At 34.7% G+C, this 72089-nt stretch overlaps 4 protein-coding genes and 1 non-coding gene across 8 annotated transcripts; 3 read left to right on the top strand and 2 right to left on the bottom strand.

The window, feature by feature from the left end:
* Nucleotides 1-21672: 21672 nt before the first annotated feature.
* Nucleotides 21673-22885, top strand: LOC144563005 (uncharacterized). The gene is made up of 4 exons (XM_078312380.1): nt 21673-21936; nt 22050-22187; nt 22296-22432; nt 22576-22885. Exons 1-4 carry the CDS (start codon nt 21673-21675, stop codon nt 22883-22885), a joined length of 849 nt encoding a protein of 282 aa, XP_078168506.1.
* A 585-nt stretch (nt 22886-23470) lies between these two features.
* LOC144563006 (uncharacterized) lies at nt 23471-24133 on the top strand. Its single transcript, XM_078312381.1, has one exon. It carries the CDS (start codon nt 23471-23473, stop codon nt 24131-24133), a length of 663 nt encoding a protein of 220 aa, XP_078168507.1.
* Nucleotides 24134-35593: 11460 nt separating this feature from the next.
* Nucleotides 35594-43851, top strand: LOC144562725 (uncharacterized). 4 transcript variants are annotated; one of them, XM_078311963.1, is made up of 18 exons: nt 35594-35996; nt 37614-37735; nt 38228-38316; nt 38406-38441; nt 38557-38656; nt 38740-38785; nt 39051-39130; nt 39240-39304; nt 39395-39891; nt 40069-40156; nt 40239-40367; nt 40667-40754; nt 41269-41534; nt 41949-42163; nt 42548-42683; nt 42799-42867; nt 43185-43274; nt 43357-43851. In XM_078311963.1, exons 1-18 carry the CDS (start codon nt 35794-35796, stop codon nt 43468-43470), a joined length of 2433 nt encoding a protein of 810 aa, XP_078168089.1. In that variant the 5' UTR covers nt 35594-35793; the 3' UTR covers nt 43471-43851. The 4 variants fall into 4 exon arrangements, with proteins under 4 accessions (XP_078168089.1, XP_078168090.1, XP_078168092.1 ...); XM_078311964.1 differs by having other exon boundaries at nt 38743-38785; XM_078311966.1 differs by having other exon boundaries at nt 38743-38785; nt 40239-40364.
* A 41-nt stretch (nt 43852-43892) lies between these two features.
* LOC144562726 (polygalacturonase-like) lies at nt 43893-46169 on the bottom strand. The gene is made up of 4 exons (XM_078311968.1): nt 45656-46169; nt 45211-45500; nt 44581-44809; nt 43893-44200 (listed from the first exon to the last, which is right to left on the bottom strand). The coding sequence occupies exons 1-4, from the start codon at nt 46085-46087 to the stop codon at nt 43979-43981; spliced, it is 1173 nt and encodes a 390-aa protein (XP_078168094.1). The 5' UTR covers nt 46088-46169; the 3' UTR covers nt 43893-43978.
* A 22990-nt stretch (nt 46170-69159) lies between these two features.
* Nucleotides 69160-69310, bottom strand: LOC144563751 (small nucleolar RNA snoR145). Its single transcript, XR_013514419.1, has one exon. It is a non-coding gene; the product is annotated as a small nucleolar RNA snoR145 (small nucleolar RNA).
* Between the last annotated feature and the right edge of the window lie 2779 nt (nt 69311-72089).

A 72089-nucleotide genomic window follows, 5' to 3' on the forward strand; every position in this document is an offset into this window, starting at 1 on the left:
GATTTATAGTTGAATTAAATATACTCGACAAAGGAGAGAAAAGAGTTAGGTTCATGTCGAGTAGAACTATTCACCGGTGTCAGTGTGACATGGATGTGCATGCACTTGCCGTCTCACCAGTTATCAAGTGCCAGTTGACATTTTAGAAAGATTCAAATGGGACACTGATTTTTTAAAGCAAATCATTTTTATTTTAAAATGTTTTTGAAATTTTTTTTTTATAAAAGTGGTTGCCCACATGTTTGATTATGAAACCAAAATAATTGTTCATACAAATAATGCCTTAATTAAAGTTTCAAAAGATAGTAAGAAAAGAAGTTCATATCACAAAACAAAGCAGCTATAACAACTAAACAAATGCCCACGGGCTTTTTCCTCAAAAAAAAAAAAAAATACAACAACTAAACAAAAGCTATAAGAAATAACATGCTTAGTCTAGCAACAAAACATAACACACATAGACTAGCTATATAGCAGAAGTAACAGATGTAGTAGAACCTGACTTAGAACCAGAAGGAGGAGAATGTGAAGGTAGTAAACTAGCAGTTTTATCAATTTGATTGTAAACCTCAAGATCTACTAAGAAATTCTCCAAATCAGACCCCTTCTAATTCAAGTTCGGGATCCGACCCCTGTTTTCGGATTTTTAAAAGATAATTATTTGATATATATATATATATATATAGATGGGCTACGGTGAGTTGCGAAGTAAAGCAACTATTTTACTTTACACTCATATTTTGTGATTTTAAAGTTCAAAACGTCGATCCGAACCGTTCATCTTGTTCTCCATATTGAAATGTACTTGGAGACCAAATTTTACATTTTTTGGAATTTTTTTACTATTTATTAAGCAATTTTGAAAGTCGCTGATCTGATGGTCCAGAAAATTTTACTGTTTTTTTACTGTTCACAACAAAACAACAATTTTAAAAAATGCTTAATAAATAGTAAAAATATTCCAAAAAAAGTAAAATTTGGTCTCCAAGCACATTTCAATATGGATTAAACATCTAATGGTTCGGATCGGTCGTTTGGACTTTCAAAATAAAAATACGGCGTGAAGTAGAAACGCGTTTTACTTCGCAACTCACCATAGCCCATCTATATATATATATATATATATATATATATATATATATATATATGAGGAGGGATCAAGTTACAACAAGCATTTTCTACATTTTCAAAGTCCAAATCATCGATCCAAACCATTAGATGTGATCTCTATAATAAAATGTACTTGGAGACCAAATTTTACATTTTTTGAAATTTTTTTACTATTTATTAAGATGGTTACAAAATTTTACATTTTGTGGAATTTTTAATATTTGATAACAAGTTATCTGGCTTTTAGCGATTTTTTTTCTTTGTTTTCTTGTTTCTCATCTTCAGATATCTACATGCATCTCTTGCATCTTTTATTTGTATGAGAATACATTGGCATATTTTTGTATTGTTGAATAATTATTTTTTATTAGTCTATTTTTCATGAAAATATGTTATTTTGTATGAGATTTTTTTCTCTTATAATATATTCCGTTGCAACGCCCAGGAATGATACTAGTGTGTGTGTGTGTGTGTGTGTGTGTGTGTGTGTGTATATGAGCTACGGTGAGTTACGAAGTAAAACACGTTTCTACTTCATGTCGTATTTTCATTTTGAAAGTCCAAACGACCAATCTGAACCGTTAGATGTGATCTCCATATTGAAATGTGCTTGGAGACCAAATTTTACATTTTTTTGAAATTTTTTTTACTATTTATTAAGCAATTTTGAAAACTGTTATTTTGTTGTGAACAATAAAAACAATAAAAAATTTGGACCATCGGATCAGCGATTTTCAAAATTACTTAATAAATAGTAAAAAAAATTAAAAAAAAGTAAAATTTGGTCTCCAAGCACATTTCAATATGGAGATCCTGTTGAGCGGTTCGAATCGGTCGTTTGGATTTTCAAATTACAAACTATGAGTGTGAAATAAAATAGTCATTTTGCTTCGCAATTCACCGTAGCCCATCTCTCTCTCTCTCTCTCTCTCTCATATATATATATATATAGTAAAAAAATAGTAAAAAAAATCAGAAAAATGTAAAATTTGATCTCCAAGCACATTTCTATATAGAGATCACATCTAACGGTTCAGATCGAATTTTTTGGATTTTGAAAACGAAAATGAGTTATAAGCATATATCCTCAGATGCTTATGTAAGTAGAGTAGTCAATCTCTCTCTCTCTCTCTCTCTCTCTTTATATATATATATATATATATGAGGAGGGATCAAGTTACAACATTTTTTGAGTTACAACAAGCATTATTTACATTTTCAAAGTCCAAATCATCGATCCAAACCGTTAGATGTGATCTCTACAATAAAATGTGCTTGGAGACCAAATTTTACATTTTTTGGAATTTTTTACTATTTATTAAGGTGGGTACAAAAACTAGTCAAATTCATACCATTGAATTTTGTACCCATCTTAATAAATAGTAAAAAAATTTCAAAAAATGTAAAATTTGGTCTCCAAGTAGATTTTATTGTAGAGATCACATCTAACGGTTTGGATCGACGATTTGGACTTTGAAAATGTAAATAGTGCTTGTTGTAACTCAAAAAATGTTGTAACTTGATCCCTCCTCTATATATATATATATAGAGAGAGAGAGAGAGAGTCTGGCTAAATTGCTGCTGGCAGCAGTTCTGCCCAAGTGCTGCCGGGGCTATATTTAGTCATGTGATGTCCAAACAACAAATCCAAACCATTAGATGTTTAATCTATATTATAATCTACTTGGAGACCAAATTTTACATTTTTTGGAATTTTTTTTACTATATATTAAGCTGGTTTGAAAACCGCTGATTTCAATGTTGCAGAAATTTACTAAAATTAGCGGTTTTCAAACCAGCTTAATATATAGTAAAAAAATTCCAAAAAACGTAAAATTTGGTCTCCAAGTAGATTATAATATAGATTAAACATCAAACGGATTGGATTTGTTGTTTCGACATCACACGGCTAAATATAGCCCCGGCAGCACCTCTGCTGAAATGCTGCCAGCAGCAATTTAGACGGACCCTATATATATATATATATATATATATATATATATATATATGGAACCTGCTAGCATGCTACGCGTAGTATAGAGGGCTTCCGTGTAACGGCTCAATATTTGACTTTTCAAAATCATAACGGTTGATCTGAACCGTTCATCTTGTTCTTCATATTAATGTGTTTGGAGACCAAATTTTACATTTTTTGAAATTTTTTTACTATTTTTTTAGATTTATTGAAAATCATTGTTTTTTTTATGGTCCAGATTTGCTGAAAACAGCGACTTTCAACAAATCTAAAAAAATAGTAAAAAATTTTTAAAAAATGTAAAATTTGGTTTCCAAATACATATTAATATGGAGAATAAGATGAACGGTTCGGATCGACCGTTAAAATTTTGAAAAGTCTAATATTGAGCCGTTGAACGGAGGCCATCTATGCTAGCGTAGCATGCTAGCATATTCCTATATATATATATATATATATATATATATATATATATATATATATAGAGTTAGGCTGGGGTGCTATGGATAGCATAGAGGCCTCTATGCTACGGCTCAATATTCGAGTTTTCAAAATCCAAGCGGTCGATCCGAACCGTTCATCTTATTCTCCATATTAATATCTGCTTGGAGACCAAATTTTATAATTTTCTGAATTTTTTTACTATTTATTAAGCCAATTTGAAAATCGCTAATCCAACGGTTTTACTGTTTTCTGCAGCCACCGTTGGATCAACAATTTTGTAAAATACTTAATAAATAGTAAAAAAATTCAGAAAAATGTAAAATTTGGTCTCCAAGCAGATATTAATATGGAGAATAAGATGAACGGTTCGGATCGACCGTTTGGATTTTGAAAACTCGAATATTGAGCCGTAGCATAGAGGCCTCTATGCTATCCATAGCACCCCAGCCTAACTCTATATATATATATAGAGAGAGAGAGAGAGAGAGAGAGGTTGGCTAAGATCAAAGTGGTAGTTCCTGAGCTTTGGTGCTACCAATTCGTTTTTCCATTTTCAAAGTTCAAAACGTCGATCCAAACCGTTCAAGTTGGTCTCTATATTAAAATGTGCTTAGAGACCAAATTTTACATTTTTCTGAATTTTTTTACTATTTATTAAGCCACTTTGAAACTCGTTGATCCAACAGTATGTGCAAGTAGATGGACGGGCTGATTCCCTTCAGGTCATTGATTGAATACTCGATTGCGCTTGGTGAAGTTTTAGCTTCTCAAGAAGTTTGATAGTTTGATCGGGATAGAGTACTCCAAACTCCTTGAATTGGAGTGTTGTTTTAGCATTGTAAATGCCCTATTATCTTGTTATATAGAGGCAATATTAGAGTGCCCCCAAACACCTTCAATTGGAGTGTTGTATTAGGGTTATAAATGCCATATTATCTTGCCATATAGAGACACTACTAGAATGCTCCAAACACCTTCAATTGGAGTATTGTATTAGGGTTGTAAATACTCTATTATCTTGCCATCTAGAGACATAACTGAAGTGCTCCAAACACCTTCAATTGGAGTATAGTATTTTCAGGTTGTAAATGCTTTATTGTCTCGCTGTATAGAGTCACTACTGGAGTGCTCCAAACACCTTCAATTGGAGTATTGTATTAGGGTTGCAAATAACCTATTATCTTGTTATATAGAGACACTACTAGAGTGCTCCAAACTCTTTCAATTAGAGTGTTGTTCTAGCGTTGTAAATACCCTATTATCTTGTTATATAGAGACACTATTAGAGTGCACCAAATACCTTCAATTGGAGTGTTGTATTAGGGTTATATAAATGCTATATTATCTTTCCATCTACTATACAACTGGAGTGCTCCAATCATCATCAATCGGAGTGTTGTATTAGGGTTATAAATGCCCTATTATCTTTCCATATAGAGACACTATTAGAGTGTACCAAATACCTTCAATTGGAGTGTTGTATTAGGGTTATATAAATGCTATATTATCTTTCCATCTACTATACAACTGGAGTGCTCCAATCATCATCAATCGGAGTGTTGTATTAGGGTTATAAATGTCCTATTATCTTTCCATATAGAAACACTACTGAAGTGCTCCAAATACCTTTAATTGGTGTGTTGCATTAAGGTTGTATATGATATATTATCTTGCCATATAGAGAAACTACTAGAGTGCTCAAAACACCTTTAATTGGAGTGTTATATTAGGGATGTAAATGCCCTATTATCTTGAGATATAGAGACACTACTAGAGTGCTCCAAACACCCTCAATTGGAGTATTGTATTAGGGTTATAAATGCTCTATTTTCTCGCTGTATAGAGTCACTACTGGAGTACTCCAAACACCTTCAATTGGAGTATTGTAGGGTTGTAAATGCCCTATTACCTTGTTATATAGAGACACTACTAGAGTACTCCAAACACCTTCTATTGGACTGTTGTATTAGGGTTGTAAATACCCCATTATCTTGATATATATAGTGACTACTAGAGTGCTCCAAACACCTTCAATTGGAGTGTTGTATTTGGGCTGTAAATGCCTTATTATCTTGCCATTTAGAGACACTACTAGAGTGCTCCTAACAACTTCAATTGGAGTGTTGTATTAGGTTGTAAATGGCCTATTATCTTGCTATATATAGTAAGTAATAGTGTGCTCCAAACACCTTCAATTGGAGTGTTGTATTAGGGTTGTAAATAACCCATTATCTTGATATATAGAGTGACAACTAGAGTGCTCCAAACACCTTCAATTGGAGTGTTGTATTAGGGCTCTAAATACCTTATTATCTTGCCATTTAGAGACAATACTAGAGTGCTCCTAACACCATCAACTGAAGTGTTGTATTAGGGTTATAAATGCACTATTATCTTGCTATATAGAGTCACTACTAGAGTGCTCGAAACACATTCAATTGGAGTGTTGTATTAGAGTTGTAAATAGCCTATTATCTTGCTATATAGAGTCAGTAATAGAGTGCTCCAAACACCATCAATTTGAGTGATGTATTGTAAATGCCCTATTATCAAGCCACATAGAGACACTACTACAGTGCTTCAAATACCTTCGATTAGAGTGTTGTATTAGAGTTGTAAATGCCCTATTATCTTGCGATATAGGGTCACTACTAGAGTGCTCCAAACACCATCAATTGGAGAGTTGTATTAGGGTTATAAATGCCATATTATCTTGCTATATAGAGTCACTACTAGAGTTCTCCAAACACCTTCAATTGAAGTGTTGTATTAGGGTTGTAAATACCTCGTTATCTTGATATATAGAGTGACTACTAGAGTGCTCCAAATACCTTCAATTTCAGTGTTGTATTAGGGTTGTCAATGCCCTATTATCATGCCATATAGAGACACTACTAGAGTGCTCCAAACACCTTCAATTGGAGTGTTGTATTAGGGTTGTAAATGCCCTATTATCTTGTGATATAGAGTCACTACTAGAGTGCTCCAAACACTATCAATTGGAGTTTTGTATTAGGGTTATAAATTTCAAATTATCTTGCTATATAGAGTCACTACTAAAGTGCTCCAAAAACATTCAATTGGAGTGTTGTATTAGGGTTGTAAATGGCCTATTATCTTGCTATATAGAGTAAGTAATAGAGTGCCAAACCCCTTCAATTGGAGTGTTGTATTAGTGCTCTAAATGCCTTATTATCTTGCCATTTAGAGACACAACTAGAGTGCTCCAAACAGCTTGAATTTGAGTGTTGTATTAGGGTTATAAATGCACTATTATCTTGTTATATAGAATCACTACTAGAGTGCTCCAAACACATTCAATTGGAGTGTTGTATTAGGGTTGTAAATGGCCTATAATCTTGCTATATAGAGTAAGTAATAGAGTGCCAAACCCCTTCAATTGGAGTGTTGTATTAGGGTTGTAAATACCCCGTCATCTTGATATATAGAGTGACTACTAGAGTGGTCGAAACACCTTCAATTGGAGTGTTGTATTAGGACTATAAATGCCTTATTATCTTGCCACTTAGAGAAACTACTAGAGTGCTCCTAACACCTTCAATTGGAGTGTTGTATTAGGGTTGTGAATGCCCTATTATCGTGTTATATAGAGACACTACTATAGTGCTCCAAACTCCTTCAATTGGAGTGTTGTTTTAGAGTTGTAAATGTCCTATTATCTTGTAATATAGAGGCACTGTTAGAGTGCCCCAAACACCTTCAATTGGAGTATTGTATTAGGGTTATAAATACCATATTATATTGCCATATAGAGACACTACTAGAGTGCTCGAAACAACTTAAATTGGACTGTTGTATTAGGGTTGTAAATGGTCTATTATCTTGCCATGTAGAGACACAACTAGAGTGCTCCAAACACCTTCAATTGGAGTATTGTATTCGAGTTGTAAATGCTCTATTGTCTCGCTATAGAGAGTTACTACTGGAGTGCTCCAGACACCTTCAATTGGAGTATTGTATTAAGGTTATAAATGCCCTATTATCTTGCTATATATAGTCACTACTCAAGTGCACCTAACACCTTCAATTGGAGTTTTGTATTAGGGTTATAAATGTTATATTATCTTGCTACATAGAGTCACTACTAGAGTGCTCCAAACACATTCAATTAGAGTGTTGTATTAGGGTTGTAAATGACCTATTATCTTGCTATATAGAGTAAGTAATAGATTGCTCCAAACACTTTCAATTGGAGTGTTGTATTAGGGTTGTAAATACCCGGTTATCTTGATATATAGAGTGACTACTAGAGTGCTCCAAAAACCTTCAATTGGAGTTTTTTATTAGGGTTGTAAATGGCCTATTATCTTGCTATATAGAGTCAGTAATAGAGTTTTCCAAACACCATCAATTTGAGTGATGTATTAGGGTTGTAAATGCCCTATTATCATGCCACATAGAGACACTACTAGAGTGCTCCAAACACCAATAATTTGAGTGTTGTATTAGGATTGTAAATACCCCGTTATCTTGATATATAGAGTGACTACTATAGTGCTCCAAACACCTTCCATTGGAGTTTTGTATTTGGGTTGTAAATGCCCTATTATCTTGCGATATAGAGTCACTACTAGGGGTGTTCAAACGGTTCGGTTTAATCAGTTTTGGACTGAACCGAATTAGTTCAGTTCAAACGGTTCAGTTTTTTCAGTTTATTGGATCGGTTCGGTTTGTTTTTCAGAACCGATATACTACTTTGGTTCGATTTGGTTTTAAATATTTCAAAACCGTTTATACTGAACCGACCGAACTATTCAGATTCAATTCATTAGCCCCCAACCCCGACCCCAACACGATTAAAACCCAGCTTCTCCTCCTCACACGCGTGACAAGGACCTAGGGTTTCACGTGCGGCGCCTTCACCCGTCCTGTCCTGTTGCACAGCTTCACGCCTGCCCTACCCAAACGTCAAATCCCCGAATCGTCTCGCACCGTAGAACAATGTCCGCTTCTATCCCCAGATACGATACTATAGCTTCCCCTTTTATCTCTTGAGGTCTCTCTTAATCTCTTGCGAATAACAAGCTTTTTGAAAGTTGTAATAATTTTCTAAGTATCCTCTTTCCTTCTCTAGTTCTCTTGCTGAGTTTTCTGATTTTCTTGAACAATATTGTTTTCCTTCTCTTTGCTACCCTTTCTCTCTTTGTTTTTGTTCAATTAGATTAATTACGTGAATGTGGTAGAATGGGCTGGAGAAGAGCAAGAGGCTGGAGAATACTTCATCATGCTCATTCACTTGCAAGTTGCAAAGTTTTAGAATATTTTTGTCTTTTACGTTGATATTAATAAAATAGGCTGATGATGCAAATTTTTATAATTTTTGGACTACAATGTAATTTTCCCTTTTGAACAATAGATCCGATAATTTTTCATAAAATTCATAATGGGTTATGATGATTCTTTGAACCCGTTAATTTTTATACTGGATTTTCTGGAAATGAACAAAGAGATCATTCGTGAGATGGTTTTTTGGATTTCTTGATTTCTATTTTTAATACTTGCTCTTTGTGTTAATTTTTATACATGGTTTTCTGGTTATTATGTGATGTGCAGTTAAATTTCGGTTCAAACCGAACAAACCAAAATAAACTTTGGTTCGGTTCGGTTCAGTTCTATTTTTAAAACCGGAATAAAACATTGGTTTGCTTACTTCGGTTCGGTTTCAACCGAACCGAACCGATGAACACCCCTAGTCACTACTAGAGTGCTCCAACCAACAATAATTTGAGTGTTGTATTAGGGTAATAAATGCCATATTATTTTGCTATATAGAGTCACTACAAGAGTGCTCCAAACACATTCAATTGGAGTGTTGTATCATGGTTGTAAATGGCCTATTATCTTGCTATATAGAGTAAGTAATAGAGTGCTCCAAACACCTTCAATTGGAGTGTTATATTAGGGTTGTAAATAACCTATTATATTGGGATATATAGTAAGTAATAGAGTGCTCCAAACACCAATAATTTGAGTGTTGTAAATACCCCGTTATCTTGACATATAGAGTGACTACTAGAGTGCTCCAAACACCTTCAATTGGAGTGTTGTATTAAGGCTGTAAATACCCCTGTTATCTTGATATATAGAGTCACTACTAGAGTGCTCCAAACACCTTCAATTGGAGTTTTGTATTAGGGTTGTAAATGCCCTATTATCTTGGGATATAAAGTCACTACTTGAGTGCTCCAAACACCAATAATTTGAGTGTTGTATTAGGGTTGTAAATACCCCGTTACCTTGATATATAGAGTGTACAAGAGTGCTCCAAACACCTTCAACTGGAGTTTTGTATTAGGGTTGTAAATGCCCTATTATCTTGCGATATAGAGTCACTACTAGAGTGCTCCAGACACCATCAATTGGAGTGTTGTATTAGGGTTATAAATGCCATTATCTTGCTAGAGTCATTACTAGAGTGCTCCAAACACATTTAATTGGAGTGTTGTATTAGGGTTGTAAATGGCCTATTATCTTGCTATATAGAGTAAGTAATAGAGTGCTCCAAACACCTTCAATTGGAGTGTTGTGTTAGTGTTCTAAATACCCCGTTGTCTTGATATATAGAGTGACTACTAGAGTGCTCCAAACACATTCAATTGGAGTTTTGTATTAGGGTTGTAAATGCCCTATTATCTTGCGATAAATAGTCACTACAAGAGTGCTCCAAACACCATCAAATGGAGTGTTGAATTAGGGCTATAATTGTCATATTATCTTGCTATTTAGAGTCACTACTAGAGTGCTCCGAACACATTCAAATGGACTGTTGTTTTAGGGTCGTGATTGGCCTATTATCTTGCTATATAGATTAAGTAATAGAGTGCACCAAATACCTTCAATTTGAGTGTTGTATTAGTGTTGTAAATACCCTGTTATCTTGATATATAGATTGACTACTAGAGTGCTCCAAACACATTCAATTGGAGTGTTCTATTAGGGTTGCAAATACCCCGTTATCTTGATATATAGAGTGACTACTAGAGTGCTTCAAACACCTTCAATTAAAGTTTTGTATTAGGGTTGTAAATGCCCTATTATCTTGCTTTATAGAGTCACTACTAGAGTGCTCCAAACACCAATAATTGGAGTGTTGTATTCGGGTTAAAAATGCCAAAATATCTTGCTATATGGAGTCACTACTAGTGTGCTCCAAACACATTCAATTGGAGTGTTGTATCATGGTTGTAAATGGCCTATTATCTTGCTATATAGAGTAAGTAATAGAGTGCTCCAAACACCTTCAATTGGAGTGTTGTATTAGAGTTGTAAATAACCTGTTATCTTGATATATAGAGAGACTACTAGAGTGCTCCAAACACTTTCAACTGGAGTTTTGTATTAGGGTTGTAAATGCCCTATTATATTAGGATATAGAGTAAGTAATAGAGTGCTCCAAACACCAATAATTTGAGTGTTGTAAATACCCCGTTATCTTGACATATAGAGTGACTACTAAAGTGCCCAAAACACCTTCAATTGGAATGTTGTATTAAGGCTGTAAATACCCCGTTATCTTGATATATAGATTAAGTAATAGAATGCTGCAAATACCTTCAATTTGAGTGTTATATTAGTGTTGTAAATACCACGTTATCTTGATATATAGAGTGACTACTAGAGTGCTTCAAACACCTTCAATTAAAGTTTTGTATTAGGGTTGTAAATGCCCTATTATCTTGCTTTATAGAGTCACTACTAGAGAGCTCCAAACACCAAAAATTGGAGTGTTCTATTAGGCTGCAAAATGCCAAAATATCTTGCTATATGTAGTAACTACTAATGTGCTCCAAACACATTCAATTGGAGTGTTGTATTAGGGTTGTAAATGTCCTATTATCTTGCTATATAGAGTAAATAATAGAGTGCTCCAAACACCTTCAATTGGAGTGTTGTGTTTGTGTTCTAAATACCCCGTTATCTTGATATATAGAGTGACTACTAGAGTGCTCCAAACACATTCAATTGGAGTTTTCTATTAGGGTTGTCAATGCCCTATTATCTTGCGATAAAGAGTCACTACTAGAGTGCTCCAAACACCATCAATTGGAGAGTTGAATTTGGGTTATAATTGCCATATTATCTTGCTATTTAGAGTCACAACTAGAGTGCTCCGAACACATTCAATTGGACTGTTGTTTTAGGGTTGTAATTGGCCTATTATCATGCTATATAGATTAAGTAATAGATTGCTCCAAACACCTTAAATTTGAGTGTTGTATTAGTGTTGTAAACACCCCGTTATCTTGATATATAGAGTGACTACTAGAGTGCTCCAAACACCTTCCATTGGAGTGTTCTATTAGGGTTGTAAATACCCCGTTATCTTGATATATAGAGTGACTACTACAGTGCTCAAAACACGTTCAATTGGAGTTTTGTATTAGGGTTGTCAATGCCCTATTATCTTGCTATATAGAGTCACTACTACAGTGCTCCAAACACCAATAATTGGACTGTTGTATTAGGGTTAAAAATGCCAAAATATCTTGCTATATGGAGTCACTACTAGTGTGCTCCAAACACATTCAATTGGAGTGTTGTATTAGGGTTGTAAATGTCCTATTATCTTGCTATATAGAGTAAGTAATAGAGTGCTCCAAACGCCTTCAATTGGAGTGTTGTGTTAGTGTTCTAAATACCCCGTTATCTTGATATATAGAGTAACTACTAGAGTGCTCCAAACACATTCAATTGGAGTTTTGTATTAGGGTTGTAAATGCCCTATTATCTTGCGATAAAGAGTCACTACTAGAGTGCTCCAAACACCATCAATTGGAGTGTTGAATTTGGGTTATAATTGCCATATTATCTTGCTATTTAGAGTCACTACTAGAGTGCTCCGAACACATTCAATTGGACTGTTGTTTTAGGGTTGTAATTGGCCTATTATCTTGCTATATAGATTAAGTAATGGAGTGCTCCAAATACCTTCAATTTGAGTGTTGTATTAGTGTTCTAAATACCCCGTTATCTTGATATATAGGTTGACTACTAGAGTGCTCCAAACACCTTCAATTGGAGTGTTCTATTAGGGTTGTAAATACCCCGTTATCTTGATATATAGAGTGACTACTAGAGTGCTTCAAACACCTTCAATTAAAGTTTTGTATTAGGGTTGTAAATGCCCTATTATCTTGCTTTATAGAGTCACAACTAGAGTGCTCCAAACACCAATAATTGGAGTGTTGTATTAGGGTTAAAAATGCCAAAATATCGTGCTATATGGTGTCACTACTAGTGTGCTTCAAACACATTCAATTGGAGTGTTGTATTAGGGTTGTAAATGTCCTATTATCTTGCTATATAGAGTAAGTAATAGAGTGCTCCAAACACCTTCAATTGGAGTGTTGTGTCAGTGTTCTAAATACCCCGTTGTCTTGATATATAGAGTGACTACTAGAGTGCTCCAAACACATTCAATTGGAGTTTTGTATTAGGGTTGTAAATGCCCTATTATCTTGCGATAAAGAGTCACTACAAGAGTGCTCCAAACACCATCAATTGGAGTGTTGAATTAGGGTTATAATTGCCATATTATCTAGCTATTTAGAGTCACTACTAGAGTGCTCCGAACACATTCAATTGGACTGTTGTTTTAGGGTTGTAATTGGCCTATTATCTTGCTATATAGCTTAAGTAATAGAGTGCTCCAAATACCTTCAATTTGACTGTTGTATTAGTGTTGTAAATACCCCGTTATCTTGATATCTAGATTGACTACTAGAGTGCCCCAAACACCTTCAATTGGAGTGTTCTATTAGGGTTGTAAATACACCGTTATCTTGATATATAGAGTGACTACTAGAGTGCTTCAAACACCTACAATTAAAGTTTTGTATTAGGGTTGTAAATGCCCTATTATCTTGGTTTATAGAGTCACTACTAGAGTGCTCCAAACACCAATAATTGGAGTGTTCTATTAGGCTGAAAAATGCCAAAATATCTTGCTATATGTAGTAACTACTAATGTGCTCCAAACACATTCAATTGGTGTGTTGTATTAGGGTTGTAAATGTCCTATTATCTTGCTATATAGAGTAACTAATAGAGTGCTCCAAACACCTTCAATTGGAGTGTTTTGTTTGTGTTCTAAATACCCCGTTATCTTGATATATAGAGTGACTACTAGAGTGCTCCAAACACATTCAATTGGAGTTTTGTATTAGGGTTGTAAATGCCCTATTATCTTGCGATAAAGAGTCACTACTAGAGTGCTCCAAACACCATCAATTGGAGTGTTGAATTTGGGTTATAATTGCCATATTATCTTGCTATTTAGAGTCACTACTAGAGTGCTCCGAACACATTCAATTGGACTGTTGTTTTAGGGTTGTAATTGGCCTATTATTATGCTATATAGATTAAGTAATAGATTGCTCCTAACACATTCCATTGGAGTTTTGTATTAGGGTTGTAAACACCCCGTTATCTTGCGATAAAGAGTCACTACTAGAGTGCTCCAAACGCCTTCAATTGGAGTGTTGTGTTAGTGTTCTAAATACCTCGTTATCTTGATATATAGAGTGACTACTAGAGTGCTCCAAACACATTCCACTGGAGTTTTGTATTAGGGTTGTAAATGCCCTATTATCTTGCGATAAAGAGTCACTACTAGAGTGCTCCAAACACCATCAATTGGAGTGTTGAATTTTGGTTATAATTGCCATATTATCTTGCTATTTAGAGTCACTACTAGAGTGCTCCGAACACATTCAATTGGACTGTTGTTTTAGGGTTGTAATTGGCCTATTATCTTGCTATATAGATTAAGTAATGGAGTGCTCCAAATACCTTCAATTTGAGTGTTGTATTAGTGTTGTAAAGACCCCGTTATCTTGATATATAGATTGACTACTAGAGTGCTCCAAACACCTTCAATTGGAGTGTTCTATTAGGGTTATAAATACCCCGTTATCTTGATATATAGAGTGACTACTAGAGTGCTTCAAACACCTTCAATTAAAGTTTTGTATTAGGGTTGTAAATGCCCTATTATCTTGCTTTATAGAGTCATTACTAGAGTGCTCCGAACACCAATAATTGGAGTGTTGTATTAGGGTTAAAAATGCCAAAATATCGTGCTATATGGAGTCACTACTAGTGTGCTCCAAACACATTCAATTGGAGTGTTGTATTAGGGTTGTAAATGTCCTATTATCTTGCTATATAGAGTAAGTAATAGAGTGCTCCGAATACCTTCAATTGGAGTGTTGTGTTAGTGTTCTAAATACCTCGTTATCTTGATATATAGAGTGACTACTAGAGTGCTCCAAACACCTTCAATTGGAGTGTTCTATTAGGGTTGTAAATACCCCGTTATCTTGATATATAGACTGACTACTAGAGTGCTTCAAACACCTTCAATTAAAGTTTTGTTTTAGGGTTGTAAATGCCCTATTATCTTGCTTTATAGAGTCACTACTAGAGTGCTCCAAACACCAATAATTGGAGTGTTGTATTAGGGTTAAAAATGCCAAAATATCTTCCTATATGGAGTCACTACTAGAGTGCTCCAAACACATTCCATTGGAGTTTTGTATTAGGGTTGTAAATGCCCTTTTATCTTGCGATAAAGAGTCACTACTAGAGTGCTCCAAACGCCTTCAATTGGAGTGTTGTGTTAGTGTTCTAAATACCCCGTTATCTTGATATATAGAGTGACTACTAGAGTGCTCCAAACACATTCCACTGGAGTTTTGTATTAGGGTTGTAAATGCCCTATTATCTTGCGATAAAGAGTCACTACAAGAGTGCTCCAAACACCATCAATTGGAGTGTTGAATTTTGGTTATAATTGCCATATTATCTTGCTATTTAGAGTCACTACTAGAGTGCTCCGAACACATTCAATTGGACTGTTGTTTTAGGGTTGTAATTGGCCTATTATCTTGCTATATAGATTAAGTAATGGAGTGCTCCAAACACCTTCAATTGGAGTGTTGTGTTTGTGTTCTAAATACCCCGTTATCTTGATATATAGAGTGACTACTAGAGTGCTCCAAACACATTCAATTGGAGTTTTCTATTAGGGTTGTAAATACACCGTTATCTTGATATATAGAGTGACTACTAGAGTGCTTCAAACACCTTCAATTAAAGTTTTGTATTAGGGTTGTAAATGCACTATTATCTTGCTTTATAGAGTCACTACTAGAGTGCTCCAAACACCAATAATTGGAGTGTTGTATTAGGGTTAAAAATGTCAAAATATCTTGCTATTTGGAGTCACTACTAGTGTGCTCCAAACACATTCAATTGGAGTGTTGTATTAGGGTTGTAAATGTCCTATTATCTTGCTATATAGAGTAAGTAATAGAGTGCTCCAAACGCCTTCAATTGGAGTGTTGTGTTAGTGTTCTAAATACCCCGTTATCTTGATATATAGAGTGACTACTAGAGTGCTCCAAACACATTCCATTGGAGTTTTGTATTAGGGTTGTAAATGCCCTATTTTCTTGCGATAAAGAGTCACAACTAGAGTGCTCCAAACACCATCAATTGGAGTGTTGAATTTTGGTTATAATTGCCATATTATCTTGCTATTTAGAGTCACTACTAGAGTGCTCCGAACACATTCAATTGGACTGTTGTTTTAGGGTTGTAATTGGCCTATTATCTTGCTATATAGATTAAGTAATGGAGTGCTCCGAATACCTTCAATTTGAGTGTTGTATTGGTGTTGTAAAGACCCCGTTATCTTGATATATAGATTGACTACTAGAGTGCTCCAAACACCTTCAATTGGAGTGTTCTATTAGGGTTGTAAATACCCCGTTATCTTGATATATAGAGTGACTACTAGAGTGCTTCAAACACCTTCAATTAAAGTTTTGTATTAGGGTTGTAAATGCCCTATTATCTTGCTTTATAGAGTCACTACTAGAGTGCTCCAAACACCAATAATTGGAGTGTTGTATTAGGGTTAAATATGCCAAAATATCTTCCTATATGGAGTCACTACTAGAGTGCTCCAAACACATTCCATTGGAGTTTTGTATTAGGGTTGTAAATGCCCTATTATCTTGCGATAAAGAGTCACTACTAGAGTGCTCCAAACGCCTTCAATTGGAGTGTTGTGTTAGTGTTCTAAATACCCCGTTATCTTGATATATAGAGTGACTACTAGAGTGCTCCAAACACATTCCACTGGAGTTTTGTATTAGGGTTGTAAATGCCCTATTATCTTGCGATAAAGAGTCACTACTAGAGTGCTCCAAACACCATCAATTGGAGTGTTGAATTTTGGTTATAATTGCCATATTATCTTGCTATTTAGAGTCACTACTAGAGTGCTCCGAACACATTCAATTGGACTGTTGTTTTAGGGTTGTAATTGGCCTATTATCTTGCTATATAGATTAAGTAATGGAGTGCTCCAAACACCTTCAATTGGAGTGTTGTGTTTGTGTTCTAAATACCCCGTTATCTTGATATATAGAGTGACTACTAGAGTGCTCCAAACACATTCAATTGGAGTTTTCTATTAGGGTTGTAAATACACCGTTATCTTGATATATAGAGTGACTACTAGAGTGCTTCAAACACCTTCAATTAAAGTTTTGTATTAGGGTTGTAAATGCACTATTATCTTGCTTTATAGAGTCACTACTAGAGTGCTCCGAACACCAATAATTGGAGTGTTGTATTAGGGTTAAAAATGTCAAAATATCTTGCTATTTGGAGTCACTACTAGTGTGCTCCAAACACATTCAATTGGAGTGTTGTATTAGGGTTGTAAATGTCCTATTATCTTGCTATATAGAGTAAGTAATAGAGTGCTCCAAACGCCTTCAATTGGAGTGTTGTGTTAGTGTTCTAAATACCCCGTTATCTTGATATATAGAGTGACTACTAGAGTGCTCCAAACACATTCCATTGGAGTTTTGTATTAGGGTTGTAAATGCCCTATTTTCTTGCGATAAAGAGTCACAACTAGAGTGCTCCAAACACCATCAATTGGAGTGTTGAATTTTGGTTATAATTGCCATATTATCTTGCTATTTAGAGTCACTACTAGAGTGCTCCGAACACATTCAATTGGACTGTTGTTTTAGGGTTGTAATTGGCCTATTATCTTGCTATATAGATTAAGTAATGGAGTGCTCCGAATACCTTCAATTTGAGTGTTGTATTGGTGTTGTAAAGACCCCGTTATCTTGATATATAGATTGACTACTAGAGTGCTCCAAACACCTTCAATTGGAGTGTTCTATTAGGGTTGTAAATACCCCGTTATCTTGATATATAGAGTGACTACTAGAGTGCTTCAAACACCTTCAATTAAAGTTTTGTATTAGGGTTGTAAATGCCCTATTATCTTGCTTTATAGAGTCACTACTAGAGTGCTCCAAACACCAATAATTGGAGTGTTGTATTAGGGTTAAATATGCCAAAATATCTTCCTATATGGAGTCACTACTAGAGTGCTCCAAACACATTCCATTGGAGTTTTGTATTAGGGTTGTAAATGCCCTATTATCTTGCGATAAAGAGTCACTACTAGAGTGCTCCAAACGCCTTCAATTGGAGTGTTGTGTTAGTGTTCTAAATACCCCGTTATCTTGATATATAGAGTGACTACTAGAGTGCTCCAAACACATTCCACTGGAGTTTTGTATTAGGGTTGTAAATGCCCTATTATCTTGCGATAAAGAGTCACTACTAGAGTGCTCCAAACACCATCAATTGGAGTGTTGAATTTTGGTTATAATTGCCATATTATCTTGCTATTTAGAGTCACTACTAGAGTGCTCCGAACACATTCAATTGGACTGTTGTTTTAGGGTTGTAATTGGCCTATTATCTTGCTATATAGATTAAGTAATGGAGTGCTCCAAATACCTTCAATTTGAGTGTTGTATTAGTGTTGTAAAGACCCCGTTATCTTGATATATAGATTGACTACTAGAGTGCTCCAAACACCTTCAATTGGAGTGTTCTATTAGGGTTATAAATACCCCGTTATCTTGATATATAGAGTGACTACTAGAGTGCTTCAAACACCTTCAATTAAAGTTTTGTATTAGGGTTGTAAATGCCCTATTATCTTGCTTTATAGAGTCATTACTAGAGTGCTCCGAACACCAATAATTGGAGTGTTGTATTAGGGTTAAAAATGCCAAAATATCGTGCTATATGGAGTCACTACTAGTGTGCTCCAAACACATTCAATTGGAGTGTTGTATTAGGGTTGTAAATGTCCTATTATCTTGCTATATAGAGTAAGTAATAGAGTGCTCCGAATACCTTCAATTGGAGTGTTGTGTTAGTGTTCTAAATACCTCGTTATCTTGATATATAGAGTGACTACTAGAGTGCTCCAAACACATTCAATTGGAGTTTTGTATTAGGGTTGTAAATGCCCTATTATCTTGCGATAAAGAGTCACTACTAGAGTGCTCCAAACACCATCAATTGGAGTGTTGAAATTGGGTTATAATTGCCATATTATCTTGCTATTTAGAGTCACTACTAGAGTGCTCCAGACACAATCAATTGGAGTGTTGTACTAGGGTTATTACTGTCATATTTTCTTGCTATATAGAGTCACTACTAGAGTGCTCCAAACACATTCAATTGGAGTGTTGTAGGGTTGATATCCTACACTGGAGGGAGTGGCAGGAAGGACCTTACCCCTTTCAACATGAACATCTGCAAATGGAGCAAAACCTACAGGTAAATCAACCACCTCACCAGCCGAATTCGCCACCTCAGGCACCTAGTATTACCATGCAGTATGGTTCAACTTCCTCAAGTGAGGATAGTATTGGGGGGTGAAATGCAGTAAATGGGTCAGTAGGTGCAGGCCCTTCAAGAGGAAGGCAGGCATGGCGTTCAAAATTGAAGGTCAAAGGAAAAAAGTATAAAGAAGAAGGGAATGAAGAAGAAAGCTGCACCAAAGGTTACAGTGATAGAGCAGCAGAAAAACGAAGAAACAGTACTGCCAAGGCATGCTGAGAAAGCTGTTGAGAATAGGTTTGTTATGGTCTATCCCAACAAGACACCTGTCAAGATAGTAGGGGTCAAACCTTTTCTCGTTTGCAAGAATCCAACAACAGTTCGAATATGATGGTGATACCAAGCAGGTAGTGTTGCTGGTTGAATTTTTGGGTTTGGAGTAAGCACTGATGGGAGAAGGGTTTGGAATTAAATGCACGGTACTATCCTGGGAAAGAGTACAGCACTGGAATGATCATTCTCATCTAGGGAAGATAAATTGGGACATGTTGGGGAACATTTGGGGCTGCGACAGGGTAGTGACAAGTAACCAAAGTCAGAGCAGTAAAAGCGGTGTGGCTGGGGTGATAGGAGAAAAAGAAGGGGCATAAGGGACACCTGTCCCAGAAATAATGCACGAAGGAAGTGAGTTTGGAATTGTACTAGGCCTGCAAAGTGAATTTAAATAAATTTTGGGCCAGCAGGCCGCTGTTGGAGAGAATTACCAAGGGGATTTGGGTTTCCCTCTTTCGAATCAGCAATCAGATATTGGGCTTAATGCTTCTGATATTTGGGCTGACAGGACCCGATTCTAAATGGGCTGTCGGATTGCAGAGATGCAATATACATGGGCTTTGAAGAAGAAGAAAATGGAGAAAATAATTATTTACAAAATGAGCTGATGCCAAACACAAACCCGTTGGCCCGTGTTTTGGAAGCAAATTCAGAAAATCAGAAGGGGAATAGAAGAAGCCCAAGGATAACTCAACGCAAATTCTTTGGTAAGCCACAGAAGGAGAAGGAGGAAAAGCTCAAGCTTCTCTTCCAAAGCAGAGAGACGGACATTGATGCAAATCTCGCTATCCACCTTGTGCGAGAATCGGGTACAGAGATGACTAACGAAATAAAGGAGATGTTTCTCGCTGCTGCAAAGGAAGGTCACCAGGTACTGATTCAAGGGGAGACAAGTGCGGCTGGGCACGAATTGGAGGTCCAAATGTTAAGCATCAATGGTTCCAATGAATGAACAGATCTTTAGGGATCGTTTTTCTTTTATTTTGTTTTTAGATGCTTTCCAATTCTCTTTTCAACTGTTGTGTTCTAAGTAGAGGTGGTATAACTATTAGGGGAAGATGTATGATTGAGCAAGGATGTCAGAAAGGAGGGGAATGCAGTAAAGAAATAGGTGTTGGGATCCGAAAGTTGTTTCTTTCCTTAGATTTTCTGAAAGAAAAGAAGACAATTGACGGTATGGATGTTGTTAACAGTTTAATTAATGAATCAAACTAGAAAATTCAAGTTTCTTTCTTGGAATGTTAAAGGGATTAATGGGAGAAATAAGAGAGTAATGACAAAACAGAAAATTGAGGAAGAAAAGCCAATGGTACTGTGTTTGCAGGAAACAAAGTGGGAGGAAGATGATATACAAAAGGTTAAGGAATCAGTGGGCGCAAAATACATGAATTATGTGGTTTTGCCGGCAATAGGCACGACAGGAGGGGTGCTGATTGCGTGGGATGCAAATTTGATGACATTAGTAGACAAGCAGGTGGGAGCCTACTCAATGTCAGTAGACCCCATCGTCAATATTGACACGTCGGTGCTTAGAATAACAGGGGTGTATGGCCCTTCGAATCAAAGAGACAAGGTATTTCTTTGAAGAATTAAAATAGGCTAAACCAGAAATTGACATGCCGTGGATGGTGGCAGGGGACTTCAATATCACTTTAATCTCTACAGACTAGATTCACAGCTTCCCAAACATGGTTCAGACAGCAGGAACAGATCCGCTATCGGACCACTGTCCACTCCTATGCACCAGCCAAACAAAGTTCCTAACGTCGAATGTCTTTAGACTAGAGAACTCTTGGCTCAAATTAAATCAGTTCAAGGAATTGGTTTAGACTACATGGGCGCAATCTCCGTTGGCAACAAATGCAATTGAGTTTGCAAAGAAGTTGGCAAAGGTAACAAAGGAAATCACAGTTTGGAGAAGGAATTTCACAAAAGTTTCGACATACCAAATCAGGGTGTGCCTTGAAACTTTGTCATGGCTTGAAAAAAAATCAGAGCAAAGGGTTCTAACGAGAGTGGAAAAGTTGCTAAGAACCTACATAGAGAATAGACATAACACAATTAGGTTGGCAAATGAGAACAAATGAAGACAAAGAGCGAAAGGAACATGGATGGAGTTGGGAGACCGAAATACAAAGTTCTTTCATCGAGTGGCTACCCTCAGAAAAACGAGAAATTGGATTGATGTTGTGCAATTGGAAGGCACCCAAATCTTAGAGCACAAGGAAAAGGCAAAGGTTTTCTTTAACCACTTTGTCAAACTAATGGGCACAAACCATAGCAGCACCATGGATTTTGACTATGAGTCGTGTGGTGAGCAACACCACCAACTACAGTACTTGAAGGATGCTATATTTGTGCAAGAAATTGATCAGGTAATAGGGCATATGGCACCAAATAAAGCCCCAGGACCTGACGGATACACGAGAGAGTTCTACAAAAAATTTAAACAAATGCTATTGCCAGATCTTCTTGAAGTTTGCAACAGCATTCTCAGGGAGACGGATCAGACAATGTACAGAATGATTCCTATATTGCCTTTATTCCAAAGAAAAATGGGTCCTTTCAACTAGGAGATTATAGGCCAATTAGCCTCATAAACTCGGTTCAAAAGCTCTTTTCAAAGGTGATGGCAAATAGGTTAAAGTTGAAAATTAATGATTTGGTGGAATCAAACCAAACGGGTTTTGTTCAAGACAGATTCATAAATTAAGGGTTTCTTTATGCTCAAGAGGTGGTTACAATGGCAACAAATCAAAAGGAACAGGTTGGGCTGTTCAAAGCAGACATTTTTAAGGCTTTTGATACCCTATCGTGGGAATTCATCGAGAGAGTCTTGCTGGCCAAAGGATTTCCCGAGGAGTGGGTCAGGTGGATAAAAAATGGGGTTTTTATAGGATTAGCAAAGGTGCTGGTTAACTCAATTGAGGGGAAAAAGATCATTTTAAAGAGAGGGTTACGCCAAGGGGACCTGTTATCTCCCTACATTTTTATTTTGGCTATGGATTTTCTAGCAAAATGGTCAAGAAACTTGTCCAACTGAGTCTGTACAGGCCACCATTCAAAGGATGTCAGCCATGCCTCTTATTTGCCGATGACACGATATTTTTTATAGAACCAACCAGCCGGCCGGTGAAGTTCTTAAAAATCATTCTTCATATCTTTGAAGATTTGTCGGGTCTTGGGATTAATTTGGAAAAATCTGAGTTCTTGATTACGGCAGCGGATGAAACCCAAGTGCACAACCTAGCAAGGATCATGGGATGCAAGCCGGGAGTTTTCCCAATCAATTACCTTGGAATGCCATTATCCAACAAAAACTAAAAAAAACCAGTATTTGCCATTGATACAGAAGATAGAAAACAAGTTGACAAATTGGAAAGCGAGCATGCTTTCAATAGGAGGTAGAGTGATACTATTGAATGCAACATTAATGGCCATGCCATTATACATGATGCAGACGTTTTTGTTGCTGAAATGGGTGATAAATAGGATTGATCAAATCAGAAGAAAATTTCTCTGGCACGGCCAACAAAAAGGAAGAGGGATTAGCTTAGTAGCCTGGGAAGTGGTAACAAAACATAAGAGACTAGGAGGAATGGGAGTCCTTAATTTACATACCATGAATAAGGCGCTCTTATCAAAAGATCATGTGGAGATAGATTCAAGTAAACAGATCAGATTGGATGCAGTTGCTGACATTTATGGGTCAAACCATCAGACCTTGGGATCTAACACAGGTGACTCCATTCTGGCAGGGGTTAAAACAGATTAGGGTTTTTTTTTTAATTCTCCATCACCTATAGATCGGGACAGGGTGGTCACACAAGGTTCTGGAATGATGATTGGCTTGGTGGGGCGATTTGCAATAGGTATTCAGAGCTGTACAACCATGCAAAACAAGCAAATATGACGGTTCAGCAGGCTAGGAATGGGAATCGATGGAATCTGAATTTAGTTCAGCATCTATCGGTCCAGGCCGAGCAAGAAAAGCAGCAATTGATGCAGGAACTCAACGTATACATTGTGGATCAAGAGGAAATTGATCAACTGAGTTGGAAGTGGGGGTTGAGAGGTAAATTCACAGTTAAAACCTCCTACGAGGCAATGGCAAGTGGGCCATACATTGAGAACTGTATTGCGAAAATTTGGAAACTCACAGCACCTATGAGAATTCTAATCTTTGGCTGGCTTGTCATTAAAAATAGGATACTAACAACGAACAACCTTACTCGAAAAGGATGGGAATTACCAAACATATGCTACTTGTGTCGAAAGGAAGCTGAGTCAGTGAGACACCTCTTTCATGCATGCAACTTTTCAACCTTGCTGAGAAGGGAAATCACAGTGAAGATACCGGAACTTAACAATTGCCAGTTTTTTCAAAGTGGATCTTTCAAAGCGGCAATCCTCTCCTCAAAACTGACTATGGTCAGACAAATGCAGTTGGCATTTTGTTTCATTCTATGGAAGGAGAGATGTAGGTGGCTCTTTCAAGACAAGATGAAGAACATTGAGGCAGTTGGGGAGGAGATCTGTCAAGAATACACTAGTTGGAACCTACTAATGTGAGGAGAGTGAGCATGAGGAAAACTGGGCTGTGTTCGTAGCTTAATTATTTTTTAGTTTTTTTGCATTTTATTTTCCTTTCTTTGCACTGTACTTTACTTTCATTTTCTTCTTAACAATGTATTTTTTTAACACCTCTGGTGTCTATTTTAATGGAATCTGGGGGCTAGACTCCCATGTTTCTCCTTCAAAAAAAATATTGTCCAGAATTTTTAGATCAAGTAATTTTCTAATTGCTCAAAAAAAGTAAAAAGAAAATTCAAAAAAATATAAAATTTGATCTCCAAGTATATTTTCTTTTTCTTTTTTTTTAAGGAATGACAGAGGCTGCCATATTTTATCTTCAAATACATTTTCATATGATAATAATGTTGAGTGGTTCGAATTGACTATTTGAACTTTAAAAATAAAAATATGAATCCAATGGACAGAACAATTCGCGCATTGCAAAGTACCATAGCCTCACTCCACTGATAAATAATATTGAGTCTTGTTTAGTCAGGACGTTACAATTTCAAATAACAAATTTCAACAAATTAATACATTTTTGCAAGAACTATTTTATAAAAAAATCTAGAAAATAACCTGACAGAGCCACGTTTATTTCTTTAATTTCATCAATTGATGGTTGGTAATCACAACAAGTTGATCAGATAAATTATCAAAGGCGGCGATAAATTTAAGGCTTAATTAGTGATTTAAAATGTGGTCAATAATAATTTAGTCTTCAGTGATTTGCTGCTCTAATGATTTATTCACCGACCCATGTTCTTTCACCGACATTTTTATATAAGGAGCTCAAAAGTGGGGATTTTTTTCCACCGACAAGAAGTAAGAAAACAACGGTTCTTTTTAAATTATAAATTAGATAATATTTGTTAATGCATTCGTAAACATCAAACAATAATTTATCTGTTTACATTTAATTATTTGTTATATACAAGGAAAAATGATTTTATTATACGCAGCATGTATGTATAAATTTTAATTTTCAAATATGTGTGTGTGTTGTATGTTTTCTATGCAAGTCTAATCCGACCAACAATTTCTGAGCCTGTCAATCAATATTTACTATTTAGCTTCTTCTTCTTTTTTAAAGAACTTTTAAAAAATAATTTGTTCAACGTTTTATAATTTGTTAATTTATAAAAACAAAAATATGCGAATATTTTACAATGCGTTATTATGTTTGAGATCCTACTAATTGTACATCAGAAAATACATACAGAGCGTTTTAAGAGGAGGGTTCAAATTCTTTGTACCTCAAATCTTTAATTTTCTAATAATAAAATTTAAAATTTATATGTCAAATAAAAACATTAAATGTAAACTACATTATTTTATCTACGTGCACGTTAAAAATTATTAATTATTGATTTTTAGTTTAGATAAATCAATAAATTGAAAAAACAACATATGGAACCACATCGATATATATATTTTCTTGATGAGGAGGGTTCCAATGCCTCATTTTTTTTCATACCTCATATTTTATATTTTCGTTTTCAAAGTCCAAATTGTCGATCCGAACCGTTCAACAAAATATTTATACTAAAATATGCATGGAGATGAAATTTTATATTTTTTGGAATTTTTTTGCTATTTTTTAAGATAGGTACAAAATCACTGTTTTTGAACCGTTCAAAAAACAGTGATTTTCTACCCATCTTAAAAAATAGTAAAAAAATTTCAAAAATTATAAAATTTCATCCCTAACCATATTTTAGTATGGATATTATGTTGAACGGTTCGGATCGACAATTTAGACTTTGAATATGAAGAAAATGAAGATATAAAATATGAGGTATGATGAGGTATAAAAAAAAATGAGGCATTGGAACCCTCCTCTTTTCTTGATACTAATCGTTAATCAAAACAAAATCAAAATGCTGTGATCTTTTATATACACGAGAATTATAACCACCACAATTAATTTAATTAAAATTTCCATCGTGCAATTCGTTTAATTTTGAAAAAGTTTTTCTAAAAATAATAATTTATGATTATTATGTTATCTGTGACATGCCAAAAGTAATGGAGGAAAGGCACGTCCGTCGCGTCTGTAGCACATCATGTTTAGTTTACTTTGTTCATTAAAGATTTTGTAAATATATTGGAAAAAATGGTAGTTATATATTTGTAAAATGTATGAAAAATTGACTTCGAGTGAGTAATTATAAATAAATTAGAGCAATTGTCAATTTTGGTCCATTAATTTGTTAGCTTAATTTTGATGTGCGCTGTTATATAATCAAAATGATAAATTTCTCAAGTGCATGTATAATATGACAAGAATAAAATATGCAATTGACTAGTTTTATAAGTGAATATTTAAAATTTAATTTGTTCGAATAAAAAAAATAAGTGGTACTAATTGCTATTTTTTTAGCAATATATATTTTTTCTTTTGTTTTTGAGTTTTATAACTTCTAAACTAGGGGTGCACAAAAGGCTCATAATTTGATTGAGTTCGATTAAAAAAAAAAGTAATTGGATTGAATTTGATTTGAAAAAAAAATCGGTTTCGAAACGAATCAAACCCAGTTTGGTTCGAAATTGATTTGAATCGAACTAGAACTGGGTCTGACTCGGTTCGAAACTCCTTTTTTCAGTTCTTAACTCTGCTTCAATTGTGAACCAATTCGGTTCGAAATTGGTTTGAATCTCACTCACCGAATCAAAGTCGAACTCTTCTTTTTAGTTTGAAACTCTATTTCAATTTCGAACTCGAACTAGGTTAAGTTTGATTCGTTTGCAACCCTATTCTAAACCATGATCAAGGCCGTTTTGGTTATTCATGACAGTTTCATTCTCTTTCTTAAGGGATATAAAAAATAATCATTAACGAAGAAAAAACGGATCAAGGTGTTAGACTAACAACTTCATGATTCAATTAATACCGTTTTTTTTTAATGATTGTCAATGTCATGAGACAATTATTATAAAAAATATATGAAAAATTACAATTTTAAAGCGGATAAAAAAAATTCTTATGAGTGAATATTGAAAGTGAAAAATCTTGAGCCCATTTTTATTAAAAAAAAAATTTAAAAAGGTTCATGTGACATGTATTACATACTACATCCAACTGAAGTTAAAAAAAAAAACCCAGCCCAGTGGCGCCAATTAGTAGCACCACAATATTTTATTCCGAAATTAAATTATCTTCATTAATGATTGCTATTATAGAATGTTAGAATGTTTGGTTTGATAACCAGGGAACATGGATCTGATAAGCTATCTAATAGCACTGCCACTGCCACTGAGAGAGACTGTCTTAGTGCGGTCCATCAGTGCAAAGTGGTCCTGCAAATAAAAGTGCAAATGGATCCATCCATAGGTAGATTCCAACAATGATTCTAGCTTCTAAACTTTTGACATAATTCTGCAATTATATATAGTTTGGTCTCCTCTATTGGAAGTAGGTTGCCATTATATGGACCGACCTGCATGTTATTAACGATGTATATTTATGAAAAAATAATTGATTTTGCCGCCGGCATTATATTGTTTAGGACTTGTGAGTGTAGTCTGTGTAGATTTTCATTTTTCAATTTTTAGAAATTAAAAAATTAAATTATTGAAAATAATAGTGATTGTTTTTTGTATAAATAGATGAAATTGTACGATTGATCCGGTCTCACCGAGGATAGAATTGAACTATTGATTCGGTCCCTTTAATTTTTACAAGTACTACACTAATAGTCACACAATGTGCAAAATTAATAGAATTGAAACCACACAAAGTGTGCAAAATTAATAGAATTGAAACCACACAAAGTGTGCAAAATTAATGGGACCGGACCATTGATGTTGTCCCATTGACCTCTCTCTGATGGGCCCCGGGTGGAAGAGAGAAAAGGAATGAAAGGAGAGCTTGCAGGTTTCACAAGCCCTACTGGAATTGAATAAATGGTTTTGTTCTGTATACTCCAATAAAAACAAAAAACCATCGTGTTTCTGATAATTTGATTTTTTTTTATTTTTGAAATTAAAAAAATTGGTAGAATTCGATGTGCAAAATAATTAAAATTATATATTTTATATAGAAATTTAAATTTATATATTATTTATATTTTACACAATAAATTATGTACGACGTTTTTATACATTTTCTAGTAAGTGTAATTTAATTTAAATTTGTGCGAGTAAAAAAATTGTCTGAACATATTTGAATATAATTGATATTTTTATAGAGTTCGCGCTTTTTGTCATTTTGCACATCAAAAATTCAAAACTTGAGTTGACGAGTCTAAAATTAAATTATCTCGGATCATTCTGTAATTGCTAGCTTCCTCTGACAGTTGGCAACCTGTGAGCTATTCATAGCATGCACAGCTTTAATACCAAATTACCACAATATGTACTAGCGCACTTTGTAAACTCCGCAAGTCTCCTCGGTAAAATCACCCAAGCGATATTGAAGGAGATTGAAGGGCTGCCGTTTTGAGAGTTGCAATATCAATTCGGCTTCTCCGCTCTGCCTCCATCACTTCTCGTCTGTTTGGTCTATCTTGTCTTGCTTCATTTGAGCAGATGACTCTGTTTAAGGATTTTGCTGTTCGGTGTCTCACCCGTCTATCTCTACTTTCCAGGTTCAACTGAGGGTGTTATATATTTGTTTTCATCCTCGTAATATCTATGATAACTATACATGTGAATAAGGTACATGTTTTTGTGATTGTTGATGATGACGAGATTGCAAAGAATTGCCTCCTTTCTCATTTCTTTCTTCTTCTTATTCTTTCTCTTCTTCTTCTTCCACCTCTCTGGGTGGTGACTGTCCTGAACCGGTTGATTCGGTGCCTTCTCGACTGAGTGGTGACTGTCCCGGTTCGATTTGATTCAGTGCCATGTTCTTTCTCCTCTCTAAGTGGTGACTGTCTTGGTCCAGTTTGATTTAGTGCTTCTCGGCTGCGAATTTCTCTGGATGGCGTCGATTTTGGAAAGAAGAAGACACTCTGTCCTTAAGGAAGGGATCGATATGGCGTACTCCGCCAGCTATGCAATTCGAAAAATTACTGATGTGTCTACATTCTCAGAGAAGAAAATCAGAAAGCCGACCAACTTACTAATCTGACGCAAATAGACCAATTCACATTCTCTGGCTTCACGCATTTGTTATTTTCTGACATAGCAAATCAGATAATTTTATAAGTAGTTCAATGTATAAGTTTTTCATATTTTTTATTTTAATCAAAAGAAATCTATGTAATAGTTATTTTGTATATCGTTAGATCAATGCAATCGCCTATGGGCTTTCAACCAAAAAAAAAAATTTACCACAATATACAATAAAGTGGTTAGCTTGAATGGCATGTGCTTTGGCATGCTAGTCACTATCGTATCAATTAATTAGTTTTTTTTTTTTGTTTTTTAACAAGGCAATACTTACAGCACAGCTAAAGGTTCTATTACATTAGGTAAGATACCTTTTTCCTCAAAAAATTAGGTAAGAAACCTAAAACGTCGCATTTATTTCTACCAAAATATAAAGCAAAAAAAAATGTGTTTTTTTTTTTCCTCGTGCAAAGCTAACTGTTTAAGTACAAAATAGATTAATTTTTTGTTACTGTAATCCGTAAAAACTATTATAAAATAAAAGCTGCCTCTATCTGAAATTAAATTGTTTTTTTACAAGGGAAAGACGATACCGCAAGCTGTTGTCGAGATTGTTCACAAACTGTGCAACATACGAACTAGGTCACCTAATCATGGATTCATAGGTGGAACGGAGATCAAACGTGAATAAGGATCAATCATATAGAATTTTTCTAATACAAATGAGGATCAAATTTACATATTTACAGTGTTTTACTCAAAACTATATAAAATATTGTGTATAATTATAAAAAAATTGAAATTAAATCGGGATCAATTGATCTCATAACTTCTATATATTCCTCCGCCTCTGAGTCATACAATACAATGATGGTGAAGATTTGGTGCCTTCAAATCGAATTCAGATTCAGTACAATACTTGTAACTTGACTGATTACAACGAGATCTGAGTCTCCAATTTTAATCTGGTACGATCAAAACAAATTCCCTGTATCTAAACAGACATCGAATTTAAATCACTTGGCTGAGAGTAAATTTTACTAAGTGCGGTACATGGGAGGATACAAATTTCCCTCAGGGTGCAAACGGATCGGATATTATCCGTCTGTATTCAAATTCTTAACTAAAAATTAGATACGAAATATCCGTGCAGATATGAATACAGATATAATTTTAAATTGCAATTATCTGTGTTTGAATAATAAATATATACCATATAATTTAATATATATTATGAAAAAAATTATGTTATTTACTATTATTAAAAAAATGGATATACGATTCGTATTTGTTTAATATCCAATATGTGCATGTATTCGTCTAATATCTAATTCATATTCGAAAAATAAAAACGGATACAGATATAATTTTACCGTACTTTTAAGTTACTAAATTAATTTATAATTATTTACAAATTTATATGTAAGAATTAATAATTTTTTTAAATAAACTTTGTAAGCGTACTTTTAAGTTTTGTCTCAGAGTGAATTTTCTAGTTGCAAGGACTCATTGTCATTCTAATGCTGAAATTACAAAGAGCACTAGAGCAGAGCCTACAGGAGTCCGGATTCTCCGAGGTAACTCATATTTTGAGTTTAAATTCAAATCATCCAATCAACATCCGAAACAATCCAATTCAAAATAGAATGTACGAGTCTTCTTTAATATTCGTGTCAAAACAAATTCGATAGTCAGTATCTAAATTCAAAATTTTAAGTTAACTCAGGTGATCAATGAATTCCACTACTGAGTGTTAATCTCACGTGGCACTAGGAATGCGACTACTGACTAAGTGACTATACACTTTTCCTGTAGGTAGAAATGAAGATGATTTGTGAAGAACTCAAGGGCTAACTAGTGGGGACTGATCTGAGGCACTTAGCGATTAAAATAATTTTTATGTATGTACTTGAAATCTTTTTTCTAGAAAAGAAGGAAACTTAAGGGCTAACCAATGAAGCTTTTTTGCTTTTCGGTGCAAAAGTAGGATCCTCAGTCCCCTCGAAATTTCCTTTCAGTCGCCTTTTGTAAAGTGTCAAATTTTGGAAGGTTGGCCTTTGTTTATTATACGTATGGTGCGTGAAGAAGATTTTAATTATATTCTGTCTTATATTATGTATTTACCTAATTAATGGGTTTTTTTTAATGAAAAGGGTCCACAACTCAAAATGCTTTAGTTTCATGATTCATAGGCTGTGATTAGAAGGCGTCTGGAATCGTTAGCTGCCTTCGTAAAATGTTAAATGTATGTTTGTTGTTTAGTGATTAAAATATTATTTTGTAGTCGTATAGATTTAAATTCAAGATTTGAGCTATTATACATTTGTATTTTAAGTTCCAACATTTTAATGTAAACTTTTCAGTTCTGTAACCGATAAAAAAACACAAGTGTAATTTCATGGTATATAGAGTAAAGCTAGGGTGTGATGTGCTCATCAAGAGAGTTTGGTGAGTACAACTTCAAAAGTTCATCGGATCGACTTCAAACGTCAAATCCAAACCGTTGAAATTCATGTGTTTCATGAGTGATGCATGTGGATGCCAAATTTTGAAAGTTTTGAGTTTATTTGCTACACGGTCAAGTGGTCAAAGAAATAATAAAAATTGACTATATAAAACAACTTTTAAATTAACTTAATAAAATGTCAATTTCTTTGACCGCTTGACCGTATAGCAAATGAACTCGAAACTTTCAAAATTTTGCATGCACATGCATCGCTCATGAAGCACATGGATTTCAACGGCTTGAATTCGGCGTTTGAAGTCGATCCAATGAACTTTTGGAGTTGTGCTCACCAAACTCACTTGGTGAGCACATCACACCCTAGCTTTACTCTGGTATATATATATATATATATATAGGAATATGCTAGCATGCTATGCCTAGCATAGAGCCCCTCCATGCAACGGCTCGGATTTTGAGTTTTCAAAATCCTAATGGTCGATCCAAACCGTTCATCTTGTTCTCCATATTAATATGTGTTTGGAGACCAAATTTTACATTTTTTGAAATTTTTTTACTATTTCTTTAGATTTATTGAAAATCCCTGTTTTCAGCAAATCTGGATCATAAAAAAACAGCGATTTTCAATAAATCTAAAAAAATAGTAAAAAAATTCCAAAAAATATAAAATTTGGTTTACAAACACATATTAATATGGAGAACAAGATGAACGGTTCGGATCGACCGTTAGGATTTTGAAAACTCGAAATCCGAGCCGTTGCATGGAGGGGCTCTATGTTATGCATAGCATGCTAGCATATTCCACACACACACACACACATATATATATATATTCATAGTTCAAATATCAGAGAAGTGTGTGTTGACAGTGTGGATGATTCTAGCATAGATTAGTTTGATATTTTTTTACACTTCAACTTGAAAGAGGGTGAGTGAGTGAGTGAGGTGTATTGCTTCTATAAATTTGTATAAAAATTAGAGGAAAACACAAAATTTCTGATATGAGATTTCATGTTTGAAATCCGGATAGAAAAAATTCTTTATTGTAATAAAAAAAGTATGGAATTTAGAGACTTCCATCTCTATTTATGGTAGTATTGCTGTAAATGGTGGGGTTTAAATTGACAAATTTCTAATTTCATGAGATTTTTCTTTTCTTTTTTAGGAGTTGGCCGGTGATGGATTTCCAGCTAAAGAAGCAACAAATGGCAGACCCACTTTCATTGTGAGTGAACATAAAAATAATTTGTTTGTCCTTTTGTCCTTTTGTATTTTTTTTTTTTTTTATGGAGTTGGCACTACGCATAGCATAGATCTAATTATAACAGTAAATAACATAAAATTTTCATAATATATGTTAAAATATATGGTATAAATCTACTATTCTGATACGGATAATTGAAACATAAAACCATATTAGTATCTTTATTCACACGTATATTCAAATATCGGATATCCACATTTAAGTTTTCGAATACGGATTGGATATTATCCATACCGTTTTAGCCCCAACTGAAGTGCTTATTTTAACCTCAAATAATATTTAGGCATCATTTTTCAATGAAATGGTCGTATATTTTTTTTTTAGGAGAGAAATGGTCATATTTTGTTTACTCCATGAGGCACACGAACCTTTTCATCACGAAGTACACAAACCTTTCCAGCTTTCCTCAAGAAGTACACACATACCTAACCAGGAATCAAAATGTGTTGCCAGGATCCCAAAAAAAAAAAAAAAAATGTGTTGCCAGTTAAAGCCTTAAAGGTCACAGTACAATAATTAAGCTTTTGTTATTTTAACAAGAGGTTTGATGATCTGTGGTTCATAACATCTCTATACTGTGGGGTCTAGTCTGACAGATGGGGCTCAATCCTCTGTCTTTGGAGGGCCAGTATTCAATTTTCATAAGAGTTAATAATCTGGTTAGACACAATTTAAATATATATTATGCTGCGGGAAATAGTGAAGTAAATATATTGACAGAGCAACTTTTCCTTCATGCAGAACACAGACGCTTGAACAGTTGAGCCAACACGTATTGCAATTGCGCTGCATGAAGTAAAAAATATCTGTTAATATAATTACCCAAATAGTGGCTCTAACATGGAGAAACGCTGATCAGCACAGAACACAACTGTACATAGTTACAAACAAAGGAAGAACTAAAAAAGTAAATAAAAAAAATACGCAACCGTACAAACAGAGAAGTGAATAAATAAATAAAAAAAGCAGGGAGCAACCAACGTCAAAGCCACGTCAAAATTCAACTGGGCCACGTCAAAGTTCAAATGGATCACGTCGGATTTCATGAAACTGACCACTTTCCCTGAACCTGGTTCACCACACTGAACTCTCGGAGATAATCACCTAATAACTGTTTCCGTATTATCACAAATTTGAGATTTAAAGAATGAGAACTTCATGAAGATTATTCTTACTTAACTAAATCATTATTAAATGGTTAAAAATACTTGAAAAATTATTTGGCACATGTAGAACTTTTAATAATAAGAAATAACATCAAATTTATTCATCCCGTAATAAAATCTTAAACAAAAAATATACATGTAATAAAAAAGAAATGCCAATTAATATCGTTCTCATAAAGATTAATCTTTATTTTACGAATATGTAAATTTATCTTTAGTTCATTCTTAGTAAATATGTTTGAATTTATAGGTTAACACTAGATCCCAAGTAAAATTTGATAATTTATTATGTATTGTGGGTGATTGGAGTATGTATCCTCCGAGATATCTCAAATTTTTAGTTTATTTAAAGCCGGACCAAATCTTCTTTTTTTATCTCTATTCAGAATACAGGAACAATATATTATTGTGCTATAAGATTTGTGCAAAAGAATTTGGATAATCCGAATTTTTCACACATCAACTCAAAGTTTGAGATATATCAGTGTCTGTAATAATTGAATTTTAATTTTGTTTCATTAGTCCTCTTTACTTTTTATATTTGCTTTTAGAAAGTAATTTTAAAAAAAATAGTTCATATTGTCTCCGTTGTTTTCTTGTTTTTACTCTAAACAAAATGTACTCAAGGAAATGTAACAATCACTTAGTACCGTGCGTGCATGACTTTACTCTTCAATCTTTCATGGTAAAAAAATATGTAAGTTTTTGGATATGCATGCATCACTTGTGATGCAAAATAAGATATAAATTATATGGACGATTCATTTCAAAATAATTTTGAATTATTAGACTGCAATCTAAAATAGTTTCAGAATAATTCTTAAATATTAGTTCTAGTTAAAACGATCTTAGGTTAAAATATATTTCCCGCTCATTTTTATTGTTTATATGAAAAAAAAAAAAAATTGAATGTGAATATTTCTTTGCTATCTTTAGATAGCATAGATGGTTGTTTTCTCAGTTATTGATTTAATTGTTTTGCTCGTGGTCTACTTACGATGCTACGTTATGCTTTTAGTAAGGCTGAAAATAAATATTGTGCATTGATGCAACAATAATTTATTAAAAGAAGGATTCACTAAATATGCTATTGTATTTTTCTATGAATAACTAATTTCACAATTTATTAACATCTTGAAGAACATCACTTGGCTTCTTTATAGCATTAAGCATCTCAACATATATTTGACTTTTAAATTTTAATATATCTTGTCCGACTCCTGTATAATTGTTCTCTAAGACTTTTTATTAGTGTCATATATTTTCAAAAAGATACACACTCTTATTGATATAACTTGTAATGCATTTTTGGGCCTACCTCAGACACTCTGGAATTGTCATTAAAAACAAAAACAAAAAAAACTAACAAAATCACAATTGATAGGAAACACATACGGTTACCCCGTACACCAAGCCCAGGCGAAAATATCTCCCGTTGTTTAGCGTCTCTTTCCGACCACCACCTCTCAAAAAGCACTTCATTTGCGTTCTGACCATCCTTCCCGCCTGGCTTTTCCTCACTCCCTCTCTTTCTCTCTCTTCCTTTTTTCCTTTTAATTTATCTTTGTTACACCTCTGTCTCTCTTTTGAACTTCTATATATAGCACATCTCGTTTCCTTTCATTCATTTGTTGCGTTAACTACTCGATTTGCATGTGAGGCTTTACAACCGTAAAGATCACGCACAAAACAACGAGAGAAAGGTGAAATGGAGCAAAAGGGATTATTCATGTCAGCGATCGGGGTAGGCCTCGGTGTGGGGATAGGTCTCGCGTCAGGCCAGGCTGTGGCGAAGTGGGCCACGCCGCCGCTTCACTCGCCGGCGGACGCCGTCGAGGCGGAGTTGAAGAGGCTGGTCGTTGATGGAAAGGAGAGCCTGGTCACCTTCAACGACTTCCCGTATTATCTAAGGTAATTGATCAGGGAATTTTGCGTAGTGCCTCTATGCAGTGGTGCTTTTGTATTTATTCCTTTGGCAACTTTTTTGCTTATTTGTAAACCTCTTTTTTCTCTTTGAGTCATTGAGGAAAATCCAAAGGTAGATTATTTCCGGACTTCTGAAGTGATATACTCTTATGTACTTTTCCCCTCTTCTTAATTGCTTGCTTGTATATTTCAAGCAACCAGAAGTTACATCTGGTAATCATATATGCCAGTTCGCTTGTATCCTCTTCAACTGCTGCATTTTCAAAGGATTTTTTTTTTTTTTTTTTGTCTTTTTACTCATCTGAATTGCCGAAATTTTTCGCATAGATCCTCCAAAATATGGTTATTTTTAAGGCTCAGCACTCTTGGAACCGTTTACTATTTTTTGTTCTTTGTGTTCACCGCACAATTTATTGATGGAAGTTGTATGTTTACATCCTCAGATCTTTTATATTTACTTGGCGATTATAATGTTAGAATACGTATCGTCTGCTGTCACATAAATTTTGGGTTTGCCCAAAGTCAGGCTGGCTGCAGAATTCAGACCTGGCTGGAAATTCATGGGGGAGATTAATACGGAATGGATAAATTTAAGATTCGTGCCAATATGTAACGGACAGTCCGGTATTCAAACTCAAATTTTGTGTTACCTCAGACGATGTGAATTCCAATTTAGAATGCCTTTTCCTTCAGTTGTACTTTAAGTACTCTGTTGACTACATGGTAGGCTGTTATTGTTGAATTCAGATTCTCCAAGATAAGTCAAATTTTCAGTTTGAATTTGGACTGCCCGTTCATAATTGGCAAGAACCTAAAAGCTGCCTGCTCTCTGTTATCTGCCCCGTATATTCCAAATTGGCCCCAATTCTTCAACTGGCCTGGTTTCCGGCAAACTCAAATTTTGAGTTATCTTAGAGGACTCGGACTCGTTATTGTTGGTGTTTAGACATCAGAGATTTGTAGCACTCTCATGATTAGAATCGGTTGTTCAAAAGACCATTGTTGCAAATCATGTATAAAAAGATAAATGATCTATGAACTTAAATTTTACTTTTAGTTTTCTTTAGGTATTTTACCTTTAGAAACATTTAGCTAATACTTTGTTGCTGGTGGAATTCTTTCTAGTTCTTATTTTATCATTGTTCCCTTGTAACTGATTGCCTGATTTACTTTCTTAGTATGCGGATCTCCAAGTTAGAAAATCCAAAGATATCCCTTTTAAATAAACTTACCCAGGCATCTTCTATGATTCTTTATTTCCAAGAGTGGATCATGTGCTTGTTGTGATGTGAAAGCAGCACATGCTGTTTATTTATTTTACAATGCCTTAACTCTGTTCATCTACACCTGAGCAAAATGAGAAATATCCTGTAAATCATGGAACTATCAGATATATCTGTAGTTATTGTTGACCATAAAAATTAGCATAGTACAGGATGACCGAGTATACTTCCTCACTGTTTTTTTACCAAATTGAGAGGACATAGAAGGGTTTTCCAATCAAAGTGGGTGTAGGGGTTATTCTCCAGTTTAAAAATATTAATTTCATTTTAGGCCCTGAATGTATCTGGAATTAAACTACTGTTATTGATTTAATTGCAGTGAACAGACCAGAATCGTGCTGACTAGTGCAGCATATGTTCACTTGACGCAAGCTGACCTCTCAAAGCACATTAGAAATCTTTCTCCTGCTAGTCGTGCTATTTTACTATCAGGCCCTGCAGGTAAATACATTAGATTTTTCTTGGTTCTATTTAGAAAATACAACATTTTGCACATATCATTGCAATATTGCAGAGATGTTGGAAGTACATCCCTGAAATTTGCTAAACTCCAGCATACCCCACGAATTGCAGAGAGTATTTTATATAATTCTGCAAATCACAAGGAATCTTTCAGAGGCAACAACTTTCACGTTTGCTTTAAAATGCCTCAATTGCCTTCTCTTCTACTCTTTCTGACTCTATATCCATAAATTAGTGTGAAGAGTAAATTATGGTATTTCTGTCAAGTACAGGAGGGGGTGGTGCATGAGATGTTTACATATTTTGGAGGGTATCCAAGGTATTTCACAGTTGAACGGTGCTCTTGTTGGAATGTGTTGTAATTTAAAAATCGTCTCTTGCAGCTATAACAGGGTGATGGCATTTAATAAGAGTACAAGCTTTTATTCTTTAAATAGTATTAATTTATTACATTGTTCTATATGTCTCCAGAGCTTTACCAGCAGATGCTCGCAAAGGCTTTGTCTCATTACTTTGGGGCCAAGTTACTTTTGCTTGATGTCACGGACTTTTCACTTAAGGTGGGTCTTGAAAATCAGTTTATTTTCATTTTTGAAAGCAACTGTTTTATAATTTTTCTCTTGTTAATATATTTATGTTTTTTTTACAGTTTCAGAGCAAATACGGTAATGTCAACAAACCTTCGGTAAGACTTGAGTAGAAATACTTATTCTGCAGTTTCTATATATTAATCAATACAAAAAAAATACATGATTTGATTTAAAGAACAACACTGAATTATTTTATTTTATGATATCTAGTTTCACCAAAGGTCTATATCTGAGACAACAATTGAGAAGATGTCTGGTTTATTTGGGTCTCTTTCCGTACTTCCCAAGAGGGAACAACCTCAACCTAAAGGTAACAATCCTTTACAAACTGATAATATTTTTTGTAGGATATCTGTTTTTTATCATGCTCTCATTTCTTTTGATATTCTTTAGCAGGGTTGTTGCGCCGGCAGAGCAGCAGTGTTGAACTAAGGGCTAGGTATGGCACCAATATTTTGTTCTGAATCTTCTGATATATATTTTTTTGTCCTTTTCAGATTGATTTGATATTAATCAAACATTAAGGCTAATAAGGGCACTTGTGAAATGAAATTTAAGTATAAATTGATGCTTTAATTTTCTCAAAATTTCATCTTGGTTATGTTCTGGTTCTGGTTGTGTACTTGACCAAAATTTAGAACCTTTTCTTAAGACCCGGTTTGACTCGCATTTCCTTTTATGTCTTTTGTGCATATTTTTCTCAGTGACAAACCTCTGCTAAGGAAGAATGCATCGGTTTCTTCAGATATGAGTGATCTTGTATCACAATGTAGCAGTAGCACAGGTTATTGAGCAGTTTATAATATTTTTTTATTTTCAATATCATATCTCATTGATATTTCCAAATTTAAATGTTGGGCCAAGCATTATAGAATTTCTTTTCAATTGTGCAGCTCCTCTTAAAAGAACCAGTAGTTGGTGCTTTGATGAAAGATCTCTCATACAGGCACTACATAAGGTCTGGAACTGTTTTCACCATTCTTTTGTTGTCATTGCAACATTGAATATTTTTAAACTGGTTCTAGTGTTTATTAATCTTAATTTACAGATTTTATCATCCATCTCCAAAAGTGACTCCATAGTACTCTACATAAGGGACATTGAGGCCTTCCTCTATAGGTCTGAGCGTGCATACAAGATGTTTGAGAAAATGCTCGACAAGGTATCAGGACCAGTTTTAGTTCTTGGTTCAAGAGTTCTTGAATGTGAAACTGATGCATCAGACATAGAAGGGAGGGTTAGTAATCTATTTCCTTATACCATAGAGATAAGACCACCTGAAGAAGGGGACCACCTCATCAATTGGAAAACTCAATTGGAGGATGACATGAAAACTATACAGATCCAGGATAATAAGAACCACATAATGGAGGTTTTGGCATCTAACGACTTAGAAATTGATGACCTGGGGTCAATTTGCCTAGCAGATACAATGATAATAAGTAACTACATTGAGGAAATTATCGTCTCGGCTATATCGTATCATTTGATGAATACAAAAGATCCAGAATATAGGAATGGCAAGCTCGTTATTTCCTTAAAGAGGTCAGTTAACATTGCTTTTAATTTTCTTGTTTCTTACATTCCTTTAGCATTTTTTTATATTTTTTTAACTGTCTTTGGGACCTACAAATATTTATATGCTAACATTATGTATACAGTTTACTTGCTGTTTAAATAATTTCTTTACTTCTCAGTTTAATAAATTTTATTTCTGTGCAGTTTGTCACATGGATTGAGTATTTTTCAAGAGAATAGTATTGATGGGAAAGACATCTTAAAGCTAGAAGCCAATGTTGAAGCTGCCAAGGTACTGTTTCTTTCCTCGATTGAAATTAGAAAAATGAAGAATATGGGTTTGGTCTATGCGAAGCTAATGTATTTACTTCCAGGATAATTCCAAAAATGACCCAACTGTTGGCAAGAAGCCAGAGAACAATGCTGCAAACTCAGCAGCACCGCCAGCAGAAAACAAAGGCGAAGCTGAGAAACCAGCTGCAGCATCTCCTCCTGTTAAAGTTGTAATATTTTCTCGCCTTATTGCACCTTTATCTTCTCTCCTGCTTTTGTTGGTTTTGTTTATCCACTTTTTCCAAAACCAAAGTTAGTATAAATGGTACACTCTTTTAGTTGACCTTAAGAAACAGACAGAGAAAAAAAAATAGAGCTGTAGAGAAAAATTCCAGTGTGAAAACCCCAAGGGAACGAAGCTTAGAACATCAGAGAAAGTCAGATAAATATGTATAGGCACTTTTCGGCACAGTCCTTGCATGTATACACCTACTTGACCTATCATTCTAACATTTACACCCTTCAACAGGAAACACCGCCAGATAACGAGTTTGAGAAGCGCATTCGACCCGAAGTAATCCCAGCTCATGAGATTGGTGTCACCTTTGATGATATTGGTAAATATAGTAACAAAAGAAAAATTTACATATACAAACAGGATTGTACAGGAACCTGAAGATAAAGTAAAATTTGGTTTATAAGATATGGGAAATTTGTCAATGATTCCTCAGTGTTTTTTTTTGAAAAACTGATAGTGGCTATCAGCTATTAATGATTCCTCAGTGTTCAAGGAAGAAATCTCAGTATTTCATTGTCAATCTCCTGCCATACTTTAACCTTTACGGACACTAGTTCGAACTTTGTGTGTGGCAATGGGTAGCCGATTGTGAGACAGTTTCAATTTACTGTAGAAATAAATTTTGTTTCACGACTTTAATAATTAGTGACATAATTCCGTCAAAAGTGCATTATAGTATGAATCCTTTTATTGGATTTTCTCCTTTAGATTATATTAGCTAAGTGAAAGGGACTTTTGGCAATGGAAAGTGACGCACAAGTAATCATATTTTTCCCATTTGCGCATGTAGAATATAGAATACAGATAGATGTAAATAATAATTTCTCTTACAGGTGCATTAGACGACATAAAGGACTCCTTGCAGGAGCTGGTGATGCTCCCCTTGCGCCGCCCTGACCTCTTCAAAGGCGGCCTCTTGAAACCTTGCCGAGGCATTCTTCTATTCGGCCCTCCTGGTACTGGAAAGACCATGCTCGCTAAAGCTATTGCAAATGAAGCCGGTGCAAGTTTCATCAACGTTTCGATGTCAACTATTACCTCAAAGTGGTTTGGTGAGGATGAAAAGAATGTCAGAGCATTGTTCAGTCTGGCTGCTAAGGTTGGTTTTTCTTTATAGATGTAGTTGGTTTATTTAGTTTGACTGGCATGACAAAGCAGGCGAATGGAATCACTTTTTGTCATTGGAAAAAAAATGACTGGTATTCACTGGCTTGGAACTCGTTCATGTGCTTTTCTTCTATCAGCTATGCTTTCTTTCAATTGGCTAATGGTCCATTGTCATCTTTATTGACCCAATCTGCTCATTCTTACCCAAACATACGTGTAATTGGAACTTAGTGAAGCCTCACCTCATAGCAATTACGGGTGACAGAATGAAAATTGATATTGCTACAATTTATCCAAACTCATAATATCATTGTGCAAGTAGTCCAGAAGAGGTGACAGAATGTTCAATAGATAATCCATTGTACAAAACTAAACAAAACAGAATTCTAATAATTGTGAATTACAGGTGTCACCTACAATAATATTTGTTGATGAGGTAGATAGCATGCTAGGTCAGCGGGCCCGGGCTGGGGAGCATGAGGCCATGAGGAAGATCAAGAATGAGTTCATGACACATTGGGACGGCTTGTTGAGCAAATCAGGGGAGCGTATCCTTGTTCTTGCAGCCACAAATCGTCCCTTTGATCTTGATGAGGCCATTATTAGGCGGTTTGAGCGTCGGTGCGTAGTAGGAATATTTTGTTTTTTGTTTAATAATGACAGTATTGAATGTTATGGAAACAATTAAACTAGCACCCAGGTGAGCCGCATCATCATGTATCCCTTTTTGCCAGATATAATTTTCTAACCCAATAACACTTTGAACTAGAAGACCATTTTGTTCTGTTTTGGAGTTGAGCGATGATTTGATGAGTTTTGGATGCTATTTAGCAACATCCCAGATGTTTAGTTTGAATACCTAGTTAAAGAACCAGAGTGACTGTAGTTTATTTAGTAATATATAATTATACAAGGATTCTTCTGGTCATTTATGCCAATGATTTAGCTTAGATTTAATTGTTGCTGTCATGTTTAACCCCAATAATTTTTCCTTTTTCTTAACAGAATTATGGTTGGCTTGCCCACGTCTGAGAGCAGGGAATTGATATTGAGGACCCTTTTATCTAAAGATAAAGTTGGGGAGCTTGATTACAAGGAACTTGCCACTATGACTGAAGGATATAGTGGAAGCGACCTAAAGGTCACTTCTAATCTCTGTTTTCTGACCCTTTCTTGTTTTAATGAAAACTTTCCTTGATCAATGGTGAATGGTGATAATAAATTGCTAACTGAAAACATTTGTTCTTGTAATATAGAACCTTTGTGTGACAGCTGCATACCGACCTGTTAGAGAGCTGATTGAGAAAGAAAGGCAAAGGGATCTGGTACGTGCTGTCTTTACATCATCTATTTTAGTTTAATTAAAATCATTGTTGCACTTGTTACCATAAACAGAAGGGAAATTGTATGTTTATGCAAAAGAATCAAATGGTATACAACCCATAGGAAATATACTGTTTGTTAGTGCATGGAACTGTTGGGACAATAAGATAAAAATTGAAAATGAACTATGAGAGAAAACTTGTATATTGAAGAAAATTAAAAAGAATCCAAAAAAGATGCAAAGAAGAAGGAATTTTTTGGTCGGATAGTTTTTCATTTCTATCATTTTAACAGTGTCTAAGCCCTCTTTCTGTCGCAGGGTAACTCAGAAAATAGTAATGACAGTGATGAGCCGGCAATTACACTAAGACCATTGACCATGAAAGACTTGAAAATTGCAAGGAGTCAAGTAAGTTTGTCATATACCCTTGTATAAATTTGATCTTACAACCAAGGTTTTATTCCATACTAATAATTCTGATTAAAATCAGGTATCTGCTAGTTTTGCGACTGAAGGAGCTGTGATGAATGAACTGAAACAATGGAATGATTCATACGGTGAAGGTGGCTCTAGGAAGAAGGAACAGTTGACCTATTTTCTGTAGTGACAGTTTCGTACATAAGCAATTACTTTGAAGTTTGCTTTTGGGGTTCTGAATGGAGATAATTCAGATGACCGAAGTTGCAAAGGGATACTGTCTTCATTTATACACTAGCTTCTAAGTTGAGCTTATACCAGCTCAGCTTGAATAGACCAGATTCCATTCAGGAGCTTCGTATATTGTAAAATTCTTTTGTTTAGATTATATTATGTATGTGCTTCTATTTGTTTCTAGTTTCCTGGCTAGATCCGCATTTAAAGTGTAATTATATAACTTTTGCTTAATCTTTTTTTTTTTTTAAATCAATGTAATGGTTTATGAAGACCATGTGTGTAGACAATGTAAACATAGCAACTTAATTCTAGAGACAATTTATTATAAGCATCTGTCTTACGAAATACTATAGAGGAAAATAGTGGTGACCACTTGAGTGTCTGCTGTTGTAATTAAAAAAAATATATAAGCAAGGGCTATTGTATAGCAATATCTAACACAAAAATCTTGGTCCTTCTCACAAGCAGCTATGTGGAATAACAAAGCCAGAGGCACTGCCAACCACATGGGTACAAGAGGCCTCTGCCGGTTGGGCCCCAGAATAGGTGAGTTTTATATCTTGTAACTTTATTCCACTGCATGGGTTTGTCGGGCTGCAATCGAACTTGACGGCGACTTTGGATGCAGATGAGCCATGGATGTCTGTGTATGTCACTTGGCTTATTGTCACACCAGAGTTCTATATAATAAGAAAACAGGGATGAGTTGTGGTAACTTGTCAATGTAATGAATAGGTGGGAAGTACAGACATGCGCAAACAGTCGTTCAACTTGCACCATGGATATAGAGAGAGCCATCATCATATCTATGCTTAATAAAATCCTAATTTACCCATGAACCTCAATAAACACAGATTAACTAACTAAATTTTAATAGTATGTAAAAAAAAAAAAGACCACCGAAAATTAAAAGAGCTGGCTCAGTACTCAGTACACAGTACACAGCAATCAGCATCAAATCTGGTATCATAATTAAATCATGGATTGCAGTTATTAAATTAAGAATCCGGAAAAAAAAGGAAAAAACAAGAATGTCATCTGTCTGTACAGTTTTGGATACCTGAGCAGGACAGCCTTTATTATCAGGGCAGTAATTCTGGTCAATAATAATCGGATTTTGCACATTTTCCATGACAGAATGCTCAAATATGACTCCTCGCACAAAAGCATCAGTCGGTCTCCCCCATGTTTTTATCCTTAGCCCATTCTGGGTCCCAGTGAACATGGTCGTCTTAACCGTTACATTCTGTACGCCTCTCTCGTTGTACCCCTTTCCTAGACTGCCTATGCTGCTCCAATTTTTAGATGTTATGAAATCAATTCACAAGAAAAGGAATATTTTTGTTAAAATGTTGATTGAGTCTAGGATTTAACAGGCCATTTTTCTTTAGTTTTTCACCAGAAATCGGGTTCAAATGTTGCTCCATTTTTTTTCTTAAACTATCTGTATTTGGTTGTTTAATTTCTATATTTGTTGTTCAGGGCTTCAAGCACAACTAATTAACCCTTAAAATTAAGTATGTTCTGTCCCAAAGAACATACAAAAGGAGCATATTAATGAAATTAACCACAACAAGATGCAATCATGCAAGATGCAAGGGTACAGATCATGTGACAGGGAGGACGCACTGGTGTTTTAGTCCTTTGACCTTGGATAGAAAATTGAAAAGGCATGAGTAACGGCAAGAACCTTATGCCATGACCAGGCCCACAGCTGACAAATTCAATCCACAAGTTGGTTGTGCCAGGCCCAATCGAGACACAATCATCTCCGGTTCGAATGCTGGCTCCTGTTATAGTAACACCAGTTGACCCCTGTACATGGATCCCGTCTGTGTTCGGACTATTTCCTGGGGCGTTTATCTTAACACCTTGCACCATCACCCGATCACAATTATCAATAACAATGTGGTACAACTCGCTGTTCATCGATGACAGGCCACTAATCGAGACATCGTTGGAGTTACGAAATGTCAGTGACTGTTTCAGCGAAAAAGAAAAAGAAAAATTGATATGAAATAGAAAAAACAATTATGTCCTATTTAATTTGCTTGAAGGTTTTTCTCTTTTGCATGCCAAAAAAGGAAGAGAGAAAATGTGCTCCAAAATGATCATTTCAGCATGCCAGCACTTACCGTGGCTCCATTTGGGCAGTTACGACCAGAGGCTTTGCAAGCCCATAGACCTGACCCAGAACCGTCAAAGGTTCCTCCATAAACCGAAAGACCCGCAACTTTATCAAATACAATCCACTCCCCAACTCTTCCTAAAGTGGCATAATTTGAAGTTGCGACAAATGTGCCATGTATTTGCATGTTGATCATGCTGCTGGCACATGGTCCGGAAAAGGTGACATGGCCAACTAAATACTTGCCATTTGGCACATAGATAGTTGCTGGATTATTCGAGTGGCATGCGGCGTTCCATGCTGAAAGTAAGGCACTTGCAGCATCGGTCTGGTAATCCGATTTAGCTCCAAAGTCTACTATGTTGTACACTGCTCCTACAGATGCAATTAGATGGATTGAGAGTGTTATGAGTAGCACAGAGATAGAAAAATGTGCCATGATATTAGTATCCGTGTATATAATTTTGTCTGTGTATGGTTTGAGCTTGTTGCAGCAATTAGTAGGAAAATTTGGGCTATATATAGGATGCATGATTGCATTATATCTCTTTGGTTGCTTTCAAGGCAAGTGATTAATTCCGAGATTTTGGTTTCCTCTTTGAAGAATGAGATTTTGGTTTTGAAGTCATGTATGGTGAGTATTCTATTGTTTTGTACATACTGCCTAATTGCAATATTTCTTGTCATTTGTGTAATTTTGAAGATTGCTGCGTTGACAAATCTCTTAATTTTAAGGTTGGTGTTAATAGTTACTAAATTATGGCGTATACATGCTATGTCTTTAGCTCATGTTTAATTGTGGGTTATTATGATGGAATAGGTTGTTTATTTCAAGTTAAGATAGCATAAAATATTTTTATTTGATTGTGGGTTATTATGATGGCATAAATTGTTTATTTCAAGTTAAAATGGTATGAGATATTCTTATTCGGTTGTGGGTTTAAATTATGATAGAATAAGTTGAATATCTTAATTTTCATATTTTGTCTTACCCATTTGATAACAATTAACAAGTTTCTTTAATTACAAAATAATTTAAAATTATAAATGTTAGCTTAGTCTTACGCATTCTTAAAACTGGCAGAATGCACGAAAATTAAGTTCATTCTTAAATCTTACAAGACAAAAATTTAAACGTAGGTGCCTTAGGAAAAACAAGAAACCACCTCTTGTATAATATACCAAGGTATTTTGGGGCTAATACAGAAAAATAGATTTTACAAGGTATTTTGGGTATAATACAGAAAAATATATTTCACACATAAAACCTGGTTTTAGATTTGATGTATAGAGCCGACATTTTTATTAATATTCAATTTTAATTAAAAATTATCAAATCTGCTGCCAAAATTTTTTTTTGAATGCCCAAACCAGTCACTAGGTAGCTGTTTTGGAATTTTTATTCCAAACCAGCTACTAGGTGGCCGGTTTTCAAAAAAAAATAATAATAATTTTTCAAACCGGCCATCTAGAGAATTAATATTTTTTTTAAAGAAACTATGAAATTCAATTTTTTTTTAATATTTGTTAGATTACTTCTTTTGATATATAATTATTAATTAGCATAATTTAATCAAAGGTTTAAACTTTAAATAGCATTTATCGCGTTATAGCATAATGACCAAGAAAACGACGCTATGTCCATATAGTGCCGCTATAGTGTGAAATAGTGTCGATAGCGTAATTTAGCGTCATTTAAGACACTATGATGTCTTCGTAATTTAGTGTCATTTAGAGTATTTACCGTATTTCTTTGCGTAATTTAGTGTATTTCTTCTCAGTGAAGATATCATCTCTCTTTGCGTAATTTAGCGTAATTTAACATAATTTCAAGTAATTTAGCGTCATTTAGCAGCACTATAGTATGCTATTTAGAACCTTAATTATAATGTATAATTAGCATTATTATACTAAAATATGCTAAATTATTTAAAATTATGTTAAATTACGTTAAAATATGCTAAATTACGCAAAGAGATAAGTGATCTTCACTGAGAAAAAATACACTAAATTACGCAAAGAAATACGGTAAATACGCTAAATGCCGCTAAATGATGAAGATATCATAGTGTCTTAAATTACACTAAATGATGCTAAATTACGCTATCGGCACTATTTCGCACTATAGCGGCTCTATATGGGCATAGCGTCATATTCTTATCCATTCCTCTATAACGCGATAAACGCTATTTAAACCTTTGATTATAATTATAATTATGCTAATTATACATCAAAAGAAATAATCTAACAAATATTTAAAAAAAATTGAATTTCATAGCTTTTTCAAAAATAAAAAATTCTCAAACCGGCCAATAGGTGGCTGGTTTGGGAAATCTTTTTGTGAAAACCAGCTGCTAGGTGGCCGGTTTGAGTATTTTTTAAAAGAAACTAGGTTTTGAGGACAGATTTGATAATTTTTAGTTAAAGCTGGATGATGATAAAAATGTCGGCATAAGAAGCGTGTCGTTTTATAATCCAATTTCTTGGCTCAAATATCGTTTAATAGCAAGTGGTAACATAATCGGCTCCATAAATTAATACCGGAAACCCGTTATTTAGTTGAACTAGACAAGATCTATCCTTAGATTTAAGTCAAATAATTTTAATTTCGAATCAGAATTTAATTGGGACCGAATCTTGCAAGAAAAGTTCTTCATGTCCCACCATCAGCCAGCGCTGTGACGCTGCTTTGAACAATATTCTCACCCATTTATGGAGTATGGATACCGTAGGGAGTTTTTTTTTATATATAAATTTGCTTCGATACACCAAAATTTGAGAAAAAAAATTTAAAATTAAATTTTGGCCATTAAACAAACAAGAACAATGCTCTAAAGTTAAATACAATCAGTATATTCACCATTCTAAATTATGACAATCCAAATTATATAGGACTTCAGAGATTATTGGAATGTTCGTTTTGACATTAAGGAAACATTTCATATTTAGTCATGTTGGATTCTAGTCAAATATCTCTATTCTTATATTATGTACGTAGTTGTTCTGATTCGTCAACGGTTGAGATTGAACAATGAATTTTTGAATTGAATATTAACCCTCCAATCACATAATATGTATTCTTTTGATTAAATATATCTATCTTATGTGTAGAAGTCTAAATTTAGTTGAAAACATACTCGCCACACAAACCGCTACATGGTTTGTCACAGTTAAAATTGAATGAATCTCTAGCAATCTATTTTCTTATTTCTTCTTAGAGCTATCTTCGATTCTTGCAATTAAGTTATTTCCTTTTTTTTTTTGTTTCCTCCATTTCAATTCTCCTCTTCCTCTATAGTTTCAATAATGAAAATGAAAACCATCATATCTTTTCGAATTTTATTTAGGGCTACTGTATCTTTGTAAATAGATAACTAGTAGATATTGTGCTGATGTTTACATAAAATAAAAAAAAAAAAGATCTTGTGCTGATGGAAACAATCATTTCTTTCCAATTTGAAGAGAAAATGAAGAATATCTAAAACTTTTGTGTAGATAAATTTCCATTGTTAAAATAATTTCTATCAAGAATATATATAGAGAAAATTCTTATTTGAACCATTTAATCATATATTTTCCAATTTTGTTTCTTTACAGATTATTTCTCCTCTAATCGTTTAATGACATGTCTTATTTGTGGAGAAAATTAGATATTAAATTGTAATGATACTTCAATAAATTTTTTTCATGTTATATTTGATCCATTTTTTTATTTGTTGTGGTTTATTTAATTGTTATTTATTATTTGAATTTTTTTTTTCATTTGTTTCTTTTATTTTTATTTAAATTTTTTTTTCTTAATTTTATGTGAATGTCAAATAAAAATGTATCTTCATATTCTATTCAATCTTATAATATATGCCCATTGCAACGCACGGGCAAGATGCTAATATATATATATGCTAGTAGGTACAAAATTATAAGAAAAAACTTGTCCATTTTTTTTCCCATCAAATAACAATTATCCGATCGAATTAATAACAACCGTGCATATTTTCTTAGTGCACTGGAAATTCGACTTTTTCTTTTTAACCACTGACATATTTAGGAATATTTAGTGGTAAGATGTCATTTGACGTTTAGCAATTGGCGCTTCAGTATATAGCAATTTATAGGCTTATAGCAAGTAAAAGCAAAAAATAGGAACCGAAATGGTCCAAAATCTGCCAAAATATTACATTTACATTGTCAGTATTACATGAACAAATATATATATAGAGGAGGGTTCAAATGCCTCCATTTTTTGTACCTTCACCATGCCTCTATTTTTAAAAACTTTAATAACTCAAAATTTATAACTTAGAAGTTAAAATAAAACCGTTAGATATGATCTACATCATTTTATCTATACACGTGTAAAAAATTACGGCATTTCAATTTTATTTTGGTTGTTATCAAGAGCTTGTAAAAAACGTACTAATGTGAATAATTTTTAGACGTTAATTTTCAACTTATTGATTCACATAAAAAACAAAATTGAAATGTGATAATTTTTTATGAGCACATAGGGAAAATAATATAGATCACATCTAACGGTTTTATTTTTATTTTTAAGTTATAAATTTTGAGTTATTAAAGTTTTTAAAAATGGAGGCATGGTGGAGGCAAACAAAATGGAGGCATTTGAACCCTCATATATATATACTAGTATCATACCCGTGCGTTGCAACGAGGACATACTATAAGAAAAAAATATCAATGAAAATAATAATAATTATCCAAAAATTAAGACACATATTAATAGCTCGATTCGAATCTAATATCAAATATCGTACAACAATTCAATATCGACGTATAATATGATATCAAAAAACATAAATAAAAAGTGTTATCGTGTGTATGTATAGGATACACACACATATTATAAGAGAAATATATATTCGCACACAAGTTCCAATTTATATTTTTCTTTGTTTCCAATTTATATTCCTCTTCTTCTTTGTTTCCAATTTAGAACACACACACACATTGATATGTTATATATTGGAAATATATTCTAAACTGCCCACAACAATATGTATAGAAACAAAGAAAAAGAAATAAGGAAATAAAAAAATAATAATTTCCATTGTGATCCGTATAGAAACGAAGAAGAAGTAAGAAAACAAAGAAATAAGAAAATGGAAGGTGGTGTCTTCTCAATTAAAGATGAGAAATATGGAAACAAAGAAATAAGGAAACAGATAAATATATAGCTAAATTTCAGAATTTGTTCAATTTTAATTGTAATGTATCGTGTAATAGCACATGTAATGAGTATGTTTTTAATTAAATTTAGATTTCTATACATAAAACCGATGCATTTAATCAAAAGAAGACCAATTATGTAATTTGAGAGTTAAGATCAAATCCGAAGTTTCATCTTTCAATCGTAGCCGTTGGCGGATCGGACACCCAACGTGCTTAATAATAGAATGGAGATATATATGAGTTGGCTACAGTGCTACGCGTAGCATAGAGGGCCTCCGTGCAACGGCTTAATATTTGAGTTTTCAAAATTATAACGATTGATCTGAAACGTTCAACATGTTCTTCATATGAATATTTGCAAACCATATTTTACATTTTTTAGAATTCTTTTACTATTTTTGTAGATATTTAGAAAATCATTTGATCTGAATGGTGCAGAATTTTCAGATCAAGTGATTTTCTACCTATCTAAAAAAATAGTAAAAAAATTCTAAAAAATGTAAAATTTGATAAGTAAGTACATATTCATATGGAGATCATGTTGAACGGTTCGGATCGACCGTTAGGATTTTAAAAACTCAAATATTGAGCCGTTGCACGGAGGCCCTCTATGCTACGCATAGCATATTAGCATTTTCCTATATATATATATATATATATATATATATAGAGTAAGGCTTGGGTGCTATGGATAGCATAGAGGCCTCTATGCTACGGCTCAATATTCAAGTTTTCAAAATCCAAACGGTCGATCCGAACCGTTCATCTTATTCTCTATATTAATATCTGCTTGGAGACCAAATTTTATAATTTTCTGAATTTTTTTACTATTTATTAATGTTACATTTCGTAAAATAAAAATATGATATTAATAATTAAGATTGAAATACGAACGTCGAGTGAAAATTTTCAGAAATATGTAACATTTAAAACAAGTATTATTCTCGGAACATATCGATAAGATAATTAATTTATTCTAAAGTAAATTATAATTCATTGGATCATCTCAAAAAAAAATATATATATTTAACTACATATAATGTTAATCATAAATTTTAAAATATTCAGAAACTCTCAAATTTTGAAAATTAAGAATTAATAAATCCTAATAAATTCTAAATTAGTTTAAGGAGTTTAATTATACTATAGTTATTAATTTAATTAACAAAGGAATAACTTCTAGAAATATATATATGTGTGTGGGCCGATTTATACAAATGTGAGATTTAAGAATATCTTATTTACAAAACTGACAGGTGGGACCCGCTCCTTTAACATCCTTATCCGATAATGATATATTATAAACATATTTATCTTCACCGCTCATAATACATCTCTCTCTTCTATTTCTTACTTTTTTTACCGCTGACCTCTCTCTCTTTCTTCCTATTGTATTTGTATATGATTTATGCATTCATCTCTACTCCTCTCAATTTCGGTTCACATCTCACCTAGACTAGTTTGGGGAATTAAATTCTAGAGCTTGATAGAGTTTATATGCCGAGCTTGAACTGAGCAAGAAAGATAGTGATTAGTTGCACCAAGTGAATCCATTGGTATTCAACTTTCTATCTTATTTCTTTTAGACCTGATTTAAATATTTGAATAACTAAAGATTACTTCATGGTTTAGAAGCACATATGACTTTCTTTCTTGTGATTTGATACTAGTTTATTAATTTCTACAAAATTAGGTAACCAAATATTTTGACCATTAAAATTAGATGGCGTTGTTTCATTTATTTTCTTACAACTCTGGTAAATTATTTTGAGAGAAGAGTAATGGAACTTTGATTTATATAGTAATTATTACAATATATGCATCTATATGTAAACTTATTATGTTACATATGCATGAATAAGGGGCGTTTCTATTGGATGAAGATTGATGGTGGGGCTTTGGGGGGTGACTTGAGAAAGAGCTTACTATTAAAAATTAGCTTGGGATTAGCTTTAATTTCATGGTAAAAATGATGTAAGGATATATGAGTAATTTCTAGAGGCAACTTAAAAGATTCTATTTCAACAGGTATGATATAAATTGGACTTTAAGAAATTATAAATTGACACGAGGTAATACTAGTTACAGCATAATTATTTATTACTAATTGCATCATAGATATATCTTATATTTACATATAATTCTTGTCTTTTGAAACAGATAGTTCCATTAGAGTGATTCAATTATATGTAGCTTCAGTTATTATCAATGGATAAATAACTTTATATTAAGCATAATTTCTAAATTATCATGTATCCTACCCATTTTTCTCACATGTACTAGACGATATGAGTGCTACTTTCTTGCTTTTATGAAAGCTTGCGATGTTAAGTTTTTAACTCCAATTCTTAATTCTTTTTATACGTAGCTATCAAACTTGGCATATAAATTTAGTAAGTTGTATGACACGCTTGCGGAAATGGTGAATTTGATTCAAGTTTCATCACGCCCTACGTTATCAGGTGCGGGGTTACTGGACTTGTTTGATATTACATTTTTAGAATTAAATTATTATTCGTTTTTCATGTTGAACAACTAATTGTTGCATTATTTGAGATGTGTGAATCATGTGCATAGCCCAATTAAATTATAACTGGATTTCTGTGATACTGTTGACCTATCATTTTGAATGGTTTACCGTTTGTATGAATCTCCTATTTTGAATTATGGTTGAGTCACCACAAGTTTATGTTTATGGAAATCTGTTGAGCTCTGCAAAGTCTAGAGTCATGACTAGACTTTGGTTACGGAATCCTTATGCGCATATGGTGAACGGCCCTCGCTAATCCCAGTACCGGTTGGGAGAGGGAATCTGATTCTGATTCTGATTATGACGGTGATTATGGGTGACTATAAAGAGATATCTGATTAATGTCATATCCAGTCTGGGACCGGAATGACAGGTTTGTTTAATGTATTGAGAATTACCGATTCTGATTTTATTGCATACGAAATATTATCTGACTATGAACCAGACTTTAATTAATGGTATGAGCCTAAGCACATCAGATGAGGGTCAGTGGAGGGTACTGAGTACCGGCAGGTGTGGGTTTAGCGTGGCCACCTGCATGACAAGTTGGCGGGTCATCTGTTTGTGTTACCAGACCTAATAATCTGAGTTTAAGCCAAATATATCTCTGTTGAGCTTTATTTGAGATTCTGTGAGTTGGTATTCGATTAAATATTGTGATTGAGCATATGCATTCATTTATATATATATAAACTGAACTAATAATGTCAAGTTGTGAGGATTTAATTCTGGATATGGATTGATTGCAAGTCCAGTGGCCTGATTGTGGCAAATTCGCACTGGGAGATAATATTTATATTATTTCTCACCCCCACCCTTTGGGTTATTTTCAGGTTTATTATACGGATACAGAGAGACGATTTTGGATCGCACCTGACTGACAGCATAACCACATGAAATTGGGGATTTGGGATGTTAAAACTGACAGGATGCGGGAGATATTTCTAAAATATAGTTTGCCGTATTCTGTCAGATAAATTTTGTAAGAAACTTTGGGATGTGGTTAATATGTAATGGTATTATTGGTAATGCATATAAAAGATCCACTGCCTTACGTATATGTTTTTAATAAATATACGTGGCAAGCTGTTATACCCGATTTGGGGTGTGACAATTAAGCCACTTTGAAAATCGCTAATCCAATGGTTTTACTGTTTTGTGCAGCCACCGTTGAATCAACAATTTTGTAAAATACTTAATAAATAGTAAAAAAAAATCAGAAAAATGTAAAATTTGGTCTCCAAGCAGATATTAATATGGAGAATAAGATGAACGGTTCGGATCGACCGTTTGGATTTTGAAAACTTGAATATTGAGCTGTAGCATAGAGGCATCTATGCTATCCATAGCACCCAAGCCTTACTCTATATATATATATATATAGAGTTAGGCTGGGGTGCTATGGATAGCATAGTGGCCTCCAGTGCTACGACTCAATATTCAAGTTTTCAAAATCCAAACGGTCGATCCGAACCGTTCATCTTGTTCTCCATATTAATATGTGTTCGGAGACCAAATTTTACATTTTTTGAAAATTTTTTACTATTTTTTTAGATAGGTAGAAAATCAAATATCTTAATGGTGCAGAATTTTTTAGATCAAGTGATTTTCTACCTATCTAAAAAAATAGTAAAAAATTTTCAAAAAATGTAAAATTTGGTCTCCAAACACATATTAATATGGAGAACAAGATGAACGGTTCGGATCGACCGTTTGGATTTTGAAAACTTGAATATTGAGCCGTAGCACGGGAGGCCACTATGCTATCTATAGCACCCCAGCCTAACTCTATATATATATATATATGAATAAGGCTTGGGTGTTATGGATAGCATAGAGGCCTACGGTGCTACGGCTCAATATTCGAGTTTTCAAAATCCTAACGGTCGATCCGAACCGTTCATCTTGTTCTCCATATTAATAAGTGTTTGGAGACCAAATTTTACATTTTTTTGAAAAATTTTACTATTTTTTTAGATAGGTAGAAAATCAAATATCTTAATGGTGTATAATTTTTTAGATCAAGTGATTTTCTACCTAGCTAAAAAAATAGTAAAAAATTTTCAAAAAATGTAAAATTTGGTCTCCAAAGACTTATTAATATGGAGAACAAGATGAACGGTTCGGATCGACCGTTAGGATTTTGAAAACTCAAATATTGAGCCATAGCACCGTAGTCCTCTATGCTATCCATAGCACCCAAGCCTTACTCTATATATATATATACACACACGGATAAATTGTATCAATTTAGTTGCTAATAATTTTTTATCAGATAGATAAATTGAATATTAAAAATTGCACAGAAAAAATAAAAAACAAATTGTTATGAGCCGAGGAAAGGTCTATAAGGAGCAAACCAGTGCTAAATTTTGTGCTGAGAACTTTACTAAAAACATAAGTATTCAACTTGATTAAGATTGATATTCATATGAGATAATGAATCAGACAAGCAACCGGAGCATAAGTAGCCGAGTTCGCGCTCTAATTTGTGGAAATCTTACCTTGCCTCATAGCATGTGACCCAAATGGCCGTATTCTGTATATAAGCCTGATAAGGTGCACCAAAAGGGACAAATCGATCAGAAATCAGGGATCCTGCTTTCTCGGACCCAAGCCAATTTCTCTCGGAACAAGCAACCATTCTAGAAATTGTTTTGACAAAGTGAATGAAATTTTTTTTGTCTCGGTATTTGCCTGGGCTCTATAACTGTCAGCCTAACGGTGATAGCTTCAATAAAATCCCATACTAGCATACTCATATGTTATACTTGGATATTATATTGTTGACATGCATTTGAAGTGTTTATACTTAAATCTGACAGTTATCTATATATATATATAAAAAAAAAGTAAGCGTCTAATTGTTCAAAAAAAAACTGTCATTTAACTTGTGCGAATACTGTAAAATTTCAATTATATACTGTAATCTCATATAACAAATCATATACAAAACACAATTTGAATTCTAACATTCAGCATGATCACTTTGTGTACTTGTCAAACTAACTGTACTTGTTACGGAACCACTTGGTATATTTCTCTAATTTACATTTAATAACAGTTTCAAAACTTTCTAGAACATTTTAAAACTGGACCACTTCTCAAACTTGCAGTTTTTTCAAAATAACTCCAAACTTTCTAGAACATTTTAAAATCGGACCACTTCTCAAACTTGCAATTTTTTCAAAATAACCCCAGAAATTAAGAAGAAAAAAATTTTGAATCAAAATTATTTTTTCTTTCACGAAATTAAAATTAATTTTAATATTTTTTTTGAAAAAAAATTTCATAATTTTTTCTTCAATTATTAATATTTATATATGCATCTATATCTAGGGGTGTACAAAAATACTGTCAACCCACCCGACCCATCTGACCCGACCCGTATTTTACCGGGTTGGGATGTTACTGGATCGGGTACGGGTTGAATTTTGACAAACCCGTTACTCTGGGTCAGGTCATGGGTTTGCTCTTAATAACCCGTTTATACCCGGACCCGGCCTCAAATCTACGTTTCTACATTTTTACATAACTTCTCTTTCTATTTACTCTTTTTATTGTGATGGATTTAAATTGTGTTTTAATCCATTTGACGGTCTAAGCGTTTGAAACCAGGAGTCCTAAAACCAGCAACTGCCATGTGGAAGAATGTGTCGCCATTTTTATTTAACAATGAAATCAGAGGAGGAGAGAATGTGATCAAGGTTTCTAGCACGAGCAGGTGGCCCCGAAATGCAGCAATGTGCAGTGCTGTATTGCCATTGTTGTCTTGAGAGTTTATTAATAGGAAAGAGTTTATAAGGAAATCCACCACCTGACAAAAAGATTAAATTTTGTGTGAATTCAGGCCTGACCTCAGTCGAACTGGTAACAATGTGTGATATCTCCATATTATATCTAAATTACAGCCCTGATTTACACTGAAACCTGTGCTTTAAAGCCTATAAATGTGGACTTTTTACTTATATTTCGATGAAATGTGGTACTGCTATGCTTTGTTTGGTATTTTGCAGGAAAAAGGGCGAAAAACTGGATATGACTACTTTTCATACGGCCCGTATGACATTTTGTACGGCCCGTACAGGATCTACCCAACTACACATAAGGTTCCACAACAGAGGCACAAAGTCTCCAAGACAAAGCACAGGCATACGGGGTCCCCTACGGCCCGTACGGGGTCCCATACGGCCCGTACGGGGTCCCATACGGCCCGTACGGGGTCCCATACGGCCCGTACGGGGTCCCATACGGCCCGTACGGGGTCCCCTACGGCCCGTAGGGCGCTAATTCGAAAAATCCAGCTGGAATCTGAAATGAGCATAATTTAAGGAGGCCGAAAAGGAAGCCTTTTGGGGCGCGATCTGGAGCATTAATTGAGATATTTCCTCACCAAAAAAGGGAGATTCACCACTGGAACTTGGACAAGCTTTCTTGGAGCAAAAGACAAGAGGAGGAGGAGAGGAAGAGAAGTGAAAAACGCGAGTTTGCAACGGATCTTCGGATTTCTCCACTGTTTTGTCATGAACTCTTTTATTTTCTGTTATTTGTGTTATCTTATGAACATGAGTAGCTAATTTACTTTGTTTCTAGGGCTAAGATGTAGTTTCTAGTTTGGTTTTGTTTGCATGCTACTTGGATTTTGTGTTGAATGCTTTGTTTTTACCTTGTTGAGTAGTATTTTGATTGCTTTATTTGTGCTTGCTTGAATTGATTAGTCATCCCGTTAGATGAATGCGCACATCTAAGTGTTAGGAGCCAAGTCTATGACATTTAATCCAACCGAATAAAGTATATGAAGTAAGGTTAAACCAAGGAGTACCCGAAAGGTGAAACTTTCCTTGAGGCGAAAGTCCTTGGATACTTTTAGTAAACCAACAAGTAACTTAGATAAATTAGGCCAAAATGCGAAAGTTGAGGTTTAACGCATCTAAGAGGGAAGTATTTGAGTCCGGTAATCGGGTACTAGGCCAAAATGCGAAAGTTGAGGTTAGGTATCTAGATCTGGTCGATAGAAACCCTAAACATTAGTATCAACACAGAAAACAGTAGCTGCAGCATTAACTCGGGGTCCCCTACGGGCCGTATGGATTCCCATACGGGCCGTATGCCTCGGGGCTGAACAGAAATGAAATCTGAACCCTGGAAACGCCTTTTTATCATTTGAAAACAACTTTAATTCTTTTTATTGTCTTTTAAACTTGTCATAAATCAGTAGAATTGTTAGGATTAAATCAAACCAATTTTTCTCACTTCTAGAATCTCAAGTAATTTTAAGACGAGTCCGGTCATTTTCTTCCGTCCCTGTGGATCGATACCTGAGCATACTCATCGATAGGATAGTGCACTTGCTATCTGATTTGACAGAGTATAACAAAGGTTTAAAAGGTATAGCTTGCTATACTGAAACTTTGTAGCATATATTCTGTGCGAACAAGTTTTTGGCGCCGTTGCCGGGGACGGCAACGAAAATTCTAGACTTTTTCTTATTTTCGCTTGATTCTAGATTTTAATTTTAATTTTTCTTTTTTCATCTTTGCAGGAACATACTGGAAGAGCCACGGCCCAAGAACCACTACCATCTCAGAAGCAAGGGGCAAACTTCCAACACATTCGTTCCAGCACCATCACATCTGTCACCTCTCCGTACGGCCCGTACAAGATTCATACGGACCGTACAAGTCGACAACAGAGGCCAGACAGACCCAGAATAAGACGCCATGGATCTGATGTATAACATGGCGACAAACCAACAGTGGTTTGACTGCGACAGTTCTCGAGCTGGAGGAGGCGGTCGATCCAAAGTTGATCAGATCACAACTCTATTTGCTAAAGCTGCCAAGCTGGAGGAGGCCATGCAAGAGGCTTTAGCTAAAATGAGCGTGAAGGCAGTCAGAAACCCTCAACCACAGCCATGTGTCATGTGTGGGGATTGGAGGCACTCTTACGAGTATTGCCCACTGGCGGAATGGGATGAGGAACCCGAACAGGTCAACTATCTCGGCAACTACAATCGCAATTTCTACAACAATGCACCATTCGACACTTCAAACGACCGCCCATTCCAATCCGATCCACCCGAGCCGTACATTGATCCCGCGGTGAGTAATTTCATGCATGAGCAAGGAAAAATGAACCAAATGATCTTCGAGCAATTGCAGGCTCTCAATGCCCAACTGGCTGATTCAGTTGCTCAGAACAGAAGGAATGAACAAATGGGTCATCAAGCTGCCTCTGCACAACCACCTCCTGGAAGACTGCCCAGTCAACCAGAAATGAACCCCAGAGGAGAGGTAAAATCCATAACCTTGCTGAGTGGGACAAACTATGAAGGACCCTCCATGCCTGGTACGGGCCGTACCAAATCTGTACGGGTCGTACCAAACCCTGACCATGCAGAACCAGCTCCACCAGTAACCTCATTTGACTCCACACCACCTTGCACAGACCGTACTGACCCAATACAGGTCGTGCCAAAGCCATCTGAAGAGATCCATGACCGCGCAGATCCAACGCGGCTAGTAGTGAATGTTGAAGATTCTTCCGACGCGGGCCGTACCAACCCAGCACGGGCCGTACAGAGAGAGCCTGAGAACCAGAGAAGGAAGGGAGACACTTTGCTTATGCTAGACCTTTTAAAAGAGGCTGAGAATCAGAGAAGGATGGGGGCCAAGAAACCACCTGGCATGCCCAGTGGGACACAGTACCAAGGACCAGCCATACCTGTCGAGCCAGAAACAGACCATACGGTCCGTACGAATCCCATACGGCCCGTATCGACCTCCCCTGAGATTCCCGAGCAGTCAGAACCTGATCCAATTGAAGTTGTGAATGAGAAGACAGACCATACGGTCCGTACCAATCCCGTACGGCCCGTACAAAATGAAGCTGACAGACAGAAAAAGAAGGTGGTCGAGAAACTACCACCCTACCAGCCACCTGTTCCTTTCCCTCAGAGGCTAGTTGAACCAGAAACATGCTGTGCAGTCAACGTGGAGGATCGATTGGCTAAGGGACAACTCCGTGAGGGATACAGGAGCTCAGTTAAAAATTACTCTGATTATTTATCTGAGTTGCAGGATGAAACAAGCGAGTTTGAGACGATCTGCACGGCAGACATGACGCCTATTTGTCTGGAAGAATTGCCATACGGACCGTACACCAGAGGAATCTCAAACAGAGAAGCTGGAGATTGAGAAGGAACCAAAAGCTCAGGCTGGAGCTGAGGCATACGGTCCGCACAATATTCATACGGACCGTACAACGAGCCAGACAGAGCAGATCACTCCCGAATTAAAACCTCTCCCAGCTAACTTCAGGTATGAGTTTCTAGACCCAAATAAATCCTGTCCTGTGATCTTGAATGCAGATCTCAGCCCTGATCGGACTGCCACGCTCTTGGGGAAATTGAAAGCTCACATAAGCGCGATCGGGTGCTCAATCAAGGACTTGAAAGATATGGGGTGGATTTTTCTTTTGCAAGTGTTTGACAACACGACACTTTGCTCAGATCCGCCCCCGAATCGCACTGCTGGACTCTTGGAGGATTTGAAAACTCAGCAAACTGTGATTGGGAACTTAATCGAGGAGCTGATGGGCATAAACCCAGCCACATGTATGCACAGGACCTTACCAGCGGATGATCACAGGCACACAGACCGTGCAGACCAGCATACGAGCCGTGCACAACCAACCTGGTCTATGCTTTCTCTCCCTTGGCGCATTAAAAAGGAAAGAATGGTGTATCCCTTCAACACATTCGACATGGCGCTCCACCAAAAACCACCCGACCCACCTCCCACCAATCGGTGAGGCGCCCCTGCCTCTTCCCTCACTCCATGTCTGGTTAGTTTTCATATTTTCTTCTATTTTATTTTTCTTGTGTGAATTCAAGCATTGAGGACAATGCTTCATTCAAGCTTGGGGGGGTGGAATAGAAGAAAACTGTATCTGCATTTAGGTCATGTTTATTTTTCAAACTTTTTAGGATTTATAACCTTGATTTTTACTTGACCTTGATTAGAATTTGTGATTTTGAACTTAATTGTTTGAACTTGCAAATTTGTCAAGATGTTTTACGAGGTTATGAAAAATAGAGTCTTGCATAATTAGACTTCATTGTCTGAAAATGCATAAAGTATAAAACTCATGTTTATTTTTCAAAAATTTGTGTGATTGTTAGAATTAAGTACTTGTTTGAAAAATTTTGGTAGTGATTTGGATGACTTTGAAAGATTAGAAATAACTCCATGTTTGATCAAAGAATTGCATAGGATGAGATGTTTTGAGACTTTGAGAAAAAAATGAAAACTTGAATTGTATTGAAAAAACATTTTGAAACTGAACCGTGCCTTATAAAATAGGGAATTGGGGATTTTAAATAATAGAAAGATTGGGATATCCATGGGTATGAAAGAATACCTTGGATGTGTGTATTCATGATATATGCAAATGAAATAAATGAAAAGATGGAGAAAATAAGAGTACTGGCAATAAGTCCTACTGGGCGCCTTTGAGCTCGTCTCCCAAAGAAAAAAAAGAGTACTGGCACAATCCGACGGGATGCCTTTGAGCTCGAAAAGTTTCAAAAATATTTGCAGTTATCAACACATGAAATCCGCGACTTTCTAACCTAAGCTTGTTTCAAGCTTGGGGGGGCGAAAAAGGAAAAATCACCACAAACGAGGGCATAATTTCAATGTAAGAATGAAAGATTGATCAATTCAAGTAATTAGTTTTTGCAAATATTAAAGCATCTCAGAATATGAAGTTTGATTAATCAATTAGTGGGGTGAATTAAAATTCATCAAGGAAAATCCAAATTGTATCCAAAAAGATTCTCATGGTTCTTGATAAGAGCAGTTCATGTAAATTTTCACATTTAGGAATTTATTTGCATTTAGGTAATCCAAAGACCAACCCTATACCCATGTTGGGATTTTTGGTTGAGGACAAGCAAAGTTCAAGCTTGGGGGAATTTGATATCTCCATATTATATCTAAATTACAGCCCTGATTTACACTGAAACCTGTGCTTTAAAGCCTATAAATGTGGACTTTTTACTTATATTTCGATGAAATGTGGTACTGCTATGCTTTGTTTGGTATTTTGCAGGAAAAAGGGCGAAAAACTGGATATGACTACTTTTCATACGGCCCGTATGACATTTTGTACGGCCCGTACAGGATCTACCCAACTACACATAAGGTTCAACAACAGAGGCACAAAGTCTCCAAGACAAAGCACAGGCATACGGGATCCCCTACGGCCCGTACGGGGTCCCATACGGCCCGTACGGGGTCCCATACGGCCCGTACGGGGTCCCATACGGCCCGTACGGGGTCCCCTACGGCCCGTAGGGCGCTAATTCGAAAAATCCAGCTGGAATCTGAAATGAGCATAATTTAAGGAGGCCGAAAAGGAAGCCTTTTGGGGCGCGATCTGGAGCATTAATTGAGATATTTTCTCACCAAAAAAGGGAGATTCACCACTGGAACTTGGACAAGCTTTCTTGGAGCAAAAGACAAGAGGAGGAGGAGAGGAAGAGAAGTGAAAAACGCGAGTTTGCAACGGATCTTCGGATTTCTCCACTGTTTTGTCATGAACTCTTTTATTTTCTGTTATTTGTGTTATCTTATGAACATGAGTAGCTAATTTACTTTGTTTCTAGGGCTAAGATGTAGTTTCTAGTTTGGTTTTGTTTGCATGCTACTTGGATTTTGTGTTGAATGCTTTGTTTTTACCTTGTTGAGTAGTATTTTGATTGCTTTATTTGTGCTTGCTTGAATTGATTAGTCATCCCGTTAGATGAATGCGCACATCTAAGTGTTAGGAGCCAAGTCTATGACATTTAATCCAACCGAATAAAGTATATGAAGTAGGGTTAAACCAAGGAGTACCCGAAAGGTGAAACTTTCCTTGAGGCGAAAGTCCTTGGATACTTTTAGTAAACCAACAAGTAACTTAGATAAATTAGGCCAAAATGCGAAAGTTGAGGTTTAACGCATCTAAGAGGGAAGTATTTGAGTCCGGTAATCGGGTACTAGGCCAAAATGCGAAAGTTGAGGTTAGGTATCTAGATCTGGTCGATAGAAACCCTAAACATTAGTATCAACACAGAAAACAGTAGCTGCAGCATTAACTCGGGGTCCCCTACGGGCCGTATGGATTCCCATACGGGCCGTATGCCTCGGGGCTGAACAGAAATGAAATCTGAACCCTGGAAACGCCTTTTTATCATTTGAAAACAACTTTAATTCTTTTTATTGTCTTTTAAACTTGTCATAAATCAGTAGAATTGTTAGGATTAAATCAAACCAATTTTTCTCACTTCTAGAATCTCAAGTAATTTTAAGACGAGTCCGGTCATTTTCTTCCGTCCCTGTGGATCGATACCTGAGCATACTCATCGATAGGATAGTGCACTTGCTATCTGATTTGACAGAGTATAACAAAGGTTTAAAAGGTATAGCTTGCTATACTGAAACTTTGCTTGAGGACAAGCAAAGTTCAAGCTTGGGGGAATTTGATATCTCCATATTATATCTAAATTACAGCCCTGATTTACACTGAAACCTGTGCTTTAAAGCCTATAAATGTGGACTTTTTACTTATATTTCGATGAAATGTGGTACTGCTATGCTTTGTTTGGTATTTTGCAGGAAAAAGGGCGAAAAACTGGATATGACTACTTTTCATACGGCCCGTATGACATTTTGTACGGCCCGTACAGGATCTACCCAACTACACATAAGGTTCCACAACAGAGGCACAAAGTCTCCAAGACAAAGCACAGGCATACGGGGTCCCCTACGGCCCGTACGGGGTCCCATACGGCCCGTACGGGGTCCCATACGGCCCGTACGGGGTCCCATACGGCCCGTACGGGGTCCCCTACGGCCCGTAGGGCGCTAATTCGAAAAATCCAGCTGGAATCTGAAATGAGCATAATTTAAGGAGGCCGAAAAGGAAGCCTTTTGGGGCGCGATCTGGAGCATTAATTGAGATATTTCCTCACCAAAAAAGGGAGATTCACCACTGGAACTTGGACAAGCTTTCTTGGAGCAAAAGACAAGAGGAGGAGGAGAGGAAGAGAAGTGAAAAACGCGAGTTTGCAACGGATCTTCGGATTTCTCCACTGTTTTGTCATGAACTCTTTTATTTTCTGTTATTTGTGTTATCTTATGAACATGAGTAGCTAATTTACTTTGTTTCTAGGGCTAAGATGTAGTTTCTAGTTTGGTTTTGTTTGCATGCTACTTGGATTTTGTGTTGAATGCTTTGTTTTTACCTTGTTGAGTAGTATTTTGATTGCTTTATTTGTGCTTGCTTGAATTGATTAGTCATCCCGTTAGATGAATGCGCACATCTAAGTGTTAGGAGCCAAGTCTATGACATTTAATCCAACCGAATAAAGTATATGAAGTAAGGTTAAACCAAGGAGTACCCGAAAGGTGAAACTTTCCTTGAGGCGAAAGTCCTTGGATACTTTTAGTAAACCAACAAGTAACTTAGATAAATTAGGCCAAAATGCGAAAGTTGAGGTTTAACGCATCTAAGAGGGAAGTATTTGAGTCCGGTAATCGGGTACTAGGCCAAAATGCGAAAGTTGAGGTTAGGTATCTAGATCTGGTCGATAGAAACCCTAAACATTAGTATCAACACAGAAAACAGTAGCTGCAGCATTAACTCGGGGTCCCCTACGGGCCGTATGGATTCCCATACGGGCCGTATGCCTCGGGGCTGAACAGAAATGAAATCTGAACCCTGGAAACGCCTTTTTATCATTTGAAAACAACTTTAATTCTTTTTATTGTCTTTTAAACTTGTCATAAATCAGTAGAATTGTTAGGATTAAATCAAACCAATTTTTCTCACTTCTAGAATCTCAAGTAATTTTAAGACGAGTCCGGTCATTTTCTTCCGTCCCTGTGGATCGATACCTGAGCATACTCATCGATAGGATAGTGCACTTGCTATCTGATTTGACAGAGTATAACAAAGGTTTAAAAGGTATAGCTTGCTATACTGAAACTTTGTAGCATATATTCTGTGCGAACAATGTGCATACTTGGTAATCCTGTTAGATCACTCATTTAGTTTGTTTGGTGACATTTTACTTCTAATATCAATTTCTTTTGACTTCTCTAATTTGTGATTATTTCGGATGTCACCAGAAAGCTAAAATGTTGGAGCTCTGAAGATGTTTAAGAGTTTCAAGTTTAATTTGAATTTAAATTGTTATGTTTTTTTATTTTATGGATTTTATATGCGATTGTTATATATCGCTGTCTTTTTTTTTAGGATGTTACATTCTGGATATGTTTTTTTTTGTTATGGATGTTATATGCTAAATTATTTCTATTTTATTTATATTTGTCACTTTTATTTGTACCTAGTTTTAATAAAAATAGTAAAAATATATATAATAGATTTTCGATCAAAATTATAATCCGTTTAACCCGTCTAACCCGCATAACCCGTATATAAAAAAATAGATGGGTTGGGTTGGGTTGGGTTGGGTTATGGGTGGGTCAAGTAAAGAATTCTTTTAACCCGGTGCAATCGGGTTGGATCCAAATTTTAATAAAATATCATTGACCCGCCCGTTGTACACCCCTATCTATATCCTGTAAATTAACAATACACATACTGTAAAACATACAAATGCAAACTATAGGACTTCAATACCATAAAATTTCCAAATGTAAACTATAAAACTAACAAATGCAAACTATAAAATTGTAGATCTGAAACCTAAAACTATAAAACTGAGATAAACATACTGCAAACTTTATTACTATAAATTTAAAATATGTACACAGTAAAACTAACAGATGAAAACTATAAAACATCAATACATCAACTATTCACAACCACATTATTAAACATTAGTAATTATTCACAAGCATAAACTGTCACTATTGAAAACATCATTGTTCAATAGTATGAAAAACAAATAACATTCTAAACACAAATTCATACATTCCACACAAGCATACTATTGAACATATAAAAACTTTTACTTCATAACCATTTGTTTAGTATTGTTTGGATGAATTAGAAGCCTCATCTCTAGAACAATGAGTTCTTGAGAAATATTATCATGCTAAAATATTATCATGCTAACCATGTGAACTATATCTTGTAAAACACTCTACATATCTTATAAAACTGTAAGTTATATCATGTAAAATTGTGAACTATATACTGTAAACCTTTAAACATCAATAATAATAGATATTGTAAAATGATGCATATATCATGTAAACTATGAACTATATCCGGTAAAATAATCTACATAACCTTTAAACCTGATTTATATATCATGTAAAATATTGTATTATCATGTAAATCAATTAGAAAAATATTGAAAATTTAAATCAGTAAAACTGTTAACTTGATTATGTAATATTGCATATATGTTGTAAACATCAATAACCTTTAAACACTATAAAACTATAAACTATATATGGTAAAATACTCTACATAACTTTTAAACCTGATTCATATATATTGTAAAATATTGTATAGATCATGTAAATCTATTAGAAAAGTACTGAAAATTTAAATCTGTAAAACTGTTAACTTAATCATGTAATATTGCATATATGCTGTAAACATCAATAACTTGTAAAATATTGCATATCATGTAGGTACTGTAAAACTACGAACTATGTCATGTAAAACACTCTACATATCATGTAAAACGATAAACTATATCTTATATAATTGTGAACTATATATTGTAAACCTGTAAACATCAATAATAATAGATAATGTAAAATCAACGACATTAAAAAATAATTTATGTAATTTTGAATTCAAATATCAAATTTTAAATAAAAATTTCAAATCAGACATTGAAATAATGAGAGATATGTTATAAATCAATTCATCGGCACATGTAGCCAATAATCAGCTAGCATGCAATTCTTTTCTTTAACAATCCACTAATATGCACATGCTTTAATCAAGATTTCACTTCAATCTAACAAGCAAAAGAGTGTTTGAAACTTACGCTTGGCTCCTTTCATCATCTCGCTGGCTCTCGTTCAATCAGTTGTGTTCTGTTAGATCTCTCTTCAACCAGATCCACAAAGTGGGGATAAGGCTTCATCTTGCTACCGTTGCGGCTATCGTTGTGCATCGCTTGAAGGAGGATTGAGCAAAGAAACGATGCATCTAGATTCTGGAGAGAGTCACGACTGAAAATCGAAGGATAATCGGAGAAAAGCATCTACTGAAGATAATCTAGAAAGAGAGAAAGAGAGAGATCGCTAATTGAAAATACATAAAGGACGGAGAGAGAGAGATCACCAATATAAAAAAAATAATAACTAAGAAAAGAGAAACATCGGGTTTAGGGTAACTGAGAAAAAAGAAACATCGACTAAAGATCAGAGACTAATCAGTGGAGATAATTGAGAAAGAGAGATCGCTAATTGAAAATACAGAAAGGACGGAGAGAGAGAGATCACCAATATAAAAAAAAAATAATAACTGAGAAAAGAGAAACATCGGGAATTAAATGGAAATTTGGTAACGAAGAAAAGTTTTTATATATGAAAGTTTGAGATAATGGTTAGAATCGTTAGAAGGCTTATCCGAAAATAACATTGTACAAAACATGAACAGAAGGCTAGATATAAACCTTTTCCCTGAAAAAATTAAGTTTGGGGTATTATATTATGTTTAAAGAGCAGTAATAGCTTGCATCCTTTTATCTGTATCCTTTGCACTCTAATTTTTCTTTTTAAAAGCTGGGAAGTGACTTCCAACCAGGAGTGAAAACAGAAAACAGATCACCGATCCGCATTACCATATTTGAAAAATTATATATGGATATCCGACAATCAATGCTGATATGGATATGTAAAATCATTTACGTTTCAATTATCTTCATTTAAATGACGGATGTATAATTTAATACATATTAAAAAAAAATGTTATTCATTTCTAATAAATATTTGATCCGTATTCATCTAATATCCAATTCATAAATATATTTATACTTCTTTTAGAATAGTGTTCATAATAATAAATAAATAAATTTAAAAATTACTTTTTTTCCTAATAAACACTTGTCAATTCAGTTAGGAACAATTTCCATGTCAAGAAAAAAAATAGAGTAACAGAAATGAAAGAATACTTTCCGTAATTGGTATTTCATTATGAAGAATAGCCGACACTGGCACTAAAATTCACAGTACAAGGCCTTGGTTCAGGAGCAATTCCAGCCCAAATTTACATCTAAATAGGCTTTGAATAGGCCTACTAGAGCACAGCTATGTATCATTCCGTACCAGTATCCGATGTATATGGCGTTGAAAATTGTTTATCCAATATCCTGTATCATATATATATCTCATAATCTGTATCGTATCCAATACCCATATCCATGCAACATAGGCGCACAGATATCCCACAGTAATAATAATCTTCATTGTTTATATTTTAGGAAAAACCTAAATTGTAGTATTTCATTTTTCTTATGTTATGATAGTTTTAGTTGACTAAATTTGTAGTATTTCATTTTTGAATTGTTATACGTAAATATAGTCATACAGCATTATTTTAAAAAATATACTATACACCAAACCGTTCCGCTGGAGTGAGGTTTGTTCTACAGCTGAAAGTTGACCGCTCCTCAGTGTTTGTTCTAGATCATTTATTAAAAAAAAATCAATTAGAGGGCATATTTGTTAAAAAAAAATCGAAGGTATTTTTAAAAAAAAAAACGGAAAGTATAATACATCAAACGCAGATCAAGGGAATTAAAAGAAATACTGTGAAATGTAACCGCTGTTTCAGATGCCATGAAACCAAAATCAATCAGGGCATCATAACTATACGGAATAAATTTCTCTACGAAGGTTTATGTAAATGTTAGAGAAGCCTCAACTAATGGAGATCTACGCTTCCCTGCTGGGTCCTTCGATTTGTTACAATTAAATCGTGCAAATTATAAGAATAGACGAAAATATGTTTCGTTGAAAAAAAAGATTTGGCAAGCAAAAGATCCGAAACCAAACTGTATGGAAAGAGATAAAACAGTTCAGTTGGATCCAAAACAAAAATTGCGTTAAATATCCGAAGGTAAAACTTGGAAAAAATCGCACCTTTGAAGCAATTAATCCCCAGGTCCTTCGATATTTAAAAAGAAAATTTGCCAAAAATAATCAAATTGAGGGAAAAAAAAATAAAAGTGAACACATATAGCATGTACTATGCTCACTGAATACAAACCGATTGATCGAAATCATCTCGCCTATAGGCGAATAGCTTAAGATCGATACTCATTTTCTCATTTCAGATCCGTAATTAATCTTCAATGAAAAAAGAAATTTGGCAATCAAAAGATCCCGAGACTAAACTCCATGAGAAAGGTAGAAGTTCAGTTGGATCCAAAATAAAATTACATTTAGATTTTCGAAGGCAAACTTGAATAAAATCGCATTATTGAAGCGACAAATCCTTAGGTCCCTCGTTATTTGAATCGAAATGACAAATCAAAATAATCAAATTGGTGAAAAGGTAGTGATGGTAGAACACACGGATGCTCAGTGAATACGAACCAAATAATTGAAATCATCTCGCCCTGAGGCGATAAGCAAAAGATCAATACCTCATCTTCGCATCTAAAATGAAACAAAAAACATCATAAGAAAGAATAAGCTGTGTAAGGCGCTAGAATGCTTGAGAGAAAAAGGGATTCATAGAGGCGGCTTTATGCCTCTATCCTCTCTCTAGGGTTTTTAAACAAGCGGGGAGCAAGGATTGGAGATGAAAAACCAAAAAAAAATTGTAGAATTGGACCCGACCAGAAAATGGGCCAACAAGATTTATTATGAATTAGATATCCAACGAGCTTAAACTTGGCATATTGTAAAAGGCCAGGCCCAAAAACAGCCTCAACTTGGTCGGTAAACTCCGTTGTACTCCTAATCATACAGATCTGATCTTAACCGTCCGTTTAGATAGATGTTACATATCCGATCTAATCACACATCATGTAATATTTATTTATTCAAAGTTAATGAACATAGTGTGCTACAATCTGTGTCAGATCACATCCGTTTGGATTAATTCTAAAAGATTAGTCAATTTGTTCGCAAAATAAATCTAAAGACATCTATAACTCATCGCAAAGTCCGCATCATCTGCATTAATTCAGAAGAGAATTTTTGAGTTAATACATCTCGACCGTCTGATTGTAAATGGAGCACATCCGGTTCCAATCTATAACATAGGGGTCTTTAATTAGTGTGGATCTAATATGTATGAATTTTAAAATTTATTTGACGGTCCAGACACATTAACTCAAAATATTCTTTTTTGAGTTAATGCAGAGGGATTCTTATTTTTCAATTAGAACCGTTCAAAATCAATCAAATAGCTTCAATTACTTTTTCTTTTATATCAATATAATCTATATATTAAAATGAATTATATGTAATTAGAGCCGTTTAATCGATTTTGAATGGTTCTAATTGAAGAATAAGTGTATGCTCCTTTTATAAAGAAAATGAGCAGATTTGAATACAATGCAGAGGTCAGAGGATACGAATTCCTCGTCGCACGCGTTTGTTCATACTCTGAACCTTTTTAGACTCCCACTCGAGATTCTATAATCATCGAAATTATACAAGAATGTTCTAGCTTTCCTATTTGGATGTGTGTCAACTGTCAAGTGTCAACTTATTCCTGTGATATGAGGCATAAAAATCAGGTGAGATGTATCTATTACATGTTTGTTTGTGTCTTTAATCACATCGAAATATATATTTGAAAGTGACCTATAATTTTTGTTTGTCTTTAATCACATCGAAATATATATTTGAAAGTGACCTATAATTTAAAAATGAGATAGGTTACGGTACATTGCAATGTATAATTTTTTTTTTTTTGGACATTGCATTATAAATCACGTGATTCAAAGTCCAAATAATCGATCCGAACTGTTGATTTTGTTGTCCATATTAATATGTATTTGGAGACCAAATTTTATATTTTTTGAAAAAATTTTACTATTTTTTTAGATTTACTGAAAATCGTTGTTTTTTTATGGTCCAGATTTGTCTGAAAACATCGATTTTCAGTAAATCTAAAAGAATAGTAAAAAAAATTTCAAAAAATGCAAAATTTGGTCTCCAAACACATATTAATATGGACAACAAGATGAACGGTTTGAATTTGTTATTTGTTATTTGTTATTTGGATTTTGAATCACGTAATTTATAGTGCAATCTACAAAAAAAGCTATACATTGCAATGTACCATAGCCCATCTCATTTAAAAATATCATCTTAAACTGGACATGATGCATTTGTGCTAATTCTAGGTTTGTAACGCATATATTAATTTTTGTGCAAGCAAATATGCCAGACCACATCAATGGCAGCACCTGGCATGCGTCTATGCATATTACTAACCAATTTTGACCACATTTGATATTCCAAAAATCACCGAAACTAGCAAATAAATTATACATATTCATATTATTTGTGAGAAATAAAAGATAATCAAATATCACAAAGTAAACCTGCCACGGTACATTTACGGTGTTTTGGGTGCATCTAATTTTTTTTTTTTTTTCATTTGAATCACATTTTGTATTCTAAAATTTTAATTTGCATTATGTTGCGTGCATCTAATTCTGTTTTTTTATTAATTTAAATCACATTTTTTATTCTAAAATCTTCAAAATTGACATAAGTCT

Source organism: Carex rostrata, chromosome 12 (assembly GCF_964058835.1).
Source record: "Carex rostrata chromosome 12, lpCarRost1.2, whole genome shotgun sequence".
NCBI lineage: Eukaryota > Viridiplantae > Streptophyta > Magnoliopsida > Poales > Cyperaceae > Carex > Carex rostrata.

Bases quoted from the DNA above. Each gene is read 5' to 3' on its own strand.
- LOC144563005 (XM_078312380.1), top strand. From the start codon at position 21,673: ATGGAGTTGGGAGACCGAAATACAAAGTTCTTTCATCGAGTGGCTACC. The intron at 22,188-22,295 runs GTGATGGCAAAT...TATGCTCAAGAG, and splicing joins TTCAAAAGCTCTTTTCAAAG to GTGGTTACAATGGCAACAAA. The intron at 22,433-22,575 runs GTGGATAAAAAA...TGGATTTTCTAG, and splicing joins TTTCCCGAGGAGTGGGTCAG to CAAAATGGTCAAGAAACTTG.
- LOC144563006 (XM_078312381.1), top strand. From the start codon at position 23,471: ATGACGGTTCAGCAGGCTAGGAATGGGAATCGATGGAATCTGAATTTA.
- LOC144562725 (XM_078311963.1), top strand. From the start codon at position 35,794: ATGGAGCAAAAGGGATTATTCATGTCAGCGATCGGGGTAGGCCTCGGT. The intron at 39,131-39,239 runs GTTATTGAGCAG...TCAATTGTGCAG, and splicing joins ACAATGTAGCAGTAGCACAG to CTCCTCTTAAAAGAACCAGT. The intron at 39,892-40,068 runs GTCAGTTAACAT...ATTTCTGTGCAG, and splicing joins CTCGTTATTTCCTTAAAGAG to TTTGTCACATGGATTGAGTA.
- LOC144562726 (XM_078311968.1), bottom strand. From the start codon at position 46,087: ATGGCACATTTTTCTATCTCTGTGCTACTCATAACACTCTCAATCCAT. The intron at 45,501-45,655 runs GTAAGTGCTGGC...TCGCTGAAACAG, and splicing joins ACTGCCCAAATGGAGCCACG to TCACTGACATTTCGTAACTC. The intron at 44,810-45,210 runs GTTCTTGCCGTT...AAATTGGAGCAG, and splicing joins GGGCCTGGTCATGGCATAAG to CATAGGCAGTCTAGGAAAGG.